Source organism: Peromyscus leucopus, chromosome 5 (genome assembly GCF_004664715.2).
Source record: "Peromyscus leucopus breed LL Stock chromosome 5, UCI_PerLeu_2.1, whole genome shotgun sequence".
NCBI classification, from domain to species: Eukaryota; Metazoa; Chordata; class Mammalia; order Rodentia; family Cricetidae; genus Peromyscus; species Peromyscus leucopus.
The window spans coordinates 128,620,571-128,692,659 of NC_051067.1; the positions used below are offsets into that span (position 1 = coordinate 128,620,571).

The following is a 72,089-nucleotide window of genomic DNA, read 5'->3' on the forward strand; positions in this document are numbered from 1 at the left end:
CTTTGATGGTAGAGTGCTTGCTTAGCATTTGGGAAACCCTGGGTTCCATCCTTAGCACCACATAAACTGGGTGTGGTGATGCACACCTGTAAACACAGCACTTGGGATGGGACACAGGAGGATCAGATGTTCAAGGTCATTTTGAGGCTATAAGTTTAAGGCCAACCTGGGCTACATGAGATACTGTCTTAAGACAGACACACAGACAGACGGATGGACAGACGGACAGACAGACAGGCAAACAAAACGAATACAACAAATAAAGATACCACAGAGCTGTGGATGTGGTTTGGTGGAGGAAAGTGTGTCTACTGTGTGTGATGCCCTACTGTGTGTGATGTCCTACTGTGTGATGTTCAGGCTTCTATCCTAGCACTGTAAATTTTAAAAAGAAAAACAAAGATTCTATGGGTATTTCTTTCACTTTTGTATTTTCAGTTTTTATTAGATTTATTTTTATTAATAGTAAATATGTGTGTCTGTGTAAACATATGCTATGTGTGTCTGTGTAAACATATGCCATGTGTGTGCAGGTGTGCAGGAGAGCACAAGAGGATATTGGACCTTGGATCTTATATTCAGGTGATTGTAAGCTGTCTGAAATAAGCGCTAGGAATCGAACCCAGGTCCTCTGGAAGAACAGGTACTCTTAACTAATGAGCCATCTCTTCAGTCCCTACAGCTTCTTCCTCCCTCTTCTCCTCCTCTTCCCCATCTCTCCTCCCCCTACTGCCTTCTTGGTGAGAAGTGACCTTTGGGTGTGAACGATCAGTTTCTTAGTTCTCATCTTGGTTTTGTACTTGATTCAGCAAATATTGTTAGAGAAGACACATCATGTTCAATCGAACTACATTTCACTTAAACATCAGTTAGATCTTGTCTAGATGGAAGAACAGATAGTCCAATGGAGTCGGCAAGCTTCTGCATGTGTCATAGAGAAGTTCCGTACCACTCAGGGCATAGCCTACTCTATCAGGACTGGCCTACCCTCAGGAGCTGTCCCACTGCATCAGGGGACTAGACTAGTCTACATTTTTCTTCATTATTTTCTTTGCAAAGTTAACACAAGCCTTTGAAAGGAAAGCTGGAATTAGTGTGTTGAGGCAACTGTATTACTTGTGGGACTGAAATCAAATTCGAGGTAACTCACAAGGCTCACAGGAAACCTCTACAGACACAGTTCCTGTAACAAACATCCACACAATTCCCAAAGCAGTGGGATCCCTCCTTCACTTCAGCCCCTGGTGCTTCTGGGGGTAACGTATGGCACCAGTGTCTGCAGATTCATCTGGAACTCACCCACTGTGCTTGACAATGGCTGTCCCTGGCTCTGTGTGGTCTTTACCTCACCTGCCTTCTATCTTCTGCTTGGCTCAGCCTTAAGCCATTTTGCATCCTTCTGGGTGTCTCTGGCTCGCTGTGTCCCCAGTTTCACAATCCTCTCAATCATCCTATGCACTACCAAGGCATGGGTGAGATGCTTAAGAATTGGTTCTTAGCCACCTTGGAAGATGCAGTTCCTCAACCTGCCCTCTGCCTGCTTCCTGGGGCCCACTAGGTTTCTTGATCTCACGGTGCTGAGAAGTTTAATGCTTTAACAGACTGGGTGTGCTTAAGGAAAGCACACATACTGTGAGCCTTGGGGGAGCCTTGCCTGCAAACTCCAGTGCATGGGGATTTAGGTTGGTAATGTCGATCGTCATGTCCCTGGTATCTTCTAGAACAGGGCCTAGAAGATAAACACAAATCTGCTGAGCAAAGGACTGGGGAAAAGGCTCAGCTGTTAAAGTGCTTTGCCACACAGGTGCCCTTGTTAAAAAAAAAAAAAAGGAAAAAAAGATGGTTGTGGGGGCACAGGCTTGTAATCCCAACCAGTGAGAAGATGAAGGCCGGATCCCTGGGCAAGTCAGCTAGCTAGACCAGCCAGTGAGCAAACTCTGGGCGCAAGTGGTATGTCTGTCTTGATATATAAGGTATAGAACAATCAAGGAAGACACATACAAAAATGCACACACACAAACTGCACACAGACATACATACCAAACACACACATACACATATATACACAGACATACCACACATACACTACAGAGAGAGAGAGAGAGAGAGAGAGAGAGAGAGAGAGAGAGAGAGCGAGAGAGCACATACAAACACAGATTTACAAACTGCACATACATATACCACAGATACACACACATATCACATACCCACATTCAAGTGCAGAGGATCGATAGCTCTCCTAAGAAGTCTTAAGTGGCTTAAGGAATATATATGTTAGGAATTAGGAATATATATGTTAGGAATTAGGAATATATATGTTAGGAAAATATATTTTATTGGGACTATATATATTGGGAAATATATATTGGGAATATATTCCATATATTATATGGAATAAATATGTTGGGAAAATATATCCTTTTGTTACTGTACAAGATCACTAACTGCCACAATGCTACAGTATGTAAGGGACAAATTCAAAGTGGTCTCCATGGGAACATGAGGTTCTCTAGCCTGTCCTCATCCCATGGGGTTTCCTGGACCCTGAGGGATGGAACTGTGATTTTAATCTGGGAAGGAGGCCACCTCCCTTGCTCTCCCTTTGCATAGTGCCCCCATGTGGAAACTGTCTTACACATGGATAGGCCTGCAGGTTCACCTTTCTTCCTTCTCCACCCTGCAACAGGAAAAGAAAACCATGCCAGACCTAATGTTCACTCACTGGATCAATCATTTTCCTCATCCCTGATACCAGAGACTCAGGGTGACAGCTATGGACTCAGGAGCCCATAAGCAGGTTCCCTAGTCCCAGAGCAGCATGGTTATTCTTTATTGCTATCTTGATAGGCTTTACTTTGCTCTGGATAGTTCTCATGGAGAGGGGGAACAGGGGCTCTAGGGTGGGGCTCGGGCATGGTTTCCATACTTCGTACCCTTCTGTTGAATTTTCATTTTAATGTGTATATGTCTTTATTCTTAGATGACTAAGATGGTGTAATGCATTTTTGGTATGGGAAGAAAGGTTTCAACATTTTATTAGTTCAAGGAAAATACAGAGAACAGTCTGGGTATGAAGGCACTGGACTGTGGGGCTCTACATTCTTACAGTAGTGCACACATCTCTGCCACGTTAGAACACACGCTGGGAACGGGGCTGGGAGCACAGATGGCGCTTTCATGTTATTTTAGTAACAGTAATACCTATGATTAAAGGGAATGTGGAATGTGAGAAGTATCCAGAACAAAGTAAGCCCCTCTGCACATCTGCATCTGCAGCCAAGTCCTATTAACATTTTATTGTATGATTTAGTAACACTGTGATTTGGGGGAGGAGAGGCGTGGCTGGGCATAGTACTAGAGATTGAACCTGGACTCACACATGCCTGGCAAGCACACTACCACTGAGCTACCTTCCAGCCAGCCCTCCTTCTGCTTTCTAGGCTGAGATAGAGCCTCACCACCCTCCTGCTTAGTTGTGATCACAGGCCTGCTGGAGGCTGGCAACAAAGCGTGCATTCTTTTGGGTTACCTCTCCTCACTCAGTCACACATCAGGAAGGCTTTCCAAACACTTCCCCACAGCCTGAGTCGTGCTGGCTTCACTAATCTGATGGCTGATTTCCTATAGCAGACCTAACCTATCCTCATCAGTAGCAACCTGTTTTTCTTTTCTCCATGTAGCAGGTTTTGGGATGGGGGTGGCCGCTGTCTGACTCATTGGGTAGGTTTCAACAAAGCTGAGATAATAGTTATCCCATAGCTTTGGGGTAGAGGGGTACAGTCGGATGGCTCAGTGCTTGTAGATGAGCCTGGTAGCTTACGTTCTAGTCCTGAACCCTCATACTGGAAGGAGAAAACTGACTCACAGAAGTTGTCCTTTGATTCTCACACACATGCTGTGGTGGGTGCATACCCTGCCCCACCCCCAAACAGGACCAACCAATCAAAACTATTAGGGGCTGGAGAAATAGCACACTACTGAAGTGCTTGCCTTGCGAGCCTAAGGACCTGAGCTTGACCCTCAGCCCTCAGATACGAAGGCCTGGCATAGGGGCACATGCTAAAATCTCAGCTCTGGGGACTTGGAGACAGGAAGACACCAGAGGATTCCTGGTGCTCATGGGCCAGCCACACTAGCCTCATTGGTGGGCTCCAGGCCAATGAGAGACCATGCCTCAAAGCAGGTAGACACGTTCCTGAAACTGACAGTGTATTGTCCTCTGAACTTACACACATGTGCACTCCTGTGCACCCTCATTCCCACGCACCTACCCACACGTAAGTAAAAGTAGAGTTTTAGAACACCAACAGTCACAGGAGCATGGAGTGCAAGGTGGCCATGTTTATTGAAAAACACTGGCGTGGATGTACTTGGATTTCTGTGCAGATTTGCAGTGGGTCTTTTTGTTTGTTTGTTTGTTTGGATGCATAGAATCTTAGAAGTAACACAGCTGCATCACAAGCAGACTCACAGCTTCGCTCTAGGCATGCTGTCCCTGGGCAATGTCAGCTATGAGCCAAGAACTTCGCCTGAGGTGCATGTGCCCAAGGCGGGCTTGCTCCCTTTCTCCAACCGCTCTGGGTAATTTATTTTAATTGGGCCATTACAGAGAAAACATGACCTCATCCTAACTTTTAGTTCTTTAGTTACTAGTGAGATCAAACGGCTTGTATGTGATATAAATATTGCATATTTAGTGCCTCTTTTGAGAATTCTTATTTTTCTTGTGTTCCTCAGTTGTATTTGTACTCTTTAACATTTTCAAAAATTTTCACATAATCGAAAAGTCCGTGTTTTTATAGTTCTATTGAAATCTTTAATCCTCATCTGGAGTTTATTGGGTGTTTGGGTTGGTGAACCTCCTTTCTTTTAAGTAGTGTATTAAGCAAGGGTCTCTATCACCGTGAGGCAGGCAATAGATATGCCAAAGTGAGCCATGAGGGTTTTTAATTCAAGTCTAAAGCTTTGTCGGCACAGTGGGGTTTAGTCAGTCATCAGAACTGATTGATGTCATTAAAAAAAATCAGATATGTTCCTTTAAGCCTACACTTAACTGGAACAATAAGAAAATAAATTTTTTACTTGGAAACTACTTTTTCAGGCTCTTCAATTCCCGAAGGTCAACAAAGAAGTTCCAGGTTCCAGACTTGCAAGTGAGGAAAAATGCTTCTCAAATATAATGTGCCATTTAAAGAACCCCAACACTGACGGGCTCAGTGGTGGAAGGGTGCCCGCTGCCAAGATTGATGACCCTTCACTCCCTGGACTCACATGGAATAAGGAGAGGATTATCTCCCACAAGTTGTCCTTTGACCTCCACACTAATACATAAATACATTATGAATAAACATAATAAAATTTATGAAAAATGTCAACATTGATTGCAACATTATAAATGTCTAATTTCTAGGTGACAGAATTATATTTTATAGGAGGTGACCTCATTGGGGTGAATCATCAGATCCATCAACTATGGAGCACAGTATTTTCTTAGGACTGTGGAAATCCACAGGCAGTCAGAGAACCCTCTTGCTAATTAAAGGGGTAAAGTATGCAAGTACACTTTATGAACAGCATGTGCATAAACTTAGGTATCTGCATGAATTATCTCTCACACATTAAGGACCCCAGTGAAATATTTTGAGTTTACAAAAGAAGAAAGTCATGTTGAAGACAATGACCTCTAAACTTTGAGCCTCATAATCTTGATTGTGTCAGCGATGGTGAGGCAGGTCCACCTTGCACTATTTAAAGTTTACTGTACTTTATAGGGCAGAGCACACACCAAATTGTCAGGGAGAATCAGCATCGTTAGATAAGTTAGTGTCTGGCTTCCTTGCTCCAGTGTGTCATCCAAACCCTCACCACACACACACACACACACACACACACACACACACACACACACACCAGTTTGAAGTAAGACCCTTGGAGAGTCCGACTCACTCAGCCATGGTCATCTGAGGGACAGGACTACATTGTCTGCTGTCTAACTCCAGGTTGTCATTGCTACAGTGTCCTGCTAGATGTGTCCTACACCTAGCGTGTGGCCGAGGTCAGCTGGGTGACTAGTTTCCACTCCTGTCAAATCTCCTGCTTTGAAATATCTTATAACCACAAATAAATTAACTTCAATTAAGGTTAATGTTATGCCCCAAATTGGCTTCAAGGTTTTATCTGCGGTAAAGTTCCAAATTGTTAATTTCCTGTCATTTGGGTACAGCCCTGCCTTAACCCTGTGGTGTATTCTTGGAAAGTCTCCCCACCCCTGCCACAGGGCATGAGACCTTCTTTTAAAATCCTAAAATTACCACGTAAAGACATTTAACTTTGTCCTTTTGCTCTTAGGATGGGGTGGGGGGCTCTAAACCTCATGATTTCAAATAACTCTACAACCCAATAAAGTGAACTTCTGAGAAGCATCTAATTGGACATGCCCAGAATTCTCCACGGCAAAAATCATCTGAAATGGAGCCTTCATACTTTACAAGGAGCCAGGAAGCAGGAAAGCCACAGGGAGACAGCACTTGTGTCCTGGAGATGGTCCCCCTCAGGTGCATTGCTTGAGGTGTGTGGACTGCCACAGGCTTCCTTCAGTAGGGGAGGGAGCCTGAGAGTGAGCTGTGAGAGGGAGGCTTCATTAGAACTCAGGCTTACCACAGCCACGTGGGCATGCTCCGGTGCTCAGAGGACCGAAAGAGCTTCGCCCTGTCAGTACCATGTGTACAATGTGGGCCTGTAGCTTTGCATGGCAATAAGAACACCCGAGACAATCACCTTTCAAAGAGAAGAGTCGGGGAGGAATTGCTTTTGTTGTTTATTTTTTTAAAGACAGGATCTCAGGTAGCTCAGGCTGGTCTTGAACTCACTATGGAGTTGAGGATGTTCTTCAACTCCTGTTCCTTCTACCTCCACCCCCTGAGAGCTGAGATCATGGGTGTGAGTCGCTGCATCTAGCTGGGGAAAGGCTGTTTTGCTTCACAGTTCTAGAGGTTCTGACCCATGATCAGGAGGCCCCCATGCTATGGATCTGAGGTGATGGAACAGGTCATGAAGGGAGAGCATGAGAGGTCATGTGTGTGTGTGTGTGTGTGTGTGTGTGTGTGTGTGTGTGTGTTTGGGTGGGGGTAACTCTCCTTGTTGGGATGCAAATGAGAGAAAGAGAGAAAGGAGAGGCCAACTATCCTGGTGACATAACATCTGTCCTCTAGGCCCTATCTCTCAAAGATTCCTTTACCTCCCAGTAGCACCTGAGAACCAAACCTTTGACCCCCGAGGCATTGGAGAGATTTAAGATCCAAACTATAGCATCAGGGATGAGATCATCTAACTGAACCCACTTTGGCTACTTGCCCAACCACATGGTCAGAGGAAATGGACATCATGAGGGGCCATGTATAGACCAATGATAGCTGTTTGAGATGGTGAGGACCCTCACTTTGTTGCTGGTCACTGCTCAGGAGGTGGAGGATAGTCATTAAAAAGAAAAAGCATATTAGAGTCATGTTATCTTTAACTGTCAACTTGACACAATCTAGAATTATCTGGGAAGAGAGTCTCAGTTGAGGAATTTCCTAGATCAAATTGGTCTGTGGACAAGGTGGTTGGGGGGTGTTGTTTTGATTGTTAATTGGTATAGGAGGGTGAAGCCCACTCTGGGCAGCACCATTCCTTAGGCAGGTAGCTGTTTTTCCCAGCACTCACGTGGAGGCTCACCACCTCCTTGGGTACCAAGTATAAATGTGGTGCACAGATGTATGTACAGGTAAAATACTCGCACACATAAAATGGTAAAAATAAATCTAAATAAATTGAGGGAAAGAAAGAAAGCTAGCTGAGTATAAGCCAGCCTGTGAGCCAGACAGAAAGTAGCACCCACAGTGGTTTCTGCCTCATTCATTGGCTGTGAAGAGTGAATTCCTCAGGTAACACAGGGTGTAACAGCCAGTAAGCAAGCATGCTTTCAAGTTCCTGCCTTGACTTCCCTCAATAACGGACTGTGACCTAGAATACAGATAATCAACTTTCTCCCCCACCGTTGATTTTAATCAGAGTATTTGTCACAGCAACAGTAATGAACCTAGAACAATCAACAAGAAGGGCCTCCACTCCTTCTATGTCTATGGGCAGGGAAGAGAGCAGACTTCATACACAGGCTATGACTTTGACCTAATGGGTTGCCAGGCAGCAGGCAGTGCAAGTCATAATTAGAGGCTTCACAGTAGTTTGACTAGGAAGAAGTTGTGGCAAAATGAAGTGATCTATTGCCTGGCCCGGGGAGGCATGCCAACCTTAAAACAACGGTTTTATGGCATCTGTGCCTGATTCATGCTATTAGTGTGGTGGAGCTCTGTCAACAGCACCGGCATCACGTTAAGTCAAGGCAATGGAATGTCTCATATCGACTCTTCTGGTATTCCATTAACAAATGTCTCGCCGGGCGTTAGTGGCGCACGCCTTTAATCCCAGCACTCGGGAGGCAGAGCCAGGCGGATCTCTGTGAGTTCGAGGCCAGCCTGGGCTACCAAGTGAGCTCCAGGAAAGGCGCAAAGCTACACAGAGAAACCCTGTCTCGAAAAACCAAAAAAAAAAAAAAAAAAAAAAACCCAAAAAAAACAAATGTCTCATTTCGTCTCTGTTTTGTAACCATACCCCTTGTTTGATACTTTATGGATTTTACTAACGTAGTAAAACTACTTTAGGCGATACTAGTGTGACTCATCGTCTTTTGTGAGGGGCCACGCAGTTCACTCTGAGGAACTGTACTGACTTATCTTTCTTCCCTGGAGCTCCACACTAGAATTCTTCTGCTTGTTTCTCATGATACAGCGTTGAGTCCTTTGGACAGCAGTTCCTGGATAAGGAGCGGTGTTCTTTAGGAGGTGTGTGTCTCCTATTGGCCCCATTTGTTAAGAATTGTGGACAGGGTGGTCACTTCAAGCCAGAGGATCTGGTGGACCCAAGAGGGCCAGGGTGGAGCTATGGAGATGGTGCAGTCAGTAAAGTGCTTGCCTTACAAGCCTGGGGGCCTGAGTTTGGTCCCTAGATCCTGCTTTATTTTCTAAGTGATTGTAATCCTAGCACCAGGGAAGCAGAGCTGGACACATCCCAGCCAGCGTAGCCTACTTGATGAGTTTCAAGGTTAAAATAAAATGATGGGAGGTACCTGAGGAATTGTTGTTTTACTGGCCTCAGTACACACACACACACACACACACACACACACACACACACACACACACATGCACGCACGCACACACGCATTTGACTATAAGAACACCCACATAAACATACACATGCACATACTCAAGAGGAACAAGCTGGATAAAAATAAAAATTCATGGATCTAGGGGTTGAAGAGATGGCTCAGTGGTTGAGAGCACTGGCTGCTGTTCCACAGGACCCAGATTCAACTCCCAGCACCCACATGGCGAGTCACAACCGTCTGTAACTCTAGTCTTAGGGGATATGACACCCTCTCCTGCCCCATGGATACTGTACTTATGTCGTGCACATACATACATGCAAGCAAAACACCCATGCATGCATGATAAAATAAAATTTCAAGAGGTAACTGCTACTGATCCATTGAGTCTTAACCACATTCCATCCTGAATAAAGGAGGGTCCATGAGGTCCCACCCTCCTGAGAAGCTATTGACAGTTAACGCATGCTGGGAAAGGGGAGGCATCTTCTTCACGTGTGCAGTCCCTGATAAATTGCTCACTCCAGTAAATGACCCCTCTCCCATCCTCATGCCAACAACTCCAACTAAACTCAGTGGGTCCCCCAAAAAACAAAACAAAACCCAAAGATGTGAAAATAGGAGAGGGACTTGTTGGGAAGAAGAAATTGAGGGTGGAGGTAGGGAGGAGGAGAGAGGGTGAAATGAACAAGGAGGGGGTGAAAATGAACAAGATATGTCATACACATGAATCATATTATCAAAGAAAAAAAAAAAGAATGGCACCAGGACCCAAGTGTGATCTTCTGTGTTTGGTCTGGTTGCTAAAAGGCAAAGAGAAGTCCCCTTCCTAAGCCACTGGTTCTCCAGTTTAGTTACAGCTTCTCTGGGCACTTCATCTCCCTTTTGTTTACATTTTCCCATGTTGACTGTAGTAGGCAGGAAGTGAGCCACCCAGATCCTCTTCCAAGGATGGACTGATACCCCCAGTGCCAGCCAACTTGCTTAGAAACTGCCTGCCACATCTCGGAGGCCACCTGGCCTGAGGTCCACAGCCCTCCTGGGGAACTGGCACCTGGTGATGATGGTGGCCAACTGGGAGACACTGATGGGCATGTCTCACTCTGGTGCTTCCCTCCAAGCTGATGACTCCTGGGACGACACTCTGCCTGCTGCTGCTCCCTCACAGGCAGGGGCTGGTCTCTAACCAGTAGCTGGCCCCTCACCCCAGGCAGCATCTGCTCCTGGAGGGCTGACTTCAATGCAGGTCTGACCCTGAGACCCAATGTGTGTTCTAGCTGTCCATGCATGAGAATGCTCCTGACAGGCTGCCCAGCCCCGCTGCTTCTCAGCATCCAGACTCTACTCGGCTGTCATTGCTGCCACACTCACCAGATGACTCCAAGCAGAACCCTCAGATACAGGCGAGCAAGAGACATTCTCAATTAACAACCTTTTGAGGGTTGCTTTCACCCTGAAAGTTTCTGAATCGCCTCACTCACTCACTCACTCACTCACTCACTCACTCACTCACTCACTCACGGATCAGTGTGCTCATCTTAGTGCTGTGTAGCCATTTCCTGCCACGGGAAACATTTCATTAAGGCTCTAGAAGAAAATAAATCAAGTCTCAGGGAGGTCCTGAAGCTTACAGGACTCACAAAGACCCCTCCTCATGACTCTATAAGCAGTAACAATTGCTGGGGAAGAGGAGACCATTAGCTGAGCTGCCCAAAGCTCCAGGGAGGCAGCAGCCTGAGTTGTCACCCATGCCGGGTTGAGCTTTTCGGTGATGTAGCTGCCTCAAGTCACCATGTTTCTGTAGGTAACCCCAATAAACTCTCTGGTTCAGTAAGCTAGACTTGAGCGCAATCATTTTTTGGTCTATTGCAGGTGAATATGTGAATCAATTCATCAGAACCCTTTTGTGGATATTATTACTCTGGTTCTGTAGGTGAAGAAATGGAAGCATAAGAAGGAACCCCATTAGTGAGGTGGGGTACTGGATTTAGACTTGGGATTTGCAAGTGATGAGTGGCTCCCCAAGTTATTTAGGACTGTAATCCTAGGAAGGTCTTGTAACTACAGACCGCAGTCCCTATTTCTAGAGTTTCAGATGCAGAGCTAGGATTTGAACCTCTGTACCTCCAACAGCTTCCATTTGGTACTGATGTAGCTGTTCCAGGGACACCTCTTCATTGGCTACCACCGGAATACACCATCCAACTCCTAAGTAAAATTACAGCTGCCACCATGTGAGACACAGCACGTTTTCCCACACATAAAATCCTATGAGTTTTCAAACTTGGTCTTTAGGGAAACGACTCTCCAGGAGCTCTTGGCACAAATCGCTACCAAATGCTCACATCTCCTGCATAGTGCCTCTCTACTGCATCCAGGCATCCAAACATCTTGCTTCTGTGTCTGATGGTAGAGCTCAGCGTCACCTTCCTTGGATGTCAGTGGGAATTTGGAACTGATAGACAAGGGATGGTGTGCTCGAGGAATGCACATTCCCTAGACACCCTAGGTGAAACTTAAAAAGAGAGAGAGTCACGGCAACGAGATGGCTCAGAGGCTAAAAGTACTAGCTACGCCAACCTGACCACCTAAGTTTGGTCCCCAGAAACCATGCTCAAGTCATCCTCTGACCTTCACAAGTGTGCTAGAGAATGTATGTGCCTGCACTCACACAATAATGCTAAAAATAAAAACTAACCAAAAAGCTGCCTGTAGTAAGTCAGCTAGAAAATGCTCCACACAGCCCCCCCATACACTCAGCAGTTTTACTAACCAGATATAGTGACAGCACCCACGATTAAAACAGCAGTGAAGATGCCTGCAATCCCTTCCAATATTGAAAACCATAAAGGGATCTGTTGGAAATTTTTTACGGGTGAATCTTCTATTGGCTCATTAATTCATCGTTAATATTTAACTACTTAATATTTAACAGGACTATGGTTTGCACTGGCAGAAACACACATCATCCTAATTGCTGTAACATTAATCACTGATGTTTTTACCATCCATACATTCCCAGGGAACTGAAGTCTTTCCCACCCTTTAGCAGTTGGTTTTCACATCATCTCTGTGAAGTAAGATGATCTAGTGAGTCATTGTGGCCAGGGTGGACCCTGGAACACAAGGACCCGAGGGTCAGCCCTGCCCCAGGCAGAACTTACACCCTGGGCCTCTTCTGAATTGTTCTACCAAACAACTTTCTGTCCCTCAGGGATTGTGTGTCCTAGGCTATTATGGCAAAATACTTACCTGTAATTTTACTCAACACAAAGAAAAAAAACTATAAGGAAGTTAAAAATTACTATCTGTTTTGGTTCTCTGAGGATTGCAGACAGGCTGTCTGCTGCTTGGACCTGGAGCCTTCAGCAGAGGAACTGGAATTTGTCTCTAAGGACTCTGGAATATGCAACACCTGGAAAATGCTATTCCAGTCTGTGAGTGGTGAGGGGACCATGTGCACTGTGGGGCTGTAATATTATCGTTGGTTTTCCTTAGTGTGCTGAGGCTCTGGACTGATGGGCAGACTCATGCTTGGCTTCTTACCAGGACCACCCTCTGCTGTGTTTGTTACCTACTGGAGCACTTACAGAGCAAAGATGGCACCTGACCTCATGCCAGTTGGGAGGGGTCAAACCATACGGTTGCACTAACCATGTTAATGCACGGGTCGCAAATCAGAAATGCAGTTCTGATCAATGGAAGAGGACACCAAAAACAAATGGAGACCAAACAGGGAATCTAAAAAGAATAATTTAATTCTAAAGTGTGAGGTTAGGTGTTTGCATGTTTACCACTACCAAATTCATGCAAATACATTCACATTACACATGTAAACTTTACCTTTTCAATATTTTGAATATTCATGTAGTTGCTCAGAGTGCCAGCTTAAGTGGTTTCTGCAGTGACTGTCACTTACTATGAAAACCAGCTGAAGCCACTGTTTGGCGCTGTCTTTGAAACAGTTCAGGGTGTGATGTCTGCAAGGTACCTAGGGATTGCAGGGAAGCAACAACTTGGGAGAGCCTAACCTCATGGCTTTGATCCAAGTAAGCATCCAGTGTGGTGTTTCCTAGAGATCATAGAGGCCAGGCAGAGAGCCGAGTGTGGTGGCACAGAGCTGCCATCCCAGCATTGTGAGGCTGAACTCGGAGGATGGTGGCTGTTGTATCTAGCCTGGAATACACAGTGAGTCTGTGTTTAAAAAATCAAGCACCAGTGAAATAAAGAAAAGGCCTAAAAATGCAAAGGACAAAGTTTCCACGTCATCTGTAACTAACTTATCTTGCTTCAAACAAACCTGAATTTCTGATGTACGCACAATAAAGTTTAAGAAGTCAATCAGAGAGCATCTGAAATAAAAAAAAAAAAAGCTGTGCAAAATCTAAATTGCAATTCAAATTTATAGTAAACATTTTCATAAGAACAAACACACTATTGGGAAAAAGGCGTCTAAAAGTAGGTCATACAACTTTCCCTCGGGAAAATCGGGAAATAAAAAAACAAAGCAAAAACATCTATGCCAAAATATTCACGAGCAATATGACTTCAAGGTGAGGATGGGAAGACCTACGATGGTGTGAGACAATAAAATACGTGAGCCTCATCTTACAGAAGAAATGTTTGTAAAACCCTTACAAATGTTTTGGTTTTTGAGAGGAAGAAGGTTCATTCACAAACAAATCAAAATTAATTACTGGTTATCTAAAAATATTTTTAGAGATTGCTAAAAAAAAAAAATAAGCTATGAGTGTCTTTATAAGATATAGGAAAAAGAAGAGGCAGATGGAGGAGGGTGGTGGGGGAGGGTAGCCCATCAGCCTGAGAAGCATGATGAGGGAGGGTGGCCCATCAGCCTGAGTAGCATGATGGGGGAGGGTAGCCCATCAGCCTGAGTAGCATGATGGGGGAGGGTGGCCCATCAGCCTGAGAAGCATGCTGGGGGAGGGTGATTTATCATCATGGAAGATCATGGTGAGTTGGGGATCCGTCAGCACGGAGGACCATGGTGACTTGTCAGCATGGAGGAAGGAACACGGTGGGGGAAGGACAGTCATCATTTCCGTGTCTTATTTTGTGTGTACTGCCTTGCATCTTCCTGTGAAGTCAGTCCTCTTGGTTCAGGGCCTTACGTCACTCCTATACACTAATTATCCTTTACGTTCCAAATCCCATTCCATTAGACCTCCTTGCTTCAATGTATGGATTCTGAGGGGCAAAATTCAGCCCCCACTGCCAGTTCACCTCCACAGCGGTGGTAGCATTTCATACTCCCGGCAGAACGTCAATGTCTCCACATCTTGTCAGTTGTTAGTGGTGTTTTGACAGTCACTATCTAATGGGTGGGAGACAAGACGTGATTATGGCCCTCATTGTGAGGCCTGGAAAATGCGGCTAGGGTCACCCTTGTGGATGTTGCTTTTCTCTGTTGGTGGCTCTCTGTACTGTCCAAATGGGAGGTGGGGAACAAAAACCAGGACCTAGGATTCAGGAAGAGGGAAAACCTGAGTCAGAGACCAGAGCAGGCTGGTTTGCACTCTTATCAGGGTGGACGGCAGCCCCTCTACAGGGAGTCTGCTAAGAATCATAATTTAGAAGATGCAGAGCTTCCCAATGCCTGGGGCCATTTACAGCCTCACCTCTGACTGTCTTACAGACACTAAACAGCTCAGAACTGATCAGTTGGTATCTGATGGAAAAGAAAACCTGTAGAGAATCATGCTTGTGGAGAAACAGGCCCGAGGATGGGGAATTTACTCGGTTTACTTTAATCCTACTATCTGGGCCCTGGATCCAGTCAAAATAACTGCAAAATTGAAGGTCCCTGAACTCAGAGGGCCGCTCTGAAAAGGCCCATGCATTCTTGAAAGCACTGTGGGTTTCTATGAAACCCAGTTCTGCACAAAAATGTCTCAAACTAGAAGGCATTGCAGATTCCTTCTCAATGTTTTAAGTTTATAGTTTGGGATATTTTCTCTACTACTGTGCTTTACCCAGCAAGCCCCACAAAGGACCACATTCTTCCTTCATTGGTCCATTAAATGCAAATGAACATCCTGTAGAGAAACAATCAGTATGGTAGCTGCTGTAGATAGGCAAAAAAAAAAAAAACAAAAAAAACAATCTGGGCATGGTAGAGTCTGTAGTTCCAGCAGTCAGGAGTTTTTGCTGTGAGTTTTTATGCTACTCAGCAAGACACTGTCTCAAGGTGTGTGTGTATGTGTATGTGTGTGGGGGGGTGTGTGGGTGCTTAATAGAGAGCTTAGTTGTTAAAAGTACTTGCCTTGTAAACATGAAGACCTGAGTTAAATTCCTAAAACCTATGTAAAAAATGCCAGGCATGATGACATGTGTTTGTAATCCCAGTGATGGGGAGGCAGAGGCAGGGTGATCTCTGGAGGCTCAGCAGTCTAGACTAATTGGTGAGCTCCCAGCCAATGAGAGAGCCTGTCTCAAAGAAGGTGGCTAATGCTCCAGAGGATGACACCGAGGTTGCCCTCTGTTCTCCACACGGGCTTGTTTGTGCACCTGTACACACATGCACATGCACTTAAGGAAGAAAGGGAGGGAGGGAGGAGAGGGGAGGAAGGGAAGAACGTCATACAGAGAACTAGTCATGCTAGTGAGAATAAGGGACAGAAATACCCTCTGCAGGGCAGCTAGGCACAACCAGGAAAGAAAGGCCACTTTCAGGCAGAACTACCAGGAGAGACTTGAACAGATAGGAGCTGTGAGATCTGTGAAGCCGGGGAGGAGAGCCACACTTGGTGGAGGGTCCTAAACCACCAGTATCAGTGCTGCAGGAATCAGGAAGGGAACAAGGACCAGTCAAGGGGAGGGACAGAGGCAGGGAGGCTGGCCAGGTCCCAGGTCCGCATCACTAAGGAGATTGTTTCATGCTCTTGTTATTTAAAATCATTGTGTACTTAGCATTTACTTTCTGCTGAGTGGAAAGCTTGGGACGACTGAGCCAAATTTCTTTTTGAAGTTCCAGCTGGATAAGTCTCAATACACACATGCAGACTTTTAAAGGAAAATAAACTTTTAAATGCAAATTGCAGCTATCAGCCTAAAATAGTTGGTGGGAAGTTTGGGTAAATCAAAGGACTGCCTGTGCATCAGAGGGGAGCCTGGGAGAGGGGCTCCTGTTGCTATATTTACACAGAACCACCCCTCTTCCTCAAGTGGCCGGCACTGAGAAATGAGCAAGGCAAGAATTCCAGATATGCTTGGCCTTTCAGAGCTATAAATAGCATCCCTGCTATTTATATGTGACCTACTTACAAACACCCTTTATGAAGTGGCTACCTGGGACAGTCAGCACAATCCATAGACCAGAACTTCACAGCTCCTGCAGGGAAAGGAAATTCCCTTATGCCGAGAGGATGGCCCAGTGGGTAAAGCCCTTGCTGCACGAACCTGGTGACCTCAGTTCGGATTCTCAGGACACGCAAAGGTCAGACTCGGTAGCACAAGGTAATATTCACACACCCTTCCTGGGAGACAGGAGAAGCTCTGGAAGCTTGAAGGCCAGCTAGCCTGGCACAAGAACCAGTGAATATCTCATCTCAAAACAGAGTAGAAGGTGGGGGCTGGCATGCCAAGTTTTCCTCTGACTGGAAGAAGCAAGTCCTTACAGTCCACCTTCAGTACGGGGTGTACTCACAGCTAATCAGAGTCCCCGGTGAGCAGGAGACACTACACCCCCCCCCCCCTCTCGCTGATTCCTGCTTGTCTCACAACACTTGAGAGTGGTTGGCAAGTTTTGGGCCATCTGCTATTTGACTGAGGAAAAGGGGTGTTCTCAAGCCCCCGAATATTCACGAATAGGGCATTGGTCTTAAGATAGTCTGGAGTATGTGACACTACATAGCATCAAGGGAAGAGCCTGCCACCCAATGGGATGGGCAGTTTGGGAGGGGGCTATGCCAGATTGTGGTTTTCTAAAGTACCAGCCTATGAGAATACAAGGGCAGGAATGTCTCCCAATCAGGGACTTTAGGGGCTGAGGAGAGGATAGCTCAGCGGGTAAGAGCATTTGTTGCTCTTGCAGAGGTCCCAGGGTTTGATTCCTGAGGCTCACAGGCATCTGCAACTCCAGTTCAAGGGAGTCAGATGCCCTCTTCTGACCTCTGTGGGCACCAGGCATGCAGTTTATGCAGAGACATACATGCAAGGAGAACACTCACACACAAAAACCAAATAAATAAAAAAATAAAAGTAAACTACTCCCTTTCATCAAATGAGCACCCAAGCCATCTTTGTCTTTTCTCTGTGTTGGTGGTGTCCCTTTCTCCTCTGCTTTCACTAATCTGTAATTTATTACCAAGTGAGGGTCTTCACACACACACACACACACACACACACACACACACAAAAAAAAAAAAAATAGAAAAAAAAATAAGCAGTTTTCCAGAGCAACAGACCATTATAACTATCACAGGCCCTGGCAGGTTTTGACAGCGCTGGCCTCCAGTGTGTGATGCTCAGTCATTCGTGGCAGAAACCCTGTGAAACACAAAATACTATTGTTTCATGCAAATAGTCAAGCACTTACACAAGTACAGAAAGCAACACCATGGGGACCAGCAAGATGGTAAAGGACAGAGAGACAGGCAGTGGGTTATCTGTGATTCCTACTCTTTAAGTTGTGAGATAGAAAGTGGAGACAGAACCCCCAGAAGCCTACAGGAGAGCTAGTCTGGAGTCTGTGGTACCGTAGAATCAACAAGAGAAGACCCCACCTCAACAAGGTAGAAGACTCCCAAAAGTTGTTCTTTGACCTCCAGACACGTGCCGTGAACAGATGTGTGTGCACACAGACACACAAATCATCACCTTGCACCCATAATAACAAAGATAATTATACTATGAACTTCTACATGCTTCTTCACGGATACAACAATGAAGACTGGCTAAGGATGTAACTCAGTGGGTAGAACATTCCTAGCATACTAGAGGCCCTGGTTCCATTCCCAACAATCACCTGAAATGGGGTTGTGGAGGCACACAAACCTGTAATATAATCCTTACCACTCCAGAGGTAGAAGCTGGAAGATCAGGATTTGAAGCTCAGCCTCGGCCAGCTCAGAGCCTACCTAGGCTGCCTAGACCCTGCCCTACAACAAAAGTTAGATCATTCCTCTTAAAATAAAAAATTTAAAGGATATTATCACATTTGCATTCTTTCTGCCATTTTGTTTCCATCCTAAAGCATTGTGAAGCAAGTTCTAAGCAGAGTATGCTGGTGGTGCATGCCTGTATTCCCACTTGGGAAGTGGAGGCAGGAGGATGAGAATTCAAGGTCATCACTTGGGGCTGGCCTAGGCTTCAAGAGACCCTGTCTCAAGAAAAATTTCAAGCTATCCTTTTCTTGCAACTTCTTCCTCTTTTGTCTCTTATGTCTGAGAATGTCTTCTTAGATAAACTTACACACTTAACCTTAATAATTCTTTCGCGTCGTCATCTGATACTAGATTCTTACTCAACTATCCCATTATCTTAAACATCTTTTTTTTAAGATGGGGTGTTTAAGCAAAAGCACAAGGAAGGTGGTAAGCTATACTTCACAGATGTGTCTCTTATTAACACCAAGCTTGGGGCATTATGCTGTGCCCCCGCCCTTGGCTATGCTCTTGATTTTCCTTTGGAAAGGGGTCAAGCTGGGTATGGTGGCTGATGCCTGTGATCCTGGTACAGGAGGCTGAGAAGGGTGGATCACTACTCAAACCTGGGTGGCAAAGGAGACCCCGCTGTCTCAAAGACAAACAAACATCAGGCTGATTTTCTCATAGAATAAACCGTGCCCTGCATTTGCCTCCTTGCTTTCTCTGAGTGTTTTCTAATGGTTTCTTTGTGGCCTGAACCATGTTTTTTAATCAGATGCTGCTACTTTTTGACATTTAGCTACCTTTCTAAAGATGGGAAGAACCCTATTGCAGCTTGAGCACTTGCTGCCATGTAGACTTAACTATGCTCTTACCCCCTCCAGGTGGGGTGCGTTAGTGTTCTCCCGAGTCGATCAGCAATTGATGTGGTTGTCAAGAGGACTAAGCAAAGAATCTGGTAAGCACCTGCATCTCCTGCCACAGTGCCTGTGGACACTGATGCTTTACAGCTTGATGCTCACCTGCTTCCTCCTTTCCACTTCACCTTGAGAATGTAACTGAGGGAGCAATGACTGTATGATTGCATGGCTATATTTCTACTCTATCTATGTGACAACGATACCATGCTGCTCCTTACAAACTTCTCTCACCATTGTGGTCACTGACAATGAGCCAGTGGCCTGAGGGTGATAAGCACAGGGTGCAACAGGCTTTTTCTTTTGGGCCACCAACCAGCTCCCAAATCATGACTTGGAGATTTATTGTTAGTTTTGAATGCTCAGCCTAGCTTAGGTTCATTTCTGTCTTGCTCTTTTAATTTAAATTAACCTGTTTATCTTGATATACCCTTTGCCTCGGGGCTTTTTACTTTCTTTCCTTCTATATATCTTACTTTCACTGTTTTTTGTGTCTGATAGTTGGCAGCTGCCTGGCTTCTTGTCCTGGACTTGTCCCTCTCTTTCTCTCTCGTTCTCTTCTTCTTCTTTCTTCTTGTTCTTTTCTCTCCTATTTATTGTCTCTGCCTGCCAACCCCACCTGTCCTTCTCCTACCTAGCTATTAGCCATTCATCTTTTTATTATACCAACCAGGTGCCTTAGGCAGGCAAGGTGAAACATCTCTACATAATTAAACACACATCCTTACATCATTAAACAAATTCAGCATAAACCAAAGGAACACATCTTTACACAAAGTAATATTCCACAGCATAAACAAATGTTACAATCTTTACATAGTTAAAATAACATTCCACAGCACAAGGGCTGTCTGCCCCAGAATCACCCACAACTTGAGTAGAAAAAAAAGTGTCTTTATGGGCTTTGTCTTTGATCATGTCAACAGAAAGGGTGACTCAGAATCTGCATAATATGTGAGACACAGGTTGGGAATCCATGAGACAGCCTGGAAGCTGTGGAGCTTGTGAACTCAGACTGAGTTGCAAGATCACAAAATAGGCTGCACTAACTTGGTGTGCAGCCTGTACACTACAGGATTCCAATGGCCAACGTTACTTTCACCAACCACCCCTCCCAGACATACAAACCAATATCATTTGCCTTACTAACTGAACCAGTAACTTCCTCCCCTCTTGTGGTGGTGGTCCTGAGGATTGCATGCAGGGCTTAGTGTCTGTGAGGCAAGGCCTCTACCACCAAGCTTCATCCCCATCCCAGACCCTGTAATTTCCAGCGCCTTAAGATATTTCATGATGCCTTTCCCCCCTGCTCCCTCGTCAGTCCCCTGTATTGTACAGTCAGTTCTGCAGTTAGTGGGTTCCCATCGGTCTTAGTTTGGGTTTTTATTGCTGTGAAGAGACACCATGACCATGGCACCTCTTATAAAGAAAACATTTGAGGGGGTCTTGCAATTTCAGAGGTTCAGTCCATTAAGATCATGAAGGGGAGCATAGCAGTGTACAGGCAGATGGGGTGCTGGAGCTGAGCAAGCTACATCTTGCAGGCAACAGGAAGTCAACTGATTGTTACACCGAGGGAAGCTTGAGAAAAAGACCTCAAAGCCCACCCACACAGTGACACTTCCTCCAACAAGGCCACACCTCCCAATAGTGACACTCCCTTTGGGGGTCATTTTCTTTCAAACCACCACGCCATCCATAGAGCTTTCTGGATAAACTATCACGGCAGGCTCTTTGTGAAGACAAGCCAGGGTGGTCAGAAGTCAGGATGGGAGATGAGGACTTTGACCAGTGTTAGAATATGTTGTTCTGGATACATTCGGAGTCTTTCTACACCTGCAAGGTTGTCGTGGTGGAGGCTGAGGTCAAACCTCCTGAGAAGAAGGCTTCAAGGAGGCAGAAGTCCTGTAAGGGAAATGTGACCTGCTGGTGATCACTGTGTGGTAGGACGAAGGAGAGACAGAGGAGTGACAGAGAATATGGCACTGCCTCTGACAGGTCAGAACCTTCTTTGGGCGCGCAGCAACAGGCCAGCAGGCTCTGAGGCTTGGGATGGGCAGAATGGTCCGTTTATTTCCAATATATGATCCCTAATGGCATGGGATCTGCAGCGACAAAATATAAAATTTAAGAAATACCGTTCTGCCACACCTAATCTCTTAGCATCTCGCCAATTGCCCCCAACTAAAGCCCGAAAGAAGGCAAAGGAGCTCACACGGGAGCAGCCCAGGGGCAGGCAACAAATCTCGCGAGAGAACTTCAAAGCCGCGGTTGCCTAGGCGACTCTGGCTCCTGCTTCCGGCTGGCGGGGCGGGCTGGTGGCGTCGCCCAGGGCAACGGCGATGGCGCCCATGGCAGCAGGGCGGCTCTTCTCGCTGGAGCTGCTGGTGGACTGGGTGCGGCTGGAGGTCGGGCTGTCACCGTGCGCCGGGGGACCCGCTGTGGCGTTCCGCCTGCTGGACTTCCCGCCGCTGCTCGTCCTCCCGCCTGGCGCTTCTGGCCAGGAGCCCCAGAGCGGCACCATCGACTTCGGGCGCGGCAAGGCCTGCCTACTACGCCTGCGCCCCGCCGCCTTGCATCGCCCGCGCCTGCGCGCAGTACTGCTGCAGCTTCCCCAGGGCCCAGCGTCTGCTCCGTGCCTGTTGGGGGCTTGCGACATCCTGCTGGTCGCCTCCCCCCAGGGCCGACGGGGTAAATTCACCCTGCGGGGCCCGGCGGCCGAGCCCGTCGGGGAATTGGCTGTCTTCTGCCGCCTAACCGACCTGGGACGCTTTCCCCCTGGGGCTCAGGAGCTGCCGGGCCCACTGAGCCCTGCTAGTATCACGGGTTCCGAGGCCCTGGAGGTGTGGGAGCCACGTACCCAGGACGCCCCGAAGCCATGCACCAAAGAAGCCGCTGCCAGATGCCTTCAGTGTGCCTCCAATGTACGCTGCTTGGAGGCCTCAGAGCCATGCGCCAAGGATACTAACAGCTGGTCTGCAGGGGACTCAGACCCCTCAGCTATCCAGAAGACCTGGGAAGAAGCAGTCTTACACAGTAAGGCCAGCTCTGGGGACATGGCTTCTGCCCCTTGTTCACCTGCTCCCAGTGGGAGGTCTGTCAGCCCTCTCAGCCCAGAGGTCACGGAGCTAGACTTTGAATCCAACACCTTTTGCCCTCCTCCTCTGTATTACACTCACCTGGCCCAGGAAAAGACATCTTCTGCCAGGGTTGAAATCACTATTGAGCCTCAGAGAAATGGACCTGAGGAGCTGGATGGTATTTTTCCTGAAACAAAACGTGTAGGTCCTCCCATACATCTGGTGAAACATACAAGATCTGCAATGGAGGAGAGCCCTCCAGTGCTTCTAAATCCTCCACAGATGAAGAAGGGTCCAGGCTCAGTTAATGAGGTTGCATGTCCTCCTCAGACTGAACAAAGTACAGCCAATGCAATAAGACAGCTGCCGCTGCTGAATGCTTTGTTGATTGAACTGTCCTTGCTGTGCAACCAGCCCGTGGCAAGTCCCACTCAGGTTCACCCCCACTTAGCCTGGTTGTACGGAAGTGAACATAAGGGGCCAGAACCTTCTGTCAAGTCCACATCTCGGTCAGAATCAAAGAGCGCATCTCGGTCTGAACCAAAGAGCAACAAACTTTCTGTGCGAGAACATGAAAAGCTCGTGAGTCTTCAGTCTAAAAAGAACCCTAAAGGTAAACATTCAGAGAAGATCAGTGGTAGCCCTCCACCAAGGGTTGCAAAGGGTAAGCTGCTTTATGGCTTAACAAATACACTAAGACTGCGTTTAAAGCAAACAAACCCCGACATGCTGGTTGTACATGAAAAGAGAGAGCAGTATAGAAAATCGCAAATCAAAGCAGTGGAGCCCAAAGTCCGAGGGCCGTCATGGAAAGGGAAAGTACCAAGCTTGGCAGCACAAAGCCAGATGCCACCACAGCCACCCAAGGATAAGTCTTCAGACTCAAATGGGTCTTTTGCTGAGGGTAGTGATACTTCAAGGCAAATCAGTGCGTGTTTTGATGAGTTAAGTACAACTAAAAACATGAATTGGAGCCATGCTATTAAAAAAGAAACAGTTGAGCAGGGTGAAAACAGAACCAGTGACACTTGGTTGGAGGCAGGTGTGTGCCCTGCAGATTCCATTATTTCAGAAAGATGTCCTCATTCAAATATTCTGGGAGGAACCTCGAAAATGAAAGTCCAAAGCCCAGCGCTTTCCCGACAGGATCCTGCTGTTGACAAACCTGTTGATGAGGGGAAAGATGGTAGACAAGTCGAAGTCATAGACATTGTGACTGCAGATACAAATGCAAACAGACCACCTAGTACAAAGAGTTCCTGTGAGAGCATCTCGGAGCTACAGCGCCAGGAGGAGTTGGCCAGCCCTTGCTATTCGGAAGACTTCTGCATGACTGAGGATGACAGCAGAAGTCTGGCTCCCGACTCCAGCACAGGGGCAGAAAATGCCCAACATGGTTCACAGATGAGCAAGGCAAGCGAGGCAAGGCTGTCCACAAGGAAAAACAGTAGTGAAGTGAGTCCTGTGCTCAGCCCTCCCTTCTCGGCTGGCTCACCAGTATGCTCACATAAAAGATCGTATGTGTTGAAGACTGCCCATGGGAGTCTGGAGGAAGCCTCCAGCAGCTCCACCAGTGACTTCTCATCACAGTGGACAAATGAAAAGGAAAACCGAGCAGAACCACTGAGTACAGGCAGATCAAAGGTCATGAGGACAGCTTGGGACAGCTCCACTAAACTTAAAGTAGGAGCTGGCCGCAAGTCCTCTGAGAAAAGCCAGTCGCCAAGGACATCTCAAGTGAGTTCTTACGAGCCATCAAATTTGTCTGAGCTGGAACTCAGGGGCTTAGACAACAGTGCAGAAGCTGACTTCCAAGAAGAGGAAGATGACCTCGGTTCACTGAACATCTCCAAACAGTGCAGAGACATCTGCGAATTAGTAATAAACAAACTTCCAGGATATACCGTGTGAAAGTTGCTACTTTTGAAAGAGACGTAATAACCATGCATAACCTTAGTACATAACTTATGTGGTAGTTCTTTTAGCCAATGTACATAGTTTGTCGTTTATGTTTCATGCCTTTCCCTTCAAGCTGATACACTCTGAAGTCACTGTTAAGCTTAGGAATGATTCTTTTGTAAGATGCTTAAGATTAAAAGTATGTCTGTATACTCTGCAAAAGTGTCCGTCTTGCAGTGTAGATTATTCTAAAGTTGGTGTTTCATGCACCATTGTAAAAAGAGCTTGTTAATGAGCTCAACACCACTTCTTAATGGGAATAAATCTTGTAACAGATGTGTTAAGAGTGTGAGATGCAGAAAGGGATTTATGATCTGCTGCTAAGAGCTTTTGGTTTACAGACTTCATAACACTCTGTCCTTTATTATTTAATCTCCCTTTTATATTACTCTATTAACACTTATTTGAGCGTATGTTCCTTAATAAGAAATCCTGTCGTTTTACACACCAATATTACCTTAGTTTTTTTTTTTTTTTTAAATGAATTTGCTGAATAAAGTCCTTGGCAGTTTAAATGCCTCCTGTAGGCTGTAGCACTAACACTGATAAGAAGCATGGAAACTCCCTAGTGGAGACATGTTTGGGTAATAGTTTACTTTCACTGAGCATAAACAGCCTTCAAGTGTACTCAAGCATTTAGAGAGAACAAAGAAAGGCTTCATTACATATAGTTTCGTGGATAGGAGTTTGATTTATGTCGTATTTTCAGATTGTTCAATATTTATAATGTAGGAAAGCTAGTTTTCATATACCCTAGTCATCAGTTCTGTATAAAATCTTTTATCAATTTTAGACTTCATTCTGTGTTCAAATATTTGAGGCATTTTCTTATAGCTGTGATATATATATATATAGCTGTGATATATATATACATATATATACACATATATGTATATATATAAACTTTTAGACTTTTTAATGTAGCTAATAGTTTGGGACCCATGGGGCAAAGCCTTCATTTTCCTTTTATTACATAAATTAGTATAAACAATTACATAATCGTGTGGGCATGTTCTGAGTGGTTATGATAGTAGGTAAGATTTACAACAGTGACGAGAAGAGGACATTCTCTTTTGGGGATCATTGTGGATAAACGAGTAAAGATGGGAATGAGCTTAGCACTCCTGGGAGAGAATGTCATCTTGGTGATAATATTATGTTCATGTTATAGTGGTATAAAGGAAATTTGTCCCACAAGGAAAGTTCCATATTGTAGAGAGACTCAAACTCCAAGTACATAGTCAAGTGATAGGAGATAGGGGCAGTACAGCATTGGGTTATGAGTGAACACCAGTAAATAATCATGGCCTTTGAATATGTAAAATACTGGAAAAAGTTATTCAGAGTTACAGAAATTAAGTCTGGAAATGGAAAAGGACTTTTATGGATACAGGCTGATTTTTTTTCTTGTCTGCAAATATAAAATGCATGTTGTATTTTGGATTTGTAAGACATAGCTTGGTACTCAAACATGAACTATGCAAATTGTTTAATGGCAGTCTTTCTCAGGGAAGAGACAAAAATGTAAGTACTGGAAGAATCATCAAAGACAGTGTAGAGGTTTGAATGAGAAATATCTTCCATAAGTTGATGTATCTAAACACTTGGTCCTTGGTTTGTAGCATTGTTTGGGGAGGTTATGGAACCTTTTGGAGGTGGAGCCTTGCAGGAGGAAGTACATCATAGCATGGGGAGCTTTGAGGACTTATAGCTTTGTCCCACTTCTTGTTCTCTCTCTCTGTTTTCTGTGTGAGGATAAAAATGTGACCAACTGGCTTCCTACTCACACAGCTATGCTTTCCCTGCTTGCTTCCCTGCTTCCCCCGCCATTCAAACTATCTGTTGTTGGGGTTTTTACTCTCTTGGGGGGCCTGCTGCCCAGCTCCCAAATAAATCATTTTTGGAGGTTTATTCTTAATTATAAATGCCCAGCCTTAGCTTGGCTTGTTTCTTGCCAGTTTTTCTTAAATTATCCCATCTACCGTTTTGCCTCTGGGCTTTTACCTTTCTCTATTTTTGTATACCATCCTTTCTTACTCCGTTGCTGGTTGTGTAGCTGGGTGGCTGGCCCCTGAGTTCTCCTTCTCTGACTACTTTTTTCTTTCTCTTCTCCCAGATTTCTCCTATTAATTCTCTCTTCCTGCCAGCTAGCCTATTCTTTCTCCTGCCTCACCATTGACCATTTAACTCTTTATTGGACTATCAGGTGTTTTAGACAGGCAAAGTAACACAGTTTTACAGAGTTAAATGCAACATAAACAAAAGTAACACACCTTAAGACAATATTCAACAGTATATATCCCCTTAAGTTGTTTTAGTCATGATATTTTATCATACCAACAGAAAAATAACTAATATAGCATTCTTTAGAATCATATACTACTATTTAATCAGTATTTATTATTTGAGATTTAAATCCTCTGTGATGAGAATAGGTAAGAGAAATGACTTCCCGGTGTGAAAGGTGCAAGGGTATAAGAGTTGAAACCTAACCAAGTGGGGCAGGGCCAGACCAGCTTCTTTGAGCTGCTCCAGTGAGACCTGTCTCTAAAATTGTGTGGCTCACGGAGTGATTCTCAGGGAGATGCTGTTACCATGTATTTCAATCACCTCTTATAGTCTGTCTTCCAATTTAGGTTTGCGTTTTAATTCTTGAAGCTTTTGGCTTAGTTTTCAAATACTTTCATAGTTGGCATTACTTATGAAGCCTGATTTTATCTTACATGACTAAACTTACTGAAACATGAAATCCAGTTTTAGGGTTACAAATAAGGAGACCCTGTCATTTCACAGTCCAGCTTTTCAAATGGGCTGATAGAAACTACTGACAGAGGTGAATGTGGCAGGGTCTAAAGCACTACTGAGCATGGTTCCCAGTGCCCTGGACATGCCAGGCAAGTGCTCTATCACTGAGCTGCACACTCAGCCCTCGGGACAAGGCTTGAGAAGCAAAGTGAGCCACAATAATAGTGTTAGCCCTGGCTCTATTTGCAGCTTAGGAGGCAGCTCTCAGTGTTAAGTCCTTTGAACTGTTCCTATAGACTTACTCACAGGGGTCTGGACAGAGGCACACTGCATGTCTGCCCTAGTTCACATGCCTATGGGTGATGACTTCTTCAGCTAGAAAGAGCATCTGTCATGAACTTTTGCCGTGCACTGTGCCTCCCTGCTGAGAGCCACCCCTTCACAGCTTGGTTTGTGTTTTCTCTTCACGTACAAGAGTGAATTGTTAGAGAATTAGACTTAGGGACTAGACTTGTTTGCAACAAACGTACAGGTCAAGACTGGAAATTTAAAATGACTTTTTAATTATCACGTTTTTATTGGCCAGGTGAAGAAATGTCATAACAAAGCAACACAAACAAGATCAACAGTATTTAAATATGTTGAGTTAAACTGTCCTTGGTGCCAAAGAGCAGTCATTCAGGCTGTTTATGTTTTCATTTGCATTAAAGTACACAGAGTTATGCAGAATGGCGTAACTATGAGCCAAGACTTGTGAAATGTTTCTCATTGCAACCCTAAACAGTTCAATGAGAAGTTACTTGGTCAAGAACCAACATTCTCTCTGCCTGACTCTCTCCCTGCCTGTGCCAGGCACAAACACTTTGGGAGGCATGCCACTGGGCTGCAGTGCCAAGCCTGAAGTGGGAGACGTGCTTCCTTCTTCTTTAAAGAGTACTTATGTCTATCATAATACATAGCCATCATAGAAAAAAAACCCAGAAGACTCGAGGAGAGTTTGCTTTCATTGTAGAGGAAAGGGTATAGGTCCTTCCTCAAATTCCACTGAACTAGCAGGAGAAGTATGAAATTAAGAATTAACCCAGAGAGGCCCAGAAAACTAAGAAAAATACCAGGAGCTGGAGATGTAGCTGCTCAATGGTAAAATGTCTGCCTAGCATGTATACAGGGAGAGCGGGTGTGGTTCTGAGCACTGGAACAAAAACAGTAGGAATAAGGCCACGTTTGGGTCAGTGAGAAGACTGCCTCAGTGGGCAAAGGTGCTTGGCGACGAACCTGACTACCTGAGTTTGATCCCTGGGAACCACGTGGTGGGAGGAGAGGATCCCCAAAAGTTGTTCTCTGACCTCAATACATAGGCCTTGATGTAGCCGTTCCTCCTCACACCCACCTTCACAAGCTCAATAAAGTTTTTAAAAAGGAAGATAACAGGCATAGGGAAGACCATTTAGGAGCTTCTGGAAGGTACAGAGCAGCTAGGAGCAAGCTGTGTTGAGCAGGTTAGGAATCCACTTGATCTGACAAGGGTAACGCTGGGGAAGTAAGAAGCGGTAGAGGGACAGACGTCAGACCCCATCGACAGGGTTAGGGAGCGGGGCTGGGACATGGGACAGGTGGAGGCAGATAGATGCCAACCATGGAGTACGACAGAAAAGCTGGGCCTGGGCAGTTGTTAACCTGCTAGAGAAGATGTGGGGACTTAAGGGGAGTCACTCCGTGTGCTGTAGATAATGAAGTGAATAGCAAAGGTGTGTCTGGGGTTATTGGGTAACTTCCAGGCCTGGTGGCAAATCAAAGTGGCACAAGCCTGGTCTTCGGGGATTGTGAATCCTGGTGCGCAGCACGAGGAGGCTGGCCTCTTCTAGTTTTGGTAGGAGGTCCTTAGAGGGGAGTAGTCTCAGTTGCAGTCACCCAGGAGGAGGAAGCTGCAGTTGCTAGTTTTTGTGCACACTGGGCAATCATTTGTAAACACTTGGAAAACAGAGAGAGGCTTCACCATTCCTCCAAGCCTCACCTGGAGGAATTTTGCCAGTTCCCATGGGTGTGAGACATTGGTATCCTCATCATGGCTGTGCCCATGTCAACAGTACATGTTCATTCAGTTCCCTTGATGCTCACAGCTGAATGGAGGGTGCATAGTTGATCGTATCGCTTGTAAGATTGGCTTCAAGACTGAGTAAATGACTGTACACAGCATGATTCCCCCCCCCATTTGAATAAAATGGCCATATTTAGAACTACTGGAAAATCTGGCATCTAAAACATTCAGGGTGACTCATGGCAGCTCCTTGTTGAGCTAGCATGATGTTCATGGAGCATTTCAGTTCCAAAGATGAGTTAATAAATAGCACAGATATTTATTAACCATCCATGTTTATTATTTTGCTTATGGTAGCATCTAAGGATTTTTGAAGATATTTTCGTTTTTAATTGTATGTACATGTGTGTACCTATGTGTGATTATGTGCACATGAGTACAGGTGCCCACAGAGACCAGAACAGGGCATAGTAACTCCTAGAGCTGGGGTTCCAAGCAGTTGGGAGCTGTCTGACATGGGGACTAGGAACAGAAGTTGGGTCCTCTGCAATAGGAGTAGTGTTCTTAACAACTGAGCCATCTCTCCAGCCCCAGGATTTTTTATTTTTTATTTTTTTTTAAATGATGGCTCCCTGGTGGCAGACTATATAATAATGCTATAACTATAGCGTGTTGTATGGTCTTGGGGACATGAATCAGTAACCACCAGATGGATTCATTTCACTCTGGGGGCACAAATACAATGATTGCCCTTCACTTTTCCATGGTCTGTTGTAGCTCCAGGAGTTTAGTCCTATTAGGCAGAACCCCAGCACCAAAGTGAACTCCAAGATTCCAAATGGCCCGTAATCCTAGATGCTTTCTTGGCCTTACACAAGTGATCTCTTTTGCCTACCGATGCCCGGTCATGTCACCTGCCACCAGTTGCCTGGGTTGTCAACTTCTGTGACTTCTATAGCCACTGCTTGTGTTCTCTGTGTGTGTTGATAGGATTGGGTAGAGACACTAAAGCAGTGTTCACTTGTATTTCACAATCTGGCTGTTCATATTTGGTCCTCTTTGCAGCTTAGCTGAGAGCTACTGGGTCATCTGGAGGTTTGGAAGTACATGGCAGAGGCAATCCGGGATAGTAGCTTCCTTGGTCTCCCAAGGAATGAACAGAGACGAACGCCTGTTTGGCTTGTCATCTTCAAGTCTCCCAGACATCACCTACTCTCTGAATTTACTCTAGGATGTTATGTATTCTGACTTTCCCAGAAGGACCTGCTTTCTGGGAGATTTCCGGCAGACAACTGTGCTGACATATGGTACCTCTTCTGAAGCACCAGACAGTTGGGACACTTTGATCCCCATGCTTCAGATAGTGTGGCCATAGACTTCCTTTAACACTGCAGATCTGGAAGAAGAGCAGTCTACATGGAGAACACTCACACCTGGATTTAAGTTTCAGCATTCTCCTCCTAGGCAACTGCTTTCTTATGTGCATTTTAAGGAGTATAAAGGAATGTTCCCAGAGCACACACCATGAGCCCTGTGAGCCCATTCATTCACTTGCCTTTATTATGTAATGTTCAGATGTTCAGGAGAAGAACACAAACTCCTCCATGAATGTTACCAGGTTTGACCCAGTGTTGACTCTGTATGTCAGGACTTGCCCCACCTTCCTTCCTCTCACAAAGTGGACACCTGAGAGTACCCCTTGTCTCTTTCCCCTCCTTTTCAATGAGTAGCCATTACTCTGGGCTTGTGTCTCCCTCTTCTCCAATTCGATTAGACACATTTCTGTCAGCCCCAATGTTCTGCTGTGATGCTAAAAACAGGAGGCCTCGGTGTCGTGTGGACTTTACCTGGCAGAAAAACAAATATCTGTTCACTCCAGATAGGGCAGCAGTGATGGGCCAAAGAAATGATTCCCCACAAGTTCAGCTTGGTGAACCAGTGAATTTAACTGGGGATGCTTACAGGATTATGGGCAAGAGATTCCATGGGGGAGTGTGGGCAACTTAGCCATGACTACATGAGGAGAATAGCCTCCTCCATACCTCAAAAGCCCCGCCTGTCTTTATTAGTCCAATCTCTAGTGGGTGTCCCAGGTGCGCAGAGTTCAGAGGGCAAAGACAGTGTCCTGCCTGAAGGATGCATCTCACACTTGGCCACTGGAAAGACAAATCTACTCCCCATCCTTCTTCACTTTTTTTAAATCGTTGTCTAGGCCAGCATCAGTCTTCAAATATTTTGGTTCCAGGCACCCCTTACTCACTTAGAAATCATCAAGGGCTTCCATGAGCTTTGGCTTGTGTGGGTTATATTCATCAATATTCACTCTACTAGAAATTGAAAGAGAAAATTTTAAATGTTTATGAATTCATTTAAAAGCAAAACTAGCCAACTTGTCTCATGTCAGTATGAATGGTATCTCAAAAATAGAAAACAAAGGGCTTTCTAAAGTTAGAATGCTCTGCTTCATGCTTTGGCAACATCTTTAAGGTTGGACTCCGGGGAAGACAGATATTCCTATCCGGCTCTCACAAATGCCCCTGCATGTACTGCACTGTGATACTGCATGCCATGCAGCTTCTGGAAACCCGATGGCATGCAGAGAATGGGAAAGGCAGGCACCTGGGTGTTGTGAGAAAAGCTTCAGCTCATCATGCCATCCCCTCATGCTTTTCTTCTTTCACATCATAGCCATGAGCTATAGGAGGTCTACATTTACCCGCAAGCAAGTAAACAACCACTGTGGTCCTCTGACCCAGGGCAGCCTAACTCTGTCCACAGTGTCAGACAGTTACTGACTAGCTGTGGGCATGACCCTAAGACTTCCTTGTGATTCTGAGCAGAGACTGTAAGTCAGAGTTCCCATGACCTCCTTTTCCAACTCTGATTTGCTTACACAGCACCTAATTTCAGCCACATCCTTGGGACTACCCCATCCTGGGCTAGGCAGGGCCTCCCCACCTCCTAGTCACCTAAATACTATCTCTTTGGAGAGTCCAAGGATTTTAGGTATTGTAGGGCAGGAAACTGGTTAAAGGTCAAGTATTCATCTAATGATATCACACACCCCTCCTGCCTGGAAGATCTGGGGATGCCTAGGAATCCAGAGGTCACACCTTGCAAGGGACTTTCCCAGACTCTTCCTACTCCATGTGAATTCAGGATAAAGCTGGTCTGTCAATATTTACTTCACATGGCATTTGCAGGTTACTGTGCTAATAACAGAAACATGTACTATGGCATCGAGTATCCATGTGCATGATACACCCTCCTGGAACTCTCAGTCCCTTTAAGCACATCCTGTCATGCCTTTGCATTGTCTGTTTGGGCCTTGTTTCTGTTCTTTACATTACAATCAGGCAATTCATGATTTCCTTTCTTCTGATTTTTAAATTTTTTTTGTTTGTTTGTGTGTTTGGGACAGGGTCTCTTTATTATGTAGCTCTGGCTGTCCTGGAACTTACTATTAGACCAGGCTGGCCTCAAACTCACAGAAAGTCGCCTGTTTCTGCCTCCCAAGTACTGGGTTAAAAAACCACCACGCCTAGTGCCTAGTGGTAATTCATGATTTTCACTGCTATGTTCTTCTCTTGATTTTACGTTTTTAAAAGATTTTTTTTTTAGAGAAGTCACTAGTGTATGTGGGTATGTATGAGTGAGTGAAGTTGCCTGCAGGGGCCCAAATAGGACATGAGATTGATTGGAACTGGAGTTACAGGTAGCTGTGAGCCACCAATCATGGATACTAGGAACTGAATTCAGGTCCTCTGCAAGAGCCTTGCCCTAACCATTGAGCCATCTTTCCAGTCCTTCATTGCTGTTCTGTTTGTTTGTAGGTTTTGTTTTTGTTTTTTTTTTTTCATCCTAACCAAAGTTTCCCCTCCCAACTCCTCTTCCCTCTCCTCCCAGTTGCTCCAGCCCCCTCCTGCCCCTGTCCACTCCTCCTCCTCTGTTTATCTTCATGTCTATCAGCCAGCCATGGTATATAAAGTTGCAGTGAGACTAGGCACCTTCTCTTCTGTTAAAGCTGGATGAGGCACCCAGTAGGAGGAAAGGGTCTCAGAAGCAGGCAAAGGAGTCAGAGGCAGCCCCAACTCCCACTGTTAGGAGTCCCACAAGAACACCAAGTTACACAGTTTTGACATACACGCAGAGGGCCGAGGTCAGTCCTGTGCAGACTCGCTGGTTGTCAGTTCAGTCTCTGTGGGCCCCTGTGAGCCCAGGTTAGTTGGTTTTGTGGGGTTTCTCGTGGTGCCCTTGATCCCACTGGCTCCTACAAGCCTTCCTGCCTCTCGTCTGAAGGATTCCCCAAAACTCTACCTAATGTGTGGCTGAGGGTCTCTGTATCTGTTTCCATCAGCTGTTGGTTGAAGCCTCTCTGATGACAGTTGGACTAGGCACCATGACAGTTGGACTAGGCACCAGTCTGAGAGTATACCAGAATATCATTAGGAATCATCTCAGTGACTTTTTTTCCCCCAGTCTTGTTTGGTTCTATCCTAGGTGTCTGGGGTATTCTGCCTCTGGGTCCTGGCCCTCAGGAGTGAGCTCCCTCTCGGGGTGTGGGTCTCCAGCTGGGCCAGTCAGTATTTGATCACCTCCACAATTTCTGTGCCGTCCTTACTCCAGCACATCTTGCAGACAAGAAAGACAATTGGAGGTCGCAGGGTTTGTGCCTGTCTTGGTGTCCCGGTTCCTCCACTGGAAGTCTTACCTGGTTACAGGAAATGGCTGGTCCTGGCTCCATATTCCTTAGTGCTAAGAGTTTTAGCCTCATTGCTATTCTTAATGAACCTTTTTAATATATATTTTTAAATTCTTTTAATCGAAATATGCTGGGTTTCTACACTGATTTCAATTCGAGTAATTTTTCTGGACACATTTGTTCCCAGGATCTGTTTGTAGATTCTCTCCACTTTCCTTATGTAGGTAATCATGTCTTCTGAAGTCAATTTCAATCAATTATGAAACTCCATGCCTCTTTTTATGTGGGGCAGTGGTCAGAAAGGGCACAGTGGATTGACTGGCATGTTTATTTGTCCAGTGATTTTCAGGCACCAAACTACCAAGTACAGAGATCAGCACAGATGAAATGAGAGACGAAATGAGGGTTCAGGCGTACGTTCTCTGACTAAGTGGTGTGAGCAAGGCTGGAGGGCCAGTGAGAGGGCTCCCTGGGTAAAGGTGCCTGCCGCTAAGTTTGATGCTGAGGTCCCATATGGAAAGAGAGAATGCCCATAAATGATCCTCTGACCCCCACGTGTGCACCACAGCAGGTGGGCACACATACACGTAAGTGTAATACATTTTTAATGGGCCAGACAGGATGGCACACGCGTTTAATCCCGGCACTCAGGAGGCAGAGATTGGTAGATCTCCAAGTTCTAGGTAGTCTGGTCTACAAAGCAACTTCTAAGCCAGCCAGAGCTACATAGTGAAAAACTTTCTCAAAAACCAAAACCAAAACCAAACAACAACAACAACAAAACCCACAAAGATCCAATCCTGGAGCAAGCAGCACAGCCGACTACAGTGAAACACTACAGTGTTGCACTTTCCTGGTGATAGGCAGGGTCAGTCTCTACTGTTCACAGACCAGGAAGTGATAGGTAGGGTCAGTCTCTACTGTTCACAGGCTGGAAGTGATAGGCAGGGTCAGTCTCTGCTGTTCACAGGCAGGAAGTGGTAGGCAGGGTCAGTCTCTACTGTTCACTGGCCGGGAAGTGATAGGCAGGGTCAGTCTCTACTGTTCACAGGCAGGAAGTGATAGGCAGGGTCAGTCTCTACTGTTCACAGGCTGGAAGTGATAGGCAGGGTCAGTCTCTACTGTTCACAGGCAGGAAGTGGTAGGCAGGGTCAGTCTCTACTGTTCACTGGCCGGGAAGTGATAGGCAGGGTCAGTCTCTACTGTTCACCGGCCAGTAAGTGATAGGCAGGGTCAGTCTCTACTGTTCACCGGTGGGACTCTTCCCAGTTGTTTACTGTGTCACTGGAGGTACTTTGATAGAGATGTGTTTCCTAAGAAGGATGTTCCACCAAAGAAGATTTAAATTGTTACTGAATTTTATGTCTTAATCATGAACGCATGCTGAGTTGATCAGGCTCCTTTCTGTGGGCCCTGACCTAGTCATTTGCTCTCTCTTGAATCTGCTAACGGGTGACTGAAAGTGGGAGACTTTCTGATGGTGACTGCCACCTGTGTCCCTGTCTTGACACTAACTCACTCTGTCACGCACAGGACTGCGTTTCATTTGCTACTATTTTCTTTGTAATTGTCCTATGTTGTACCATCTTTAGGTTGTAGAACTTTCCCCTTGTTCTCCTCTTGTGCATGCATGTGTGCATTCGTGTGTGTGTGTGTGTGTGTGTGTGTGTGTGTGTGTGCATGTGCACACACAATGCACGTGCTACAGTGCATGCATAGAGGACAGAGGAAAACTTCAGGTGTGGTCGCTCACCTTGTTTGAGGCAGGGTCTCTTTTGTTTCAGACTAGCTGGCCAGGGAGCACCCAGGAATTTTCCTGTCTCTCTCCTATCTCGCTGTAGGTGTTCTGGGATTACAGACAGGCTCTGTCCTGCCTTTGCTGGGTTCCGGGGATTCAAACTCAGGTCCTACACTTGCATGGCAAGCACTTTCACTGATCCTCTCCACAGCCCCCCTCCCTGAGTCTGTTCTCTCTTCAGTTCCCACACAGTTCCACCAAGGGCTGGGGCCTTTTCTGTGTGACTGTAATGCTTTTGTGGAAGAATTCTTTGTTCTGAGTGTTTGCAGATCTTGTTTCGTTTTAAGTGGATGGAGATGCTGAGTGGATCACTATTTCTTGACATTTTAAAGTTGAGAGGCTTTCGCTTTATAGTCTGTGTAGAATGCAGGAAGCTCAAAGCTTTAAAATAAAAATTTAAAAGCAAAAGAAGTCATTGAGGCTTGTGTTTTAGCCGCTCTACTCCAGGGGAAGATCCACCCCTGCATCTGTCTTCCTCTGCTCCTCACCACCGAGATGTGTTCACTCACCCACCACCTTCCCTCCTGCTCACTCTTCCTAACCATCCTGACCTTGCACCCTGCTGGCTTCTCTCCCTCTCTGCACCCTCAGACCCTTCTTCCAGCCTCCTTTGTTTTCACTCAGCAGCTAACCACTCCACTCCCAGCTCTCTCTCCTGCTCTTGCCCGTGGGTCTAGACTGCCCAGCCATCTCAGCCTCCTGACAGCAGCACAGAAACCAGGGATGACTTTCCCGAAAATTTTAGTCTGTATTTCATCAGTGTCCCAAGACTAATGGATACAAAGCATGATTCCCACTCCACCAAGCATCTCCTTGTCAGTTTTCTGCAGGGAACATTCTTCCTTTGTACCTTAATGTTCATTCTTTTCCTTGCTCCACCCCACTTTGTGCCTGGGTGTTTCCTTTGGTGCACACAATTGCACTCAATAAGTGCTCACTTAAATGCATGAGTACTTAAATATTCACAGAAACAAATGGTGCTTCCTTAAAAGGGTCACAGCAAACAGAAACCAAACCGAGGAAACAATTGTAGGATGAGGATGTACACACACACACACACACACACACACACACACACACACACACACACACACCTATTTCCCCCCTGCCCTTCCCCAAGGGAATGACCAGTATTTATGCTCTGGGTTTGCTGAGGATCCAGAAAACCATTTTGCTGCGGAGAAAACTTCAATTACACAATGGAGATTAAAGTTTCAGTGCTTGGGAATAATTACAAAGATGGTTTCCATTATGTATGTTCAAGAAGAAAAGGGAAGAGAAAAACAAAGACAGGCATGAAAACCCAATGGAAAAGCCTTTCAAATGCTAATCAAATTATTACCTTTATTTCCATCCCAGGAAAACTATTTCAAAACCTCAGATCCTGAGTCTAAGTCTGAAAGACCAGTGGAACTGAGTGATGTGGTTAAAACACAAGAATTCTGGGGCTGTAGAGATGGCTCAGCAGTTAACAGCACTAGCTGCTTTTGCAGAGAAGGGGAGTTTGATTCCCAGCACCCACTTGGGGTGGCTCACACCCACCTGCAACTCCAGGTCCAGGGAATCTGACCCCATTCTCTGGCCTCCTTGGACACTTGGGCATGTACACACACACACACACACACACACACACACACACACACACACACAACACACAATATTTTTTTTAAACTACAAGAATTCCAAAAGTGTGGGTTGAGGAGAAACATGTAAAAAGATCTTGTCTTAGAACCCTTGTTGAAGGAAGGGAGAGTGTCTTGCTAATCAAACATACCTTGATGTTTCCTCCCAAAGAGACATCTGTGATTGACAGGTAATGTGTGTTCTGAGTCTTGCAATCATTTTGTCTCTCTGTGGTTTCTCACTGCTCTGTGAGGAATGCCATGGCCAGGGATGTCTTCTAACCTCCCCCCCCTTTTTTTTTTATCATTTTTTCTGGTCTTCATTTTATCGTCATTTTATGTCTTCTGGAAGGTGAGCGTCTTTGCAGCCTGTCACCTACAATCCTTTTCCTCAGATGAAATAGTTCCCCATGATTTCCCTCCAGGGAAGCCCCTCCCCTTCTCCTTCTTGAGCATCGTGATTCTAAGAGTTTAATCTCTTCCCTAATTTAACAATAGTGTATTTTCTGGGAACGGTGACAAGATGGACATGTGATTCCCCTTCAGGAAGTATTTTAAGCTGTTCAGGAGAAGCCTCTCTCTGTCTTAGTGGGTTTAAGTGATGAAGGACATTGGATGTCACTATGGAAGCACTTGAAGGAGGGAGTTCCCTGGAGAGGGGGCCAACAGCGAGAGGGAAATGAGAAAATTAGGTCCTGAGTCTAAGGGCTGAGTTTAAGTTTTGCATGTGAAGAATGGTAGTTGTTGAGCTCATACGTTATGCAAGAAAACCTATGTTTTAGTTTCATTTTTATGTCTGTGATAAAATACCTCAACAAAAGCAACTTTACGGGACAGAGGGTTTATTCAGCTTAGAACTCCAGGTTACATACAACCTATCACTGCGGGGAAGCCAAGGTAGGAACTTGAAGCAGCTGGGTCACATCTTACCCATAGTCGAGAACGGCAAGGGAATGAAGGCATGCATGCCTATCAGTGCTCAGGTCACTCCCTACACTCATACAACCCAGGATCTGCTGCTTAGGGGATAGTGCCGCCTACTGTGGGCTGGACCTTCTGATATCAATTTACATAACCAAGGTAATAACCTACAGATGTGCCCACAGGCCAACCTGACGCAGATAATCCCTCACAGAGAACCTCTTCCCAGGTGATTTTAGATTGTCTTATGTCAACAATTAAAACTAGACAGCATGTGGTTTAATGGTGATGCATGCCTTTAATGGGAATACTCCAGAGGCAGAAGAAGGCAGATTTCTATGAATTTCAGGCCAATTTGGTCTACATAGAAAGTTCCAGGCCAGAGTTACATCGTCAACCCTTGTCTCACAAGACAACAACAAAACAAAACTAGTCATCACAACCCACTTCAAACAAAATGCTGAGTGTGGGCTCCAGGGAGGTGGCCTAGTTGGTAAGGTGCTTGCTGTCCAAGCATGGAGACCTGAGTTTAATCCTCAGCACTAACTCATGGGAGAAGCTGGGCACTGGGATGGGCACCTGTGACCCCAGTGCCAGGGAGGCAGAAATAGGAGGATCCCGAGGGCTTGTTGGCCAGTGAGTCTAGTCTTGTCAATGAGCTCCAGGTTCAGTGAGAGACCCTGCCTCAAAAATAAGGTGGAGAGCAATAAAGGATGACACCCAATGTCCACCTCTGGCCTTCCTACAGGCATACACCCATAGGAAAGCATACACACACACACACAAAGAGAGAGAGAGCAAGAGAGAGGGAGGGAGAGGGAGAGAAATGATTCTTAGATTTGTAAGCCTGTCAGTTTCAACCAAAATAATTCATGAAAGCAGTGGGCATTTGATTAATTCTTAATTTCCTCTTTTGCTTGGTGACCTCTCACAAAGATCTCGAAGGGTTCTCTTTATTCGAATGAATGGAGAAAACAGTCTTTGACATGATGAATGTGCTTTAATTCTGTCAGTCTATGTGAAAGACCGGAAGCATGTTTCCTATTTTCTTTTCCAGGCCGTTCCTGACATGGGGAACAGTTCCCTCTGATGTTGTGAAGAATGAAGGGAGGAGGTTCCCGGAGCTTGTGTCGACTTAAAGTCAGACTGCAGCTGTTTACTCAGAGAGAACGTTTGTCAATGGCATTTGCAACCGAATGGGTCAGTTTAGTTTAATAGTGTACTAGTAAAAGACTTTAAGACCCCCTTTTCGAACAGAGTAGGAGCTGGAGAGGTAGCCCAGCAGTTCAGAGCATGGACTGCTCTTGCAGAGCTCCTGGCTTAGTTCCCAGCACCCACAGTAAGAGGCTCCCAACTGCCCAAAACTCCAGTTCTGAGGGATCCAACACCCTCAGGTCTCTGTGGGCGTTTGCACTCATCTGATACGTATAAACTCGGTGAGGTCCATGCGCACAAATACATACATACATACATACACACACACATACGTACATACTGTAAAAAAATGGTAACTTTTCAGAGTTTCACCTCAATGGTTCAGATACAGAAAGGGAACCAACCAAGACAAGCCTATAACCCCATCCCCAAAGGCAGAACTGACATACGAAATACATGGTGGATGTGTATTGTCTGCAACATCATGTCACAGAGACAACATGCTGTGTTTCCAATTTAATAAGAACACAAAATATTAAAACATTTCCATACAAATGTATAAATAACATATTTTGCTTGACTGTTCAGTGTTCTGTAGTATGGGCATAACTAAGTACATTTTTTTTTTTGAGATAGGATCTCACTATGTACCCTTAGCTGGCCTGGAACTCACTATGTAGTCCAAGCTAGCCTTGAACTCACAGATTTACCTGCCTCTGCATCTCCAGTGCTGAGATTAAAGGTATATGTCACATCTGGCACCTAAATAGACTTTTTTAAAAAAAAATCTATCACTTGAATGACATTCAAGTTGATTTCCTGTCAGTATTATAAGTGAAATTAAGCCGGGCATTGGTGGCGCACGCCTTTAATCCCAGCACTCGGGAGGCAGAGCCAGGCGGATCTCTGTGAGTTCGAGGCCAGCCTGGGCTACCAAGTGAGCTCCAGGAAAGGCACAAAGCTACACAGAGAAACCCTGTCTCGAAAAACCAAAAAAAAAAAAAAAAAAAAAAAAAAAAAAAGTGAAATTAAAAAAAAAAACTCATCACATATTTGAATACTTTTTATGAATAAAATCCAAGGAAGTGCTGAGGAGATGACTCAGACGACTCCAGTACTCAGGCAATGACATAGGATTTTATGAATAAAATCCCAGGGGGCTGCCACACAAGCATAGAGAGCTGAGTTCCAGTCACCAGCACACTTGTAAAAAGCCAGACGTAATGGTGTGAGCTTGTATCCTCAGTTCTGGGGAGTTGGAGACAGGAGGGCCCCTGGGGCTACCTAGCTGAATTGGTGAGCTCCAGGGTCATCGAGAGACCTTAGAGGTGGGGGGCGGGGAGGTGGGGAAGGTGGAGAGTTATACAGGAAAGAGACACCAGGCATGGACCTATCCTCCACACTCACCTATGTACACACACACACCTACATGTGGTGATATTTTATTTGTGCTCTAACAAATAAAACTTGCCTGGGGATCAGAGGATAAAGCCAGCCACTATATTAAACATAGAGGTCAGGCAGTAGTAGCACACGCCTTTCCTCCTAGCATTCAGGAGGCAGAGATTCATCCAGATCTCTGTGAGTTCAAGGCCGCACAGGGAACAGAGGCAGGCATGGTTGGCACATGTCTTTAATCCCAGCACTAGTTAAGCATAGAGGTTTGGAGGTCTGTACAGACAGACAGGAAGTGATAGAACTGGGAGGAAAGAGGAAGTGATGTAGCTGGGTGGAGCGAGGAAGTAAGATGGCAGGGCACAGAAAGGTATATAAGGTGTGAGTATACAGGAAGTAGCTCTCTCTTGGGCTGAGGATTTCCTAGTGGTAAGAACTTGTGGCTGGCTTGTTCTATTCCTCTGATGTCTCAGCTTTTACCCCAATATCTGGCTCTGGGTTTTTTAATTAAGAAAACCTTATAAGATTCGTATTATACCTACACATGCATGTGCTCACACAAAACACATATGTATATATACACAGACACACAAAGAATAAAGTCCAAGGAAGGCAACAACTGTCACACTACAACTTTTGAGATCCATCCCTGGAGCTTGCCAAAATGGTCACGACATTTCAGCGTCCCATGGGATACAAACCCTGAGGATGAACGGCCATGCTTGTTTTTATATACCTTCTTGGTGGGGAATGGTCCTACTGTGCTGTATGGTTTTCCATTTATTTGCTAACAAATCAGGTTGTACTTTTTCTTACAAGTGAACAATCATTTTTATTTTTATTGCTGTAAGAATCTGTCCTTAGTGGCAATTCTTGAACCCTGCTCAAGGTTCTAGATATCAGCAAGACGCCTCTGCCCTGCTGTCAAGGTCCCTGGGGGGAAGGGGGAGTCTACATCCAGGCTGAGTAGAGGCTGAGCACCCTTGATTCCAGGGCCAGCTGTAGGTCAGGAGGGGCCTGAATCCTGTCCCTATGAGCTCCAGCACTGGACAGAAGAGGCAAGCCAGTTCTGGTGCGGCGAGGTTGGGCCTGAGAAGGGACAGACTGTGCAAAACCTCTGCCTGTTGCTTGGCATTCAACACAGTGGCTGCATCTTGAGTAACTGCTGTCCCAAACTGCAAATGTACCTCTGCAGCTGCTCGGTTTTGCTTGGGCAGTATCACAGCCACATACCACAGCCACTAAAGGAAACTTTATCTAAATCTCTGTCCTTCTATAGAACTCAGAATTTGAAGGTTGAGGTGAAATCCTCCTGGCTCAGAGAGGCTGGATAGCAAATAGATAAGCTTCTCTCCTTGCTTGCATTCCTGGAAAATAAATAAATAAATAAATAAATAAATAGAGCATCCTTCTGCTCAGCCCTCACTAAAGTTCCTGTCAGCTAATTGCTGACTCAGCCTCCTGACTGCAGGTTAATTTTATTTAATTAAACAAATGTAAACACGTCTTTGCATCATTAACAAAAGCAGCAGAAACAAATGTAATACACCTTTACACAGTTAAAATAATATTCCACAACATCTGGCTATTAGTCTTAGTTGGTGGGCCCAACTTCCCACCAGCCTCATTTTGTCAGAGCAAGTCCAGGGGCCAGTGAGACTCCAGGATGGAGAAGAGACTCCATGTCTGTGCACCAGTCCATCGACTCATCCTGACAAGAGTGATGATCAGAAACCAGGACAGCTGCAGCCATTTCCAAATCACCCAACACACAACTTCCTTCAGATCGATGTATCCTAAGTCAATGGAAACGCTCTCGAAGCTTTTGGGAAATGAATTCATAGTTTATAGTTCATTCTGGTTCACATAGAAGTAATTTTGGTGCAGGCACACAGATTCGAGTATTCTTAATGACATGACTCACTGTGGCAGAGCACATGAGGTTTTGTGGTCACAGAACAAAGGAAAATTATCAGTCAAGGCCGACATCATTGGGGCAGGTAGGTGGCCCACCTCAAAGCAGAGAACCTCTTCTGTGGTTCTCTCATGCTCTCTTACACTATTCTTAGCTTTAGGATCAGTGGCAGTTAGAGGTCGGCTAAGCTCAGTGAGGCATTCTGAGAAGGCAGGTCAGATACAAAAGTCAAGGTAATTGGAAAGCCATTAAAGGGCTTAAGATGGCTCAAGCTAATTTTGTCTCTGGACACAGAAGAGCCAAACTTTCCACAGTCACAACACGTCAGTTGGTCAAGGTCAGACAGTCTAATAGAGAGGCAGTTTCTCCAGAGAACTTCAGTTCACAGTAGAGAATGGGACTTCACTCCAGGCCACACGTGTCCCTACTGTGGCCGCACAGTGCTGTCTGTGGACTCAGCCTTCCCGAAGCCCTTGGCGTTTGATCATTGTGCCTTTCTGCTGTTTCAGAAGCATGTTGTTTTAGTAACATAAGCTCCCGGCCAGGACCAAATGAATGATCTGAACCACAGGGTCGGGCTGACCTTCTGTCTTGCTTAATAACTGAACATCTATTTCGAGAAACTAAATGCATGATGACCTTCCTCAAAGAGCTTTATCTGTATTGGGACCTAAAATACATATATTTTCTAAGAAGACAGTAAATTTCTCCAAATTCCCTCTTCTAAAAGCTTCCAGGGCTTTTTTCTTTTTTCTTTTAAATAGTAAAAAATAACCTCCCAAGTTCCTTCTGCCTACCTCTCAGTACCTAATAATGCTCAAGAAATCTAACCCATAATATGCTTCCACCTGCGAGTCCTGGGTGGAAGCCAAGTATATTTAATGTTTTGTACAGCAGTAGCAGCAAAAGCCAGGTTGTTACTGTTTGGAAGCATGGCAGAGGTTGGATCTCCTGGTTTTAAGCAAATCTTAGGTTTTGATACTGAAGTTTAGAATTCTACCTAGCTCAATTGGTTTCCTGGGTATCAAGTACTGGCAACTACAAACTTGAGATCAATAAGGTGGGCTACAGAGACAGGGTTTTTCTAGTTTAAAAGTAAAAGCAAATTGTTTTTAACCCAATGAAAAAAGCAAAAAAAAAAAAAAATGAATTGAGTAAACAAATAAGAATACACAGACAAATTCTTCAACAAAGCCAGAGCTAATACACCAATGTAGTTCAGTCTAAATTCTTGGAGGAAGGCAAGGGTAATAGACAAACCTTGCCTGGTTTTCCTTTTTCTAGGTCCGGTATTAATCTGTTTTGCTAAGTCCCTTTCTTTTTCTTTCTTTCTTTCCTTCTTTCTTTCCTTCTTTCTTTCTTTCTTTCTTTCCTTCTTTCTTTCTTTCTTTCTTTCTTTCTTTCTCTCTCTCTCTCTCTCTCTCTCTCTCTCTCTCTCTTTCTTTCTTTCTCCTCCTCCTCCTCCTCCTCCTCCTTCTTTTTCTTCTGTTTTTTTTTGTTTTTCAAGACAGGGTTTCTCTGTGTAGTTTTGGTGCCTGTCCTGAATCTCACTCTGCAGACCAGGCTGGCCTCAAATTCACAGAGATCCACCTGCCTCTGCCTCCCGAGTGCTGGGATTAAAGGCGTGTGCCACCACCGCCCAGCGGGATCCACTTTCATGTGTACACCCACACCCACACAACAACAGTAATGTAATTAATAATAAATACATCTAGAAAATAAAAGTGAAATCCTCATTGTGCACCAAAGGCTTTGGAATGATGGGCAGCCATGACTGGACAGTATAAGGGTGTTGGTATCTAGCACCATTAGCTGGATTGCCAGTGCCGTCTGATCATGTTGTTCTTGACTCAGGATTCCTTATGGTTCTGATATTAAAGAGTTTTCAGCCTGAGTATGCTCTGCTGCATCTGAATAGCACATCTATGGAGTCAAAGACAGAGGCATCCCCCTGGGAAAAGTCTGTAAAGATGACTATCGAACAGAACAAGATGCTCAACATTTCAGGTGTAGCTCTGTTTGGGTCTACGTGCATCTGAGTGCCGTGCCATGGAAGCCAGAAGAGGGCGATGGATCCCCTGGGGCCGGAGCTCCATGCAGCTGTGAGCCATCCAGGTGGATGCTGGTGGACGAGCAGAAAGCATTCTTAACTTCAAGCCCTCTCTCTGGCCTCTAAACCCTGGTTGTTGATGATTCTAAGTTTTTGTGATTTGAACACTCTTATCTTGCCAGGGCTGAGGATTACACAGAAGATTATATAATCTTTGTAGAAAGTAGCTCAGAACCTATCTCTATAATACATATTTGCAATCCCTGTATGCATTAGACTGTGGCAGGTCGATCTATAGACTCTGATTCCAGACTGGAATACATAACAAAACCTTTTTTAAAAATATAAGGGGAAAAAAAGGAGAAAGGAAGAAAGGAGGGAGGGATGGATAGAGGGATGGAAGGGAGGAAGGAGAGGGAACAGAGGGAAGGAAAGGAAGGAGGGAGGGAGTGAGGAAGGAAGGAAGGAAGGAAGGAAGGAAGGAAGGAAGGAAGGAAGGAAGGAAGGAAGGAAGGAAAACTACCAGCAAACACCAACACCTCTATATATTTACTGTCTGGGAACTCACAGTATTCATTTGACTTGTAATTATATATCAGGGCATATGTTTTTGAGAAAATAAGCCAAAACATGGAAAGAAGTGTGCAGATTTGATTCAGCATAGTAAAAGCTTCTATCATGGGAATCATAGAAACAAAGAAAGTCTCCTCACTCTGGCCCCCTGCGTTGTAAGACCGGTATGTGCTGCACCAGGTGCTCACTCATAGCTTTCTCCTGGAAGTTAGGCACTCCAGAAGGTCATTTTTACAGGCTGACAGGTGACATGAAATTTGCCTCTTTGTCATTTGTGCCTACTGAATGTCCCTCTTAAAAGCAGACCAAGAAAACTTGAAGACAGAGAATTGAGATCCTTCCAAAGGAAGCTTGGAGTGACTGGAAGAGTCTGAGGCCTGCTAAGAATCATGGGACCCCATTGTTGTTGGCTTGTTTAGTTATGTGGTGTGTGAGTGTGTGTGTGTGTGTATGTGTGTGTGTATGTGTGTGTGTATGTGTATGTATGTGTGTGTATGTGCATGTGTGTTTGTATGTGTGTGTACATGTGTGTGTGTGAGTGTGTGTGTGTGTGTGTGTGTGTGTGTGTGTGTGTGACATCAAGAACCACTCTCATGGGGCCTTCCAGTTGCTCCACCAGTGGGGCTGTCTGGTCTAAGTATGGAAAAATCTCACCTTGTGTTTGAAAAATCCCCCTCATCTTCAAGAAAGTGAGTCACGAGCTGTGCAGGGAACAGACACAGTGGAGAAGATGTCAGGATATATACATAATACATACATCTCAAGTGCACACCACAGTGGACCTGGAACAGGTGACAGCTATCATCATTACCTAGAAATGAAAGAAGTCTTCAGAGGCCCATGCTTCTGTTACAGAAGGTTCTCTGCACGGGTGTGCTTTGTGTACACACATTTCTGATTCAAAGTGCACTCACACTCACATACACAGAGATACACACATACATCTGAATGCTCATAGACTATTGAGACTCTTCAGTGGAAATGGCAAGATGGCTCAGTGGGTGGAGAGACCCAAACCTGTAGTCCCGAGTTCAGTCCCTGGAACCCATGTGAAGACAAGAAGAAATAGGAAGAGAGAACTGACCTCACAAAGGTGTCCTGTGAACTCCACACACAAGCTGTGGAACACATATTACACAAAATACTAATAAACAAAAAAATCATTTAAAGAAAGACTGGATATGAGACCTTCGGAGACCACTAGAGATTTCTATGTCCCGACCTGTGTTACTGTGTGGAAATGTCACTGTGAGACCCATTACTTTGTACAATTAATACAATCAATTAGATAAAAAGGTCTTATGTACTAAGAGTGACACACACTGGTATCAGTATAATAGCACTTCAGTGGGGACACTTCAAACAGCTACTGTAAAGATGTTCTTTTGAAAAGAAGCACTTACATTCCTTAAAATTATAAAAATCACTCCTTTTTCAAGGGCAGGCTGTTTGGTGTCTATAAAATGCAGTCAGGTATGCAGGATGGCTGCTGCCTCCAATGGTCTTTCTCCCATGATGTTCTCTCTCCCATTTGCTTTCAGAAAAGACTTCCTTAGAACCACCATGGACCCTGACACCCCCATCCAGACACCCAGCTAAAAGCTTCTGCAGAGGCTGGATGGCTCCAGGGCTCGAGCTGAACCCCCTAGAACACACAAAGCCCTTTGCAGAGTCCGGGGCGCTGGCCTAAGATCCTCCCACCTTCGCTGTCTTTCTGGGTGGAGCACCCTCCAGGCCTCTGCCCCTTCACGTAGGGATACTCTTTTTCCTCTTTCTGCCTGAGGCATTTGCACACATCCCATCCACACCCATTTCTGCCTGAGGCATTTGCACACATCCCATCCACACACAGACTGCCATCAGGTCCTCAGATTTTTGCAGGGATTGCGTCCACACTGCCAACCTCAGGGCTGGTGTTTCCCATCACAGCCACAGACCCTTTTGGTCCTGTTGAAGTTTTGATACTAAGCCATAAAGGTCCGCTGATGGCATGAACTCATTTTCCATCTGGCCAGGGCTAGCATGAATGGTCCAGCTCACTGTCCATCCTCATCTTTCCTGCCTGGGACCAGGTAGGAACTCAGGGAAGATGTGAAATGGGCAAGCAGAGAAGGCAGGTGATGGCATCCCAGAGAATATTTCCTGAGACTTCAGCTGCTTTGTCTATTTCTATTTCTGTTCCTCCTTATTCTTCTTTTCTCCCCTCTCTTCTTTCTCTTCCTTTATGGCACTGGAGCTGGAACTCGGGGCCCCCTGAATGCTAGGCACAGGCTTTGCTGCTGCATTATGCCCCCAGACCTTCTAAACTCCCAGTGTGACAAAGTCACAGAAAAATGAATGAAGGCAGGTCACAAAGACCAGTTCATTCCCCCTTTTCTCTTATCCCTTTTTTAAGAGTCTCATTACATAGCTCTGGCTGGCCTGGAATTTATTATGTAAATCAAGCTTGGCTTGAATTTACAGCAATAGTCTTGCCCCAGTCTCCAAAATGCTGGAGTTAGAGGCCAGAGCCACCATGATCAACTCTTCCCTGGTCTCTCCTAGCAAGAGAATGATCTCACTCTCCAGGCTGGACCACAGCTGCTCTGTCTGCATCATCTTGTTTTCAGTAATGTGTGTTGAATGATAACTACTGCAATTCAGTAATGAACAAGATCATGAATGACTGAACAGTATTTTAAATACCCAATCTTAAGTGAGAACTAAAAAAAAAAAAAAAAAAAAAGATTCTGCCCAAATTTTAAGTGTTATTTATGATGGTGTCAGTGGTAAAACTGAGAGTATGGATTACAATTAAGAAAAGAAAATTGTTAGAGAAAGACAAAAAGTCTCTAGACAGTGAGACCCACCAGACTGTGAAATAGGCTTTCAACTGTGTGATGGAAACAGTCCCTGGGACACTCCTCGTATGGACAGTGGGTGAGAAAGGACTTTGCAAAGAGTTCTGCACTGGTGACTGGAGCCAGGGGGCAGGAGATGAGCTGGGGACCAGCTGTGGGCCAAGGAGGCTGTCCAGGAAGGAGGGTGGCTGGGGGCCTGGGAACGGGAAAGGCAGAGGGGTAGCAAGGGAGCAGCTGGTGAAGCGGTGTTCACAGAATGGACTAGGAGGGGGAACATTGTCACACACACACACACACACACACACACACACACACACACACACACCTAAAGGTGGGCGAGAAAGACCATAGGAACCAGTTGGTGGCTATAACAAATATGCCTAGGTGGCCAAATTACCTAATGAGGGGCTGGATGATCGGGAGGACTTTAGTGTTGGTGTAGTGAGGAGAAAGGATGGAGTAACCTGGGCACTGGTTACCATCCCCAGTGGAGTGGTGACATGGGACAGGGAGAATTTCATTCTCTAAATCTAGCCTTGGTGGAGAATGGATACTCAACATTTGTCGAATGAATGAAGGATGGATAACACCTACATGGCTATGTTAGCTGGGGGTGAGGGAGAGAGAGGGGGAGGGAAGGAGGGCTGAATGGGGGAGGAAGAGAGGAAGAGGAGAGGAATTGAAGAGATGAAGGGAAGAGGAGAGAAAGGAGAGGCACTATAGACCTGGTACAGTCTGCAAGGGCACACTCCAAGAATCCATTCCCTTCATCCAGCACTCACATCCTGTTTTCAACACCTTGCAACAGCCTGTCCAAATATAAACTAAACCAGAGCCCACCTAAGACAGGCACTTCCCCAAAGCCAGGAGTTGACCCCCAAGATTTTAGCATAGTCTCTTGGGGGACATTTTAGATGCTAACTGTGGACAGTAGTAAAAGCATAATTATGAACACATGCACTTTACAAAATGTTGTGAGAAATTAGGAGGGAGCATCTGGAACCAGGAGACTCAGAGCAAAGCCTTTAGGCGCACAATACAGACTCAGTTTCCAAACATTCTGTGTAAATAAGTATGTGTTCTGTTATGGCTCTGTGCATGCAGATACTCACTCTCACAAACATGACTGTCACAGAACAAAACACTTTTGTGTGTGTGTGTGTGTGTGTGTGTGTGTGTGTGTGTGTGTGTGTGTGTCTATATGTGGAAGTCAGAGGTTGGTGTCAGGTACTGTGGGATGTCCTGTATGCTGTAAATATATGTTGCTATGATTGATTGATAAATAAAATGCTGATTGGCCAGTAGCCTGGCAGAAAGGATAGCATAGGTGGGACAAGGAGGAGGAGAATTCTGGGAGGTGGAAGGCTGAGGCAAGGAGATGCTGCCAGCAGCCGCCATGAGGAGCAGGATGTAAAGTACTGGTAAGCCATGAGCCATGTGGCAAGGTATAGATTAATAGCAATGGGTTAATTTAAGATATAAGAACTAGATAGCAAGAAGCCTGAGCCATTAGGCCAAACAGTTTAAATAATATAAGCATCTGTGTGTTTATTTAAGTCTGAGTGGCTGCCGGCCCAGGTGGGACTGGAGATAACTCCAGCTACACTCAGGTGTCTTACTCAATAGCTCTTCACCTTATCCTTTGAGACAGGGTCGCTCGCTGAACCTGGAGCCCACTGATTTGACTAGACAAGCTAGCTATTGAGCCCCAGGAATCACCCCATTTTCCCTCACTCCAGTACTGGGGTTATAGGTACACAGCACCTCACCTAGCTTTTATGTGGGTGCTGGAGGTCCAAACTCAGGTCTTCATCCTCAAACATCAAGCACTCTATGGAGCCGTCTCCCTAGCACCTAAACACTCATCTTAAGTAGGATACGCTTTGAAAGTATTTCTTGTACCCTATTTCACTTTTTCAAATGCTGACTGAGATGTGCTAAACTGGTCACATGACCTGCTAATGCCTACAGGCCAAAACCTACAGTGTGAAAAGCATGGACACGGAGGCTGTAATCCAATTACTGCATAACCACAGGCAACACAGTCAATAGGCAACACTCAGTGTTCCTTAAAGCAGGGAATTCATGACAGTGGCCTGATCGCTCCGACCCTGGAGATGCAGTTTGGTCTGAGCTACCAAGGGAGAGGCAGATGCCTACGTTTGCTGGTGCTAAATCTTAGGGTTGAACAACCATTCCCATCAGGCTTTTCCTCTTCCATTTCCCCCCTCGGCAACATGCAGTGTTCTTGTTTTCATAGTTCCTTCTGGTCCAAATCTCTCAGATAGAAGTGTTTATCAGCTGCTCCAGCTTCTTACTCTTCCCACTGGCAGGCACAGAAAACCATTTCACCGTCTTTGAGTCCCAGCAGGTCATTAATCTGATTCTTTCTTCCCTTCTTAACAGGTTTAGGACGGACACTGCCATTCCTTTCTTCCTCCAGGCATTGTCAAAAGGCCATCCTCCTCCTTCAGAAGATGCCCAGGATGTCTGTAATATATCCCTTTTTCTTGTCCTTAGTGGACATGGCCAATATGCACAGGGACTCTTCATCTTCCCTGGTAGTTTACAGCCACCTACATTCATGCCTCATTTGTCTGATGGCACCCTCCACCAGGGCCAGGAGCCTGGCTGGAAGTTCCCGGACCCTGGGATGTTCCTTTCCAATCCTGGCCTCCTCTCTGTGTTTATGAAACTTTTTGAAGTGGGTTTTAACTAGGGGATCCTGCAGGCATAGATACTTTCATAATCCATTGGGTTTTGTTTTATTTTACTTGTGTGTGCACACGCATCTTTGTGTGCACATGCACAGGTGCACATGTGTGTGTATGGGGGGGGGGGGAGAGGTCAACCTTGAGATGCTTTAGTGTCATTCCTCAGATATCATCCATCTTGCTTTTGGGGACAGAGTCTCTCACTGGACCCTAAGGCTTGCAGATAAGGAGAGGCTGGGGGCCGATGAGCCCCAGGGATCCCCCATCTCTGCCTCTCCCCTGCTGGGATTCCAAGGGTATGTCACTGTGCCTGGCTTTGTCTGTGGGTTTGGGGATCGAACTCAGGTCCTCACATTTGTGCAGCAAGCGCTTTACTGACCACACTGTCCCCCTAGCCCTGAGTGTTTACTTTTTATAAGGCGAAATGAAATAATCTTTGTAAGCCTCGGGGCACCAAGGTCTTGGTGGGAAGACAGTCATCCTTTGTAGAGATGCTGTATCCCAGGGGAAGGAGGCATGCTCAGAAGTATAAGAATCGGAGTGAGGAGGGAACACCAAGTTTTAGTCCCAGGCTGATATTTTCCTGCTTTGGGTTTCTTAGTCACTCTGATCCTCAGTTTCTCCACCAACAAAGTAAATGGAGCACTGTTGACTTCAGTAGAGTGACAGTTACACCCTCAGCAGATGACGGGGATGCTGTTCCGAGAGGCACCAGAGAGGTAGCTGGGGTGGGGAGTCTAAAATGAGTGATTTGTATTCTAATCTCCTAGACAGCAGTAATAAATATGTATGTGTAAGGTAGCTCCTCTGCACATCACCAAGACTCCCATGTGACCTGACAGACAACAGGGTTTGAGAGACACTCACCTGCATCCTATGGCATCTACAGTGTAGCCGTTCAAGACATGTCATCTGAAAGCTTCGTCTACACCCAGAGCAGTCCAACAGCAACTTTAAATAAGTCAAAGGTAATTCGTTTTGACTTGACCTTGAGTTTCGATGGCCAGAGACCTGGAGAGGAGACGAGGGTTGTCAAACGTTAGTCTCTTCTGTGTCCCCAGCAGCTGCTCCACTCGCCGGCCAGAGCCTTCAGCCCGAGGCTGTAATTCCAGAACGGCAATGCTCATCCTTTCTCTATCAGTAGAGAAGTGCACTCTAAAAACACGCGCTTTACACACTTCTCAGTTAAAAGCTAAACATCCAAACTGACTTGATAAAGGTGGACTTTTTTTTTCTTCATATTTTGGCTTTAACTGCATTCTATAGTGCATGCATAATAATTTTAGAATACAGCCTCTCCTTTCTGTTATCGACTCACCTTATGTTATTAAATCTTTGACACCAGAATCACTTTGTCTCCTCAGTTCCTTCATATCAGACCCCCTGGATGTCCCTTCTGTGGGTGTCCCCATAGAAGGACACCAAGGGGCTTACTGAGATGCAGAGGGATCACAGCTTCTGAGGCTGGAGAAGTCTAGAAGGACATATGTCCCTTCCTAATAACATGAAAGATTTAGCTAATCCACCTCAGGGTCCTGGCTTGTCTGATCTATAAGAGGGCTAAAACCACAGAACAACCAACTTTCCAAAACATTAGGGAACTGAGGTGCCCCCCAGAAGTACTCCTGAGCCCAGCTTACCTGTGAGAGAGGAACCACAGCTGCCACCCAAATGTCTAAAATTGGGTTTGTAATAGCCTTCTGAAGGCTGAATGTGGGAAGGCTGGACACCTGGGCACAGAGGCATTTGCATAATGAGCATAGCCTCATCTCTACAGACCTCCTGAGCACTCAGGAAAGAGCCAGTACTTGGTGGAGAACCAAGAACATCCCCTCGGATGGCAGATTCAGAGGAGGGGGCAGCCCCTACTGTGGGGAAGGAGTAAGTCTCTGGCTTAGATCTTTCTGCCCCATTTCTCCTATGGGCAGGAGCCATGAATGACTTAGGGGAGACTAGAGAGAAGACTCATCTCTGCTGGAGCAAAGAGAAAAGACAAGATCTACACTTATGAGGAAGGAGGATTCCGTCACAGGCTCCTATCATTAGATACTCCTCTCATTGTGCCCAACCATCACAAGATGTGCCCAAATCTGTGGGAGACTGTAGCAGGGAGGGGCTCAGCATCATTTAAATCATCTGTTACTGTGGCCCAGTAACATGAGTCCTCAGGTCCTCATAAGACTAAAGGTGAGCTAAGACAACAGGGAGCCTCACTCAGACAGTCAAGCAAAGGTCAAGAGACATGTCACAGCAATCCACCACTGGGAAGGTGCATGACTACTGGGAAGGACAGGAAACTTTGGTGGGACCAGGAGTATGGGGAGAGGGGAAACCTGTGCAGCCCAAGACTGTCCTGATACACAACAGTGCTAGAAAAGCATCTGCAGTACAGTAGCAGACACCAGAGCAATAAATAGTCCCATGCCTAGCTCATCATTGACTAACATGTCCCACCTCTCCTTGTGAAGAGTTAGCATAAAAAGTCATGAGCTCAATTCCAGGCACAAAGACTGCTTATTTTAGCTTCTGGATGCAAATGATGTTTGGATTTCAAATAAAAGTTACAAAATACACACATATGCACACCATACACATACACATGCATGCATACACACATGCACACACTCATACACATAGAGACATACTACATAAATACACCACACATGCATGCATAACACACACACACACACACACACACACACACACACACACACACACACAGGAAAACAACCTATTATCAAGAGGCAAGTAAATCAACACTGCATGGCAGAAATGAGTTATGGAAACTATCATACAGAATTAAATGCCAAAAGTTAAGTGGTTCCAAACAAGGCTACGGCATGTGTAAGGACCTGTGTAGTCCAACAGATCAATGGCCATTGTAGAAGACACAGAATGAAAATTACAGAAGTAAATACAGTGACAGACATGAAGAAGGTCTTCAATGGGCTCATCAATAAAATTGACCTACACAAGGGAATTATCTGATTATTCAAAAGTAGGCCAATAGAAACAATGCCACATAACAAACATAATTGCTCAAATAATAAAAATATCCAAGAGCTATAGGGCGGTACTGAGCATCTTGAATCTCAGAGGAGAGAAGAGAAAAGATGTGTTTGAAGAGATAATGGCTGATATTTTCCCAAATGAAATGAAAGATATAAAATACAAATCTTAAACCTTTACAGAAGGGCTGGAGAGACGGCTCATTCGGGAGAACTTGCTGCTCTTGCAGAGGACCAGAGTTCTGTTCTCAGTTCCTGTATCGGGTGCCTCACAACGTCCTATACCTCTAGCTTCAGGGAGTCCAGCGCCCTCTCTGGTTTCTGTGGGCAACTGCATGCATGTGCAAATACCCCCCCTCCCTATACACACACACACACACACACACACACACACACACACAACTTAAAATAAAATATTTAAAAGTACACCCACAGAAAAGCAAGCACTATAAATAAAACTCACAGAGAAGAACACACACACACACACACACACACACACACAGAGGCCAGGGTTGGTTATATTCAAATTACTGAAAATAAAACATAAAGAAATGATTCTTGAAGGCAATCAAAGGAAAAACGAGAACATATGACACACACAGAGGAAAGACGGGCGTTCCAGTAAACGTCTTGTGGGAGATTTTGCACAACAGACGGCGGCAGAGTGAGGTTTTTAAAGATCTGAGAGGAAAACATGTCAATGTGGAAATATGTGCTGGTGAAAGTACAGAAGCAATCAAGATATTTTCAGGAAAAACACTGGAAAGAATTCATTAGCAGCACACCTGCTCTCTAAGAACTACGAGGAAGATTTCATTAAGAGGAGAAAGGGAGAGCCAGGCAAAAACTGAGATCCGCACAAAGGGATAGAATGATGGCGTGATAGAAATGAAAATGTGAGAGTCATCTGTTCCGTCAGAAATGCCCCAAAAGATAGCTGACTGCTTAAAGTAGAAATTGTTTTTGTGTGTGTGCACAGGCTGTGTGCACGTCCATGCAGGTACCCGTGGAGACCACAAGGGGGAGCCAGGTCCCTGGGAGCTGAAGTTTCACCCAGTGGAGGTGCTGGGAACTGACCTCCAGTCCTCCATAAGAGCAACAAAAGCTCTTAACCCCTGAGCCCCGTCTCCAGCCACTGTGGTAAAGTATTCCAAGTTTACAGACTATGTAGAGGAATATGCAATAGCAAGAGTAAGAGGAGATGGAGTAAAAGTCACACATTTGTCCTGTGGGGTTACAGTTTCTTAGTGACCCCTGATGTGGGGCATCTTCTCATGTACTTGTCAATATCCTTAGAAAAATGCCCGCTCAACCCTTTTGCTCATTTCCCACTGGGCTGATTATTCTTGATGCTGTTAAATTGGAAAATCCTTATCAAATGTCATTTGCAAATATTTTCTTTCCTCTCATGGGTGGCCATTTCACACACCCAGTGGCATCCTTGATTTTGGTAATATTTATTCATTGTTTTTCTTTCAAATAGTCTACATTTGATGTCTGTACTGGTTAGTTTTTTGTCATCTTGACACAAATGAGGGCCATCTAGAAACAACCTCCATTAGATTTGTCTGTAGGCAAGTCTGTGGGGACATCTTGATTGATGATTGGTATGGGTGATGCCATCCCTAGGCAGGTGGTCCTGGGTCATATAAGAAAGGAAGCTGAGCAAGCCAGGAGGAACAAGTTAATACACAGCATTCTTCCATGGTTACTTCTTTAGTTCCTGCCTCTAGGTTCCTGCCCTGTTTGAGTTTTTTCTCTGAATTCTCTCAATGATGGATGTGATCAGGATGTGTAAGTCAAATAAAGTCTTTTATCTCCAAGTTGCTTTTGATCATTGCTTTATCACAGCAACAGAAAGTTAACTAGAACAATGTCATATGCAGGAAAATATTACCCCACCCAGTGACACAGAGATATATTTCTATGTGCATGTGTGTGTGTTTATGGGTTTATGTGTACCACATGTGTGCAGGTGCCTGTGGAAGCCAGAAGAAGATATTTGATTCCCTGAAACTAGAGTTACAGGAGGTCGTGAGCCATCCAATGTGAGTACTGGGGACCAAATCCAGGTCTTCTGTAAGAGCGGTAAGTGTGCATAACTGCTGAGCCATGTGTCTTGCCCCAATACTAAGGTTTATTCTCCTGTGTTCTTCGCAATATTCTCTGGTTAGAGGTGAGTTAGACAGATAACTTCTTGATTAGCATGCTGTCTTATGTGACACTTTCCTAATGTGACACAGCACACAGACACAGATACAGACACAGATACAGACACACAGACAGACAGACAGATAGACAGACAGACAGACAGACAGACAGACAGACACACACACACACACACACACACACACACACACACACACACCTACTTACCCCAGATAGGGATGGCAGATCAAGATAACTCTTCTATCAAAGTCCAATTTGGTGAACCATTGAGCTACTGGGGTTACACACAGGAAGAGTAGGGACGACTCAAAGGCAGTTGCATCACCAAAACCCCATTCTAACACAGATGGAGAGTCATGAATCTGTCCCCCCAACACTCTGAGCCCTCTGCAAGGTATGTGGTCAGCTCAAGGGGTCCAAGATCTCCTTTCAGCAACTCAGCTGCTCAGATCCTCCTCTCCAGCAGCTGTTTACTGACTCCATAACCTGGGAACAGGACCTGGTAACTCGAAAGTTTCTGCTTTCCCAGAGTATGAGTTTCATGCACTTCCCTCTCCTTCCTGGAAGAAAAAGTTCAGTTTGGAAAAGATTTTGATACAATACATGCCAATCTGCAGACGTTGGCAGGGGTGACCCAAAGCAAAACCAGACAGTCAGATAAAGGGAGAGGTGCCAGGATTCCACGCTGCTTTCAGTTCCCCATGGGCTCAGCTGAAGGGCCAGTGCTTTTTAGCAGAGGCAGCTTCTAAATGCATGTTTCAGTCTCAGAGTCTTAGCTGGGTGTTTGCATGCCCAGGACAAACTGTGCTCACAGGCATTTGTATGTCCCCAGATCTGGTTCTCTTGTACTTTAGGACACACTCTTGTGTAGGTACTCATAAATGGCCTGAGTTTGTAGTTTTCTGGTGCTGGCTTTGTTTTGTTATTAGGATGCTGGGATGCTTCTGGCCTCCTGGGATGGCTTGGGAAGTCTTTCTTCAACATGTAAACTTTGCAAGCATTTGTGGAGGCTTTGCATTTTTTCTTTTTCTTTTCTTTTGGTTTTTTGAGACAGGGTTTCTCTGTGTAGCTTTGGAGCCTTTCCTGGAACTCACTCTGTAGCCCAGGCTGGCCTTGAACTCACAGAGATCCACCTACCTCTGCCTCCCAATTAAAGGCGTGCACCACCACCGCCTGGCTGTATTTCTTCTTTTTCTAAACATTTGTTAGAGTTAATCAGGAGACAGCTGACATTCGTCTTTCCTGTATTTAAGAATAATTTTGGTTTATAATTCTATAATGTTACTTGTTCTAGCTCCATTTAGACTTCTATTCCCCTTCATCTATGGTGTGATGGCTAATTCTAGTTGTCAACATGAAGCGCCTGGGAAGAGGCAAACTCAGTTGAGTAACTACCACCATCAGACTGACCTGAGAGCATGGCCGTGGTGGCATTTTCTTAATTGCTAATTAGTGCAGGAGAGCCCAGCCCATGGTGGACAGTACCACCCTTAGACAGATGGGCCTGGGCTATATAAGGAAGGTCACAGAACCTGAGGTGTATTTACAGCTGCTGGTAAGGTATTTAAATATGACTCTTGAGAAGCCTGTGTCCACATGTGGATGTGCACTATCCATCAACCCCTGTGCTTAAATTGATGTTACAATGTCTTCTTGATAAACTCCAACTCTGCTTCCTATTGGCTCATCTTGAAATTCTCTTCTGCAGTGGAGTCTTGACTCCACCTGAGTAGAGGTCTCTGAGCAGAACTCCTTAGGCTTCTACAGCCAATAGCATGGAGCTGTGTCTCCCTCTTCCATGCCCACTGATGCTATGACACAAGCAAATCTTTGGAAATACTTTAGGTAGGCAAGGAGAGTAAGAACGTCTGAAAACCTGCCCAATAACAAGAATTAAGGGGGAAATGGTGTTTCCCCCCAGAAGTCTAGAGTCAAAAGCAACAGCCTGAACAGTATTTGTTCAAGAGAAATGACTGACTCTAAAAACAGTGGGTGGGGACTGGATAGATAACTCGAAGTTAAAAGCACTTATTGCTCTTGCAGAGGACCTGGGTTGGGTTCCCAGCACCACATAGTGATTCACGATTGTCTATAACTCCAGTTTCAGGGAATCCAGTGCCCTCTCTTGACTCCCTTGGTTACTAGGCGGACATGTGATGCACAAACATACACGTAGATAAACACAGACACATAAAATAAAATTACAAGTTAGTTTTGCAATGGTGTGTTTGTCCCTTTCTTAGAACTGTCTCCACAGCTCTATGGAACACAACTCTGAAGCCAGCAATTGTGGGTGGTGGTGGGTTCCATCCAGTCTGACTCTTGGTTTTATTGGTACTCAGAAAAAAAATGCTAATGTAACAGTTTCTCTCTTCTGAACTTAGGAAGCTGCATGATTTTCCTGATTTGGAATGGGCATTTGTAACAGTGGGCCCTTTGTATTCCCAAACAGCTCAGTACTGATTTGGCTCATGTCAAATGTAGAGTAAACAGCGGACTCACTCTGTCTCTGTGTAGTTGACTAGCTCTCTGACGCCTGCTCAGCAGCTCACACACCAACCAGGAGGGATGATTTCTGCAAACAAGAGTGGACTGTGCCCAGATTACACTCCAAGTCTTTGTCCGGAAGAGTTGCCAATGGCCAACTCTATGTGGAAGTTTCCTTAGGCTCGGTGGTCAGGAAATATGATTTCAAGAATTGTTGATTTTGTCTGTAATATCTGCTTCAATATTGATTTATCTCACACTTTCCTAGATCTCTGAACTACACATTTACATCTATAATCAATTTAACAATGGGATTGAAACCTTTTAGAAGCCCCAAATACATGCTAAATAAAAGACCTAAAACAACAATGAAGGAAAACTATTCCTTTTAAGATAGTTTACTGTGTGAGAACTCTTTGGCAACTGTGAAACTATTCACTCTCTTATTTATAAATATTTGTTGAATAGAGTCTGCTCTAGGCCTAACACAAAATGCTGGAGCTATAATAACAATTAAGGTAAGCATGGCTGCCTTCCCTCTTTAGAAGAACTCAAAACCAAAAGGACAGAGAACTAGGTCGAAGAATTGCCTCCCTCAACCTTTCTGGATAAGCAGATATACACAGCAAACTCTGAGGGCTTGCCTCTGGGAGAGCACAAAACTGAAAGAAATACAGCCAAGATGTAAAACCATGGAGAAAGGGTCATCGCGGGCAGCAGACAAGAGCGCATGCGTCATTCCCTAAGCAACAATCTCCCTGATTGTTCAATGGCACCTGTACTGCTCATAACGAAAAGCAAGCTAGAGGTGGGCACACTCCAGAGCATGCAGAATTTACTATGCACATTCCTGAGCATGCTCAGTTTAAGGTCAAGTTCAAGAAGGAAAGATGGTGAAGTTCAAGCAGGAATGCTTCTGGGCATGTTTAGCACATGTATGGCAAAGATGGCCAACAGGAATACCGAGCATGCTCAGTGTGTGTCATAAACATGGCAGTTAGCAAGACTTACAGACACTTAGGGTGACATGCAACTAAAGAGATGGGACATTTAAAATTTTTATTTATTATTTGTGTGTGCATGTGCGTGCATGCGTGTGTGTGTGTGTGTGTGTGTGTGTGTGTGTGTGTGTGTGTGTGTGTGTAGGTCAGAGGATAACTTGTAGAAGTGAGTCCCAGGGATTGATTTCAGTTCACTAGGCTTGTAGCAAGTACCTTTACCTGCTGAGCCATCTCGCCTGCTCTAGAGATGGAATAATTTTAGAGACTTCAGGATCCCCTGCCATTCCTGGCCCTTCATAATAGCACAATCTTGTCTCAGAAAGCTGTGGACTTTTGCTAAAGTGAAAAAAAGCTCTGGGGAAGTCTTGAGTCATTTCTATGTAGAAGTCAATGAGTTTATGCTAGAAATTTCTATTTTAAAAGTTAATTAAGTATGTGTGTGTGTGTGGGGGTGTTATTATAGGTGTGTGCCTGTGAAGGACAATATGGGGTGTCTTCTCCTGTTCTCCACCTTACTTTCTGAGGCAGGATCTTTCGCTGAACCTGGGGCTCACAGTTTTCTAGCCTGGCAGGCTAGGAAGTACCCAGGATCTGCCGGTCTGCCTCATCAGTGCTGTGGTTACAGATGCACATGGTCTTGCCTGGCTTTTAAATGAGTCTGGGATCCACCCTCAGGTCCTCCTCACACTTGCACAGCAAGTGCTTTACCCACTGAACCCCCCACCCCCACTGCCCAGCCCCTATTCAAGCCTTTTCTTTTTTTTTTTTTTTTTTTTTTTTTTTTTTTTTTTTTTGGTTTTTCGAGACAGGGTTTCTCTGTGTAGCTTTGCGCCTTTTCCTGGAACTCACTTGGTAGCCCAGGCTGGCCTCGAACTCACAAAGATCCGCCTGCCTCTGCCTCCCGAGTGCTGGGATTAAAGGCGTGCGCCACCACCGCCCGGCTTCAAACCTTTTCTGAGAATGATTTTGAATGGGAAAGAGAAAATTTGGGTGACTGAAGCAGCTGGGAGGCTGGGGCAGGGTTGAGAGTAACCCACCTCCCAGGGATGAACGGGAAGGAATTCGGGTGGACAGGCAAACTGCGTCGTTACTCAGCTCCTTTGGTGGATCCTCTGAACATTGTATCTACAGCTAATGTCAGTAGAATGAGAGATGATCAAAGGCCATTGTCTTAATACTGGGGAGAGGAAGATACTCTGGGTAGCTGAAAGGGTGTGGAGAGTTCGTTCCTCTCTGTGTTCTGTGCCTCTGATGTGTTTCTGTCCTGCAAGCCCATGCCCTCCCCCACCTCAAGAGAGAGAATTCTCCACTCAGAGGATGTGGAGTTCCACAGAACCCTATGTGGACTCAAAACTAAAGAGAAGCACAGAAGGGTGTTTAGAGAGATCAAAGGAGCATTGAAACTTAGAGACAGAGCAGAGCCAGATGTGGCCGTTGGCGTGGATTTGGTTAGCTCACTGTTCAGATGCACCTTGGTCAGTGTGGCTCTGCCAGTGTGGCCCCTTTTCCTAAACATCCGCTTCGACGGTCCTGTACAAATAGTCCCACTCCCCTCAAAAACAGCTCAGATTTGAATCATTAATCATTCTTTCCATTTTGGTAGGACTGTTGGAATCATTGTTTTCAATTTTAACTGATTAGTTTTAATGACTGGTTTTACAGTCCTATTAGACAATAAGGTTTTTAATGTGAAAGAAATGTCTTCAACCGACCCAGCATTTAAACAGATAGCAATTGTGTGAAATCAAGTGCAATCGCATCCAACGTAAAATATGTGGACATAACAATTAGAGGCCATCTGTTAAGCTGGCATCTTGCTGTAAAGGAATGAAATTTCAATTAAGTTTTAATATGGGAAAGTGTAAGTGACAGACCCCATATGAAAGTCTACAGCCAGTGAACTGCGGAGTAGAGGGTGGGCTGTTACACGGTTAATGAGTTGGATAGAGTTCCCTGATGGCATGCTTTATAGATAACATGCCTGTCCTCCAGCACTTGGACACACATACTGTTTGTGAGGATGGAGGCTTTGGAAGTGATGCCCATATGGAATGCAAATTGGAATGATTGTGTGGCACAGTCCAGAGTCATGTGGTTTATGTGTGATTTGCCACTTCAGCTGGAGACAGAATTAAATCATGCATGAGATAAAAGGATGGCTTGGACTTGCCTCATGAGTGTGGAGACATGAGTTTGCATCCCCATGACCCATGTAAAAAAATCGGGTGCGATATTGCTTATCTGTAATCCGAGCAACGATAAGATGCAAGGTGGAGGGTGGCAGATCCCTGGAAGCTCATGGGCCAGCTAGTCTAGCCAACAGGGCATAGCTCCAGGCCAATGAGAGATCTGGTCTCAAAGCAAACAAACAAAAAAGGTAGCATGCACCTCTGTCCTTTATGTGGGTTCTTGTGGATGTGCAATGTGCAATGCATGTGCACACACACACACACACACACACACACACACACACAGAGGAATGGCTTGGAAACAGAAATGAAAGTCATACTTCAGCATTCTCTAAGAGCTGTTTGACTGGCTGGAAGCTGCACAGCCTTGGCTCATGGACCAGTTCTCAATTCTGAGGACTAATGTCATGGCCCACCAGTGGTTCAGCTGTGGCTTAGAGTGAACCCACCAGGGAGAGTGTCTCATGCCACAAAGTCCCAGGACAGGAGCCTGGTCTACTAGTGGGAGAACATATGGACTTACAGTTTCATCAGTAACTGTCATAACTGATTGGACAAGGCCTTTGTTTTCTGAATTGTCACTGTCGTATCTATTATTGCCAGGGCTAGTGGGAAAAAAAGAGATGACACCCAAATTCTAACCCCTCAAGCAATAACCTGGGGAGCTGTCAAAACGAAGCTTGGTTCTCTTCCCCATAAAACAAGTTAAAAATAATCTAAAGCTGCTTCTCTTTCAAGTACTTATGAAAAAGAAAAGCCATGTAATTAAATAGAGGCCTCATACATCATAAAAGGCTCAGTCTGCAGCTGTGGACCTCAGGGAATTTTTCAAACTTCCAGGATTTTTGCTGAGTAATGTCTGTGTGGGCTAACAGCCAGAATTCAGCACTGGGCACAATTTGCCAGAGGCATCTGCAGCTGGGCAGGGTGTCCTGGTGGGGATTACCTTCCCAAAGGAAATTCTCCAACGTGGTCTTAATGACTGGCCATGTCTTCCAGCTTTCAGTAAGGAGTGGTTCTTGTGATTTTTTGTCCCTCCCCGCCTCCCTCCCTCCTTTCCATCCTTTCTTCCTCTCTCTTCGCTTTCTTTTCTACCTCTTTTTCTTTTGGTTTTCCCTTCCCCAGTGTGTGTGTGTGTGTGTGTGGGTGTGTGTGTGTGTGTGTGTGTGTGTGTGTGTGCAGGCATACATGTATCCTGTATGTATTTGTGTGCATAAACACGGGTATACATGTGCATGTATATGCCAGTGCCTCGATTTCTTTTCATCTTATTGATGGATGGAGACAGGATCTCTCACTGGACCTGGAGCTTGCTGATTAGGCTAGACTGGGTGCCTAGCAAGACCCAGGGATTCTCCTGTCTCTGTGTCCCACTGACACAGAGGAGAGCAGGTGCCCACCATCCTGCCTGGCTTCCACACCGGTGCTGGGGATTGAACTCAGGTCCTATTGCTTGCTGACAAGCACTTTACTGGCCGAGCCCCATCTTCCCAGTCTCTTGTATTACCTTTAAAAAAGAATCAGTTGACCACAGGAAACCGCCCCCCCCCCCATACATACACACACCCTAAAAAAGGAAGTCTTCCTTGGAACTGGCCTAGAATACACTGTGGAGTCCCTGATGGTAAGAACAAGCCTAGCGCTAGGATGCACCGGAACCAGACACACGTCAACACAGCAGATGACTTGTGACTTCATTTTTAATACATTTTTGTTTTTAGCGGAGGAGTAACTTATAAACAGGGAAACACACAGTTCTTGAGCCTGAAGTTCCTTATTTTCTGACCGTTGATACACCGTGAATTCCTACCCCTGCCAACACATGGAGAGTTCCCACCGTGCCAGAGTGATCTGTGACCTCTTTCCCATCAGCCCATCTGCTGCCCCATCCTCCCAGGCAGCCACTGATCTGATTCATGCCTGCAGATCCATCCTGCTCTTTGCAGAGCGGTGTAAATGGAACCTTTCACATGATGCCTTTGCTTTGGGCTCCTCACATCCTGGGCAACAGCTCAGAGGTTCTTGCATGTTGTGGGGAGTGTGTTGGTCGTCACTCTTACTGCTCAGGAGTGCTACAGTTCCGACCCAGTTTTATTTATTGTGTCTCTCCAGTGACAGTGATAGCATTTAAAAGATGGCTCTGTCAATAGAGTCCACACCTTGCGAGCATAAAAACCCAGATCCTGGAGTTTACTGCCCAGCTAGCTTAGCCTATTTGGGGTGAGCTCCAGGCTGGTGAGAGACCTTGTCTCAAAAAAAAACAAGCTGGAAATGTGAAACTGTGTAGGGAAGCTCAGACCCAAGGCAGCATGATGGATAATCTCCTTTGTCAGCTTGACCGGATCTGTAGTGATCTAAGAGACTGAGGCACGTTTCTGGGTCTCTCTCTCTCTCTCTCTCTCTCTCTCTCTCTCTCTCTCTCTCTCTCTCTCTCTCTCTCATAAATTCATTCATTCATTTATTATTTATTTTACATCCCAGCTGAAGTTTCTCCTCCCTCCTCTCATTCCAGTCCCTCCCCCAACCCCTTTGTTTCCATCCCCCAATCCACTCCTCCTCTGTTTCTGTTTCAGAAATGACAGATATTCCATGAGTATCAACAAAACATGGCATATCAAGTTGTATTAAGACTAAGCACCTTCCCATGCATTAAGGCTGGACAAGGTGACCCTCTATGAGGAGTAGGGTCCCAGAAGCTAAGAGTCAGAGGCAGCCCCTGTTCCCACTGGTAGGAGTCCCACAAGAGGCCCAAGCTACACAACTGTAACATATTTGCCGAGTGCCTAGGTCAGTTTCTGGGTATTTCTATGAGGGTGTTTCTATGAGGGCTTAACCGAGGGGAAAGAAAGAATCTCCCCATGGGCTGCGGCCTGGGATGGAAGAGAAGAAGAAGACAGACAGTGAGCTGAGCATCACTGCTGTCTTAACTGAGATGTGAAAAGGTACTGAGTCCCAGGTGCGTGCTCCCACAGCCACGGAAGAAATGCACCACTTCGAACCCCCAGCCGGAGCAAATCCTCCCTCCTTCAAGACACTTCTGCCAGGTTCGCTTAGCACAGTTAGGAGAAAAGAAGTGATACAATTCATGTCGAGCCTATCAGTCCCTCTGGGGTCAAGGACAAGTTCAGATGCTATTCACTGAGTTCTACTTTCGCCGTGATCTGACCCAGTTAAAGGCACCTGCAGAGCTTTTTTTCCAGTGTGGCCTCTGGTGTGACTGAAAGGTGGTTATCCCTTTAAAGCTTTGTCCTGACCAATGTCACCACTCAGTGCTCGTCTGATGTCAAAAGACACCAGAGATTAGATATGGGAAAGACTGAGCCTGAGCAACAAGGTAAAACACAAGCCAGTTAGCTCACCAGAGAAGGCACAAAGATCTGCCTGAAGATCTTGGAAAGGGCTTTGAAGCTGCAGAGGGCACAACAGCTGGGTGGTTACCACGTGTTCAAACCCCAATTCCCAGGAGAGCAAGTTAGGGTTTGAGTCAGACTAGAACCTCAAGTCTGGACTGGGATGCGGTTCCGTTGCTAGAGTGCCTGCCTAGTATGCACAAAGCCCTGGGTTTGATCAGAGCACCATGTGAGCATGGGCATAGCAGTGCACTGTGTAATTCCAGCACTTGGGATATGGAGGCTGGAGGATCAGGAGTTCAAGGTCATCCTCAACTATACAGCAGTCTGGGTCATAAGAGCCTGCCGTAAAGCAAACTTTTGCTTATGCCTTCATCAACAGGGCCATGTTCGGGGGAAGTGTTCCTTAAAACAGAAGCAGAAGCCTCACAAAGAAGCTTGCCTGGGGAAACCTGACAGGCATCCGGAAGACTAGGTTGGGGTGATGGGGTGAGGGAGGCAGGCGGCTCTGCTTCGAGCATCAAGAGGGAGAGTCATGAGATGCAGGGATGCAGCCTGAACACTTTCCCTTCCTTCTTTATTCTTCTTAAAACCAAGGTAGGGTTGTCATTGGTTTATTTTTATGCCTACTTTTAAAATGTATTTTTTGAGAATTTTGACACAAAACACAAAGAACACTTCTTTCATTCGGAAAGTCTGGGTCTCTGTGACAGGCTGGGCCTCCAGCAGCAAGCATGTATGTCAACATGGCCGTTTCTGGTCTGCAGCCGCATCCTATGGCTGCTGTATGGGCCGTGCAGGAGTCTTGGCTTTGCTGAATCTGTCTGACTAGAAAGGTTTTGGCGTGGCTGCTGCTGATTCTGTGTATCTCAGTGCGAATCCGTTTCCTGGAAACGCTGGAATCCCAGGGCCATCAGAAAATGGGAAGGGACTAAGGGTCGGGTTCAGTTTTCCTGTTATGATCTCAGATTTTGCTAAGACGCCTCCTTCCCCCTCCCTTCCTTTTCCTTCTGTCCTTCCGTTCCTCTCTGCTGCGTCCTTCCCTTCCTTCCCTCCTCCCCTTCCTTTCCTCTCTCAGCTCCTCTCCTTCCATCCCTCCCTCCCCTCTATCCCCCTTCCTGTCTTCCCTCCCTCCTCTCTATCCCCCTTCCTGTCTTCCCTCCCTCCTCTCTATCCCCCTTCCTGTCTTCCCTCCCTCCTCTCTATCCCCCTCCTGTCTTCCCTCCCTCCTCTCTATTCCCCTTCCTGTCTTCCATCCCTCCCTCCCCTCTATCCCCTCTTCCTGTCTTCCCTCCCTCCTCTCTATTCCCCTTCCTGTCTTCCATCCCTCCCTCCCCTCTATCCCCTCTTCCTGTCTTCCCTCCCTCCTCTCTATCCCCCTCCTGTCTTCCCTCCCTCCCTCCTCTCTATCCCCTTCCTGTCTTCCCTCCTCCCTCCTCTCTATTCCCCTTCCTGTCTTCCCTCCCTCCCTCCCCTCTATCCCCCTCCTGTCTTCCCTCCCTCCCTCCCCTCTATTCCCTCCTCCTGTCTTCCCTCCCTCCCTCTTTTCACCCATCTTTCTCTCCATGGCTCACCTTCCCCACCTCCCTCGGTTCCTCCCTCCCTCCCTTTTGCAAACAGCTCTGAGATGTTTGTGGTAAAGGGCAGCCCCCCTGCAGAAGTCCAGTGCTCAGCAATGCTTGACCTCAGAGAAGGAAGGGTGACTGGGCCCGTGGTTATGAGAAACAGAGGACAAGGAGGAAGAAGAAAATCTGAAATCGCAAAACAGCTCCCCTCTAGGAATTTTCTTTCAAGCCATTTTGAAGGGAAATGTTTAAAAACCACACACACACACACACACACACACACACACACACACACTCACACACACACGAGAGTTGCTACCGTATTATTAAAGAATAACATAATACAATAGAGGGCTGTGAGTGGAGCTATGGAACCTTCATCTCAACACATAACTGGCTGTGGTTAGGAGCAAAATGACTGTAGAATTAATCATTTTAGCAGCGTACTGAATATGCAAGTTTAGTCTCAAATGCAGGGCACAGACATAGATTGTTTGGTTCATACAAAAAAATTGAACAATTGTACCTCAATTACAATAGGAATTACTGAACAATCCTAAAAGATTGTAATTTTCTAATTTTCTGCTTTTGTTCTGTTGGGAAAGATTTGAGGATGTTTGCCAATACTGCAGGAAATCGTTCATGGCGGCGCTGGGGAAGGCGATTACTGGCTGTCTGAATACTGCAGCTGTAGTGAGTAGGGTCAACAGGCTTCCCAACACCTGGACTCAGCTGCACCTGCAGGTCCTCAGTCCTCAGGACTTAGCAAGCCGGGTTCCAAACTCCACCTCAGGCTCCATCTCGGTTGAGGGTATTTGCAGCTCTTATTACCCAGAGACCACCATATGTCAATCAACTGGCTCTTAGGGGCGGGAAAGAAACCTGGGTATTTCCTCCAATCTATCCAGGCAATTCGGAAAGAGTCGGGGGCGGGGGCTGGAGCCATGGTACAGCCATTAACAACACTGCTCTTGCAGAAGACCCAGGTTCCCAGCACCCATTTGGTGGCTCACTACTGTCTGTAACTCTAATTTCAGGAAAATCGTTACCCTCTTTTGGCTTCCTTGAGCACTGGCCTCACATGGTACACATTCATACATTCATATACATTACACATTTGATGTGTGTAAGAACATTTACACACATCAAATAAAAATAAAAGTCTTTTTTTTTTTTTTAAGGAAAGAGTTGAGAAACACTGTGCAGGGAGGTGGAGGGTAGCAATCGTGTCCTGTGGGATCATCAGTGACAAACATAACAAATGCTGCTAGGGTCCAAAAAGGATGAGTGCCAGAAAGGCCCCCAGGTTGCAGACTGAGGTACAGAGCATCCCTTAAATGGGTCCAAAGTGGGAAAGAGAGTAATGACTTCATGTTCCCAACACTGAGGCCCAGGGTAGCTTCGAACACCTCAAGCCACAATGGGTGGTAGGTCATTAGAGATTCTGGGTCTTGCCAGTTCTGAAGAATTGCAGTCGATCAATGATAGTATCATCTTCAAAGATCCATGTTTCGGCATAGAGGTGGCTCTAGGCAGAGTCAGCCCTGTTCTTCTGAGAGGGGTATATTAGAAGTTGAGGAGCCACCACACAGCAAGAAGCTTCAAACAACAACTGTGATTGGCTGGCTTTTAAAGTAGATGCTAGGCATACTGCAGTGTCTTTAAACACTTGAGAGAAGGCAGGGGAGCAAACTGCTGGAAGTTCTTCCATGATGGGTGAAGACAACTTCAGGATTCATATAGCACTCAAGTCTACCCATAATTCAGTTATTCTCTCTCTCTCTCTCTCTCTCTCTCTCTCTCTCTCTCTCTCTCTCTCTCTCTCTCTTTCTCTCTCTCTCTCTCTCTCTTTCTCTCTCTCTCTCTCTCTCTCTCTCTCTCCCTCCCTCCCTCCTCCCCTCCCTCCCCCTCCCTCTCCCACTCATGCCTATTTGTAATAAATGTAGATGTAAGCATTACTATATGCATGTGAAGGCCAGCGATCAACCTTGGGTGTCATTCCTCAGGGACTGTCCACCTTGGATTTGGAGTCAGGGTCCCTCACTGGCCTGGAACTCACCATGTGGGTTAGGCTACCAGGCTAGCAAGTCCCAGAAACTCTCCTGGCTCTGCTTCTACAGTGCTCGGATTATAAGGAAGTGCCATCACACTTGTAATTTTCGTTAGATGGGTTCTGGGGATTGAACTCCTGTTCTTGTGAGTTCGCTGTCTCCATTACTGTTCTACTGCTGTAAAGAGACACCATGATCAAGGCAACGTTTAAAAGAAAGAATTGAGTTGGGGACTTGCTTATAGAGTGAGTCCATGACCAACACAACGGGGAGCATGGCTGCAGGCAGGCAGACATGCATGGCTGCAGGAGAAGTAGCTGGGAAAGAGTTTACATGTTAAGACAACAACCGTGAGGCAGAGAAAGCAAGAGCTAACTGGGAATGGCGTGGGCTTTTGAAACCTCAAAGCCCACCCCCAGTGACATACCTCCTCCGACAAAGCCACACCTCTTAATCCTTCCTAAACAGTTGCAGACCGAGCATTCAAACATGAGCCTATAAGGGCCACTCTCATTCAAAGCATAAAATTTACAAACTGAGTTGTCTCCCTAGCCCTCATATGACTTTATAACTGAGGTACCAAAAGCAAAACCTCTGGCAGCTTAGAAACCTCATCAGCTTAGTGTGTGCCCATCCTTGCATACGCTGGTTTCATGGACTGCTACTGCTGGCCCGCAATCAGTCATTTACCTCATCACAAAAAGTGGACGTTTAACGATCCTGGTTTCTGAGGTCTACCTCTGAGGTTTCAGAAAGACTGAATCAAGCTGTCTTGTGTACCAACAAATGACACCCGGACCTGGTGCACAGGCTTGCTCCATGTTGCCATGATATTTCACTTGCCTGTTCATCTCGTGAACAGCTGTTGCCAGTGCCAGCCATCTGGGTACCTTTGGAGGTCGTGGCTCCTGGAGTGCCACACAGTACTCCTAACCTTTCTCCTTCAGGCTGTCACACTCTCAAGCACTCCCACGGTGCAGGGACTGGTGGCACACACCTGTAATCCCAGCACTTCAGAGCCAAAGGCAGGAGGACTGAGGTCTCGAGACCAGCCTGGGCTGTGTGATGAGACCTTCTCTCAGCAACAGTGACAATGTGTTAGTTACTGCTCTTGTTGCTATGACAAAATATCCAACCAAAGTGACTCCGGGGAGAAAGGGTGTACACAGTCCACCCTGGCAGGAAGCAGCTGGTCACATGGCATCACAGTCAGGAAGCAGAGAGAGATGAATGCTGGTGCTCAGCTCTTCCTTCCTTCCTTCCTTCCTTCCTTCCTTCCTTCCTTCCTTCCTTCCTTCCTTCCTTCCTTCCTTCCTTCCTTTCTTTCTTTCTTTCTTTCTTTCTTTCTTTCTTTCTTTCTTTCTTTCTTTCTCTCTCTCTCATCCAGGACCCAGAGCATAGGCTAGTACCACCACCTTCAGGGTGTTTCTTCTAACCTCCATTAACCCAATCTAGAAACTCCCTTGCAGACACCCCCAGAGGTTTTCTCCTATGGTGATTCTAATTACTGTCAAGATGACAACTAATATTAATTATTACAACATGTAAATGTATTATTTAGGAGCTGGGAGTGCAGTTAGTGTTCAAGTAGGTGTGGTTATCTGCCTGTAATCCCAATGATGGGAAGACAAAGACAGGGGTCCCTGAAACAAACTGCCTAGGTAGACTAGCTGAACCATTAAGCTCTGGGCTTGTAAGAGACTCTGACTCAATATGTAAGGTAGAGAGGAATCAAGGAAGACACTCGATGCTAATCTCCGGCCTCCACACACATGAACACAGCTGCACCCCCATGCATGTGAATACATGAACACTGCACATTCACACACATTCAAAAAAGAAGATTACTTGTACAACAATGAAAAACCCTAAAGAAGCCTTTGTGTTAAATCTGTAGTGGTGCAAAGAATGGCTGGGATCGGTCTGCCTCCCACAGACACACAGCACTGAGATGTTGTGCACCACATCTCTGTTCCCCTGAAGAGGTCCAAGTCACACAGGATGAGGAGTACATTGCGGTCAGGTCGGCAGATGTCGTCTTCGGCTCTGAATTCCTGAGGTCATCGTGGGGGTAGGAATGCATTGTGTAAGAAACACCTTGGGTTAGCTCAGTGGATAAAACACTTGCCTTGCGATCACAGGAGCACACATAAGGCTGAGCTCTACTCTGTATTACAGGTGGTACCCCAGGCTATTTCTCTGCAAACTGCTGCAGCCCCCTCCCAGGTAGGGCAACCTGAGAGTACTTAAAGGAAAGAGATATATGGGGATGCCTCCTACGTGCTCAGGAGATGGCAAGTGTATCCTTTTGCTTTTTCCACCAGAATGAAGATCTGAAGGGGCAGCCATGCTCCAGGGTTGCAGGTGTGTGCACTCTTCTCCCTGGAGAAAGTCACTGTAGTCAGAGCCCAAGGTGGTGTGAAGGTGACGTCTTAGCTTGCTCAAGACTGCCTTAAAAACCTTGTCTGAAAGCCAGCAGGTGTCTACAGAGGACATAAAATGTTAAGGTGGCAACATAACAATTTAGGGATAGGAGAGGGTGGAAAGTTGCAACTGTCTTTGGCATATTCCCCATGGTGCAGACAGTAGCCTACAGGCTAAATGTGACCCCTAGATAGTATTTGGTTTCCTCCTATGAATCTAGACTACAATGTGTGTGCGTGTGCATGTTAATATTCAATTGTATGTTACACCTTAAAGCAGATTCCATAATTCCTAAATCCCAGCTTATCTCAAAGTCTCAGAAAACCTTCCTGCATCCAGCAAGGCAGGCACGAGCTATGAGCATCCTTCCCAATAGGCCTGGAGGTCTCCAGGGCTGCTAGTCCTCTTCCTTATCATCTCCCCACACTGAGCCCAGTGTCCATCTGTCACTGCACGTGCATGTGTGCCACACTGCAGATAAGGGACGAGTCCCCTAGTAGAAGGAATGAGTTATCACACGTGTTTACCCTGTAAACAGAGAACGAAGAAAGGAGGTTCTGCAAGGCGACCCTGGCAGCCCTTGGATGTACAGTGCCCCTCCCCCAGCTTTCGCCAGCATTTGGGTTTGTGGTCCATGTTTTTTAACCCACGTGCATTGGGACATCTTGAAGACATAGCTTAGCAGACAAGTGAGCTGGTGATGCTGATTCCAGGCTTCCCCAGAGCAAAGGCTCTGGAAGGCAGGCAGGACCCGGAATCTTCTGGCAGAGCAAGTTTCTGGACTAGTAGAAAGGAAGCTCCTGGAATGGGGAAGGAGGCAGCCTTCTTGGTTTTCCCGGATCTGAGGGGCTTTGAGTGTTGGGGTTTCGAATGGTGCGTTTGTGGCTGGCAACTGGCTCAACGGGTGACGGCGCTTGCCGCCAAGCCTGCTGGCGTGACTTCTGTCCCCAGAACCCACATGGTGGAAGGAGAGAACTGACACCTGGCAGTTGTCCTCTGACCTCCACACGTACACGCACATGCACACACATGCACACACTCGCATATACCAACATGCACAAGCATGCATGCGTATGCACCCGCATAAATAAAATGTAAACAAAAATTAA

At 45.7% G+C, this 72,089-nt stretch overlaps 1 protein-coding gene and 1 long non-coding RNA gene across 2 annotated transcripts; both read left to right on the plus strand.

Annotated features, from left to right (window-relative positions):
• Positions 1-16,515: 16,515 nt before the first annotated feature.
• On the plus strand, positions 16,516-39,857 carry LOC119088095. The gene is made up of 3 exons (XR_005091684.1): positions 16,516-16,681; positions 19,197-19,270; positions 39,152-39,857. It is a non-coding gene; the product is annotated as an uncharacterized LOC119088095 (long non-coding RNA).
• Map10 (microtubule associated protein 10) lies at positions 21,459-24,425 on the plus strand. Its single transcript, XM_028889811.2, has one exon. The coding sequence runs from the start codon at positions 21,572-21,574 to the stop codon at positions 24,218-24,220; it is 2,649 nt and encodes an 882-aa protein (XP_028745644.1). The 5' UTR covers positions 21,459-21,571; the 3' UTR covers positions 24,221-24,425.
• Positions 39,858-72,089: the final 32,232 nt, after the last annotated feature.

Excerpts from the sequence above, each read along its gene's own strand:
- Map10 (XM_028889811.2), top strand. The coding sequence starts at position 21,572 with ATGGCGCCCATGGCAGCAGGGCGGCTCTTCTCGCTGGAGCTGCTGGTG.